The 72,089-nt window shown below is 53.3% G+C and overlaps 3 protein-coding genes across 3 annotated transcripts in view; 1 reads left to right on the top strand and 2 right to left on the bottom strand.

The window, feature by feature from the left end:
* Positions 1-8,441, top strand: part of LOC116944484 (dermatan-sulfate epimerase-like) — a 24,946-nt gene extending 16,505 nt beyond the window's left edge. The window contains exons 8-10 of the mRNA XM_032958124.2: positions 578-700; positions 2,994-3,068; positions 5,604-8,441. Of these exons, the coding sequence (XP_032814015.2) occupies positions 578-700; positions 2,994-3,068; positions 5,604-5,695 (290 nt within the window). The 3' untranslated portion in view covers positions 5,696-8,441. The remainder of the gene's footprint in view (positions 1-577; positions 701-2,993; positions 3,069-5,603) is intronic.
* Positions 8,442-12,338: 3,897 nt separating this feature from the next.
* On the bottom strand, positions 12,339-43,287 carry LOC116944483 (dermatan-sulfate epimerase-like). Its single transcript, XM_076068635.1, has 9 exons — positions 41,038-43,287; positions 27,511-27,758; positions 26,610-26,852; positions 25,115-25,322; positions 20,293-21,073; positions 18,690-19,245; positions 18,201-18,269; positions 16,429-16,494; positions 12,339-12,454 (listed from the first exon to the last, which is right to left on the bottom strand). Exons 1-9 carry the CDS (start codon positions 41,478-41,480, stop codon positions 12,339-12,341), a joined length of 2,730 nt encoding a protein of 909 aa, XP_075924750.1. The 5' UTR covers positions 41,481-43,287.
* An 83-nt stretch (positions 43,288-43,370) lies between these two features.
* Positions 43,371-70,705, bottom strand: LOC116944350 (cyanophycinase-like). Its single transcript, XM_076068412.1, has 6 exons — positions 70,472-70,705; positions 59,973-60,208; positions 58,996-59,132; positions 54,813-54,942; positions 46,674-46,812; positions 43,371-44,617 (listed from the first exon to the last, which is right to left on the bottom strand). Exons 1-6 carry the CDS (start codon positions 70,616-70,618, stop codon positions 44,189-44,191), a joined length of 1,218 nt encoding a protein of 405 aa, XP_075924527.1. The 5' UTR covers positions 70,619-70,705; the 3' UTR covers positions 43,371-44,188.
* Positions 70,706-72,089: the final 1,384 nt, after the last annotated feature.

Raw genomic sequence — 72,089 nt, 5'->3', positions numbered from 1 at the left:
GAGCTTGATGAAGGTGTGCGGTGGAACACCGTGGATGAGATTGCTCGGCGATGTTGGTAAAAGTAACATTGTTGAGATGTGTCGTTACCCAATGTTTGATTGTTCAATCACATGCTGGAAAGGCAGTGGCAATGTAGTGATCTGGTGCCAAATTTCACTGTGAGCTCTGTAATCCTTTACATTTTAAGATGTTTTCAACCATTTAATTAGTGTTTACATGTTGGAGGGAATTGGAGAAACCTCACGCGTGCGAGGGGGCAACACTCTATCCCATTCAAATGGAACAGATAGAAATGAGTCCACACTTGCTGTGTACCACCTTCTTCTGGCAAGCCAGGGTATATAGCATCGCGACGCCCATCGGAAGGGAGTTTCGCAATATCTGTGTGATCTACCAACCCTGGGTGTTTGATCCACCAACTCTGATTTTCTGGTAATAGTGATGCTGACGGTGGTGGTGGTGATGATAGTGACGATTGATGGTGTTGATGACGATGACGATGGGGATGATGATAGTCACGATGACAATGATGTGATGATGATGATGATGGTGATCTAGGTGTTGGTTTTCTTTCAGATGTGGACGAGTGTGCCAACAGCATGCAGGGCTGTGAGCAGCTGTGCGTGAACACCATTGGGAGCTTCCACTGTGCCTGCAGACCGGGATTTCACCTCGACGCCAACAGCACTGCTTGCCTAGGTGTGAGCGCGTTGCCATCGTTATCGTCGTCATCATCGTCGGCATCATCGGCAAACAGCAGCTAGGATCTATCATCTGCTGGATTAAAGTTTCCTCCACCACCCCCCCCCCCCCGAACCGGCACGACATCTCGTGGTCTCGCAGTGCACCAATTGATCTGGCTCCTGCAACACTTCCTGAAGGGGAAATATTCTTCTTTCGATTGGCCGATGTAGATGCAGAGTGTAGAGAGTCCGCCCTGTCCCTCTCCTCCCTTGCGAGGGGGACAGGTTGGCAAAAATAGACAACAATAACAATAAAAAATAATGAGGTTCAGAGACGATGAGTAGGTACTGGGTGTACCTCCTCTGCGCACCTACTCGGCACGAAATCCGCCCAAATCTAAATTATCATACCTTAGGACATTTAACGTACATATTATTTTACAAACATTTTTAACGTCGAACATATACCCAAAACATACGTGGTGCCTCCTAAATTCCATACAGTCCCTGATAATGCTGCATAAACGAACCAATACATACTCCATATAATTATTAGTAAAGATAAAATTTAACATCAAATCACATTAATATGTAAATTAGGGAAATCATATTTTACTGACAACAAACATTTAAAGCAATTATTCTTTCTTATACAATGTAACCTTATCTCCGAAAACACGTGTCCTAAGTCGGCCATTTTGTGCTTTCCCAATTAACACAATAATACCAAATGTTATCCCTTGCAATAACAACTTCTATTTTCAACACCAAAACGGCCAAATCATCTTCCAACTCCATTATGTCCATTGACTCGATCAAAATAAAGAAGTTATTCACGCTCATAATCAGAATTAAGTAACTCACCACGATGCCGATTTCCCGGGCAAAAACAATACAACAAAAACACCTCGCACCTGCAATAGCGATCAGAAACAGCCTCCACGTCCTACCACCCCAACTCAATGTTCTCTGTCAGTGGGATTGAGCGACAGTGTTAAGATTCTAGACCCAATTATACGTATTTCAAATCAAATTCAATATTAAAGTCTTAATTGTGCATATCTTTATTTCCACCAATAACTCAATCAGCAGTCGGTGAACATTACAGAGTTTCTGCCAGTCGATTGACAATCATTCATCTATATGTATAAAAGGCGCCTGTTCAAAATGTTTAGCGTACTTCCCGACATGCAACAAACTTGAAATTTGCCGTGTGGGTACTTTCCAGACTGTACACCATGCAAAAATTATAAAAATAAACTTTTGTATATTTTTTCTTGGGGGGGGGAGGGGGGGTGGGCACAATAATGTATATATTTTGCACGCAAGTGGGCGGTGACGTCATATCTCTGTCATGTCACCCGCATGCGGCAGCGTGACGCAGTGTGCCTGCTGACGTCACGCATCCCCCCCTACCCTCCGCGTAGGCAGTGTATCCCGCACAAATACGCGGCTGGTTGGGGGGGGGGAATAGGTAACAAACTTTTAATTTGCCATGTGTTGCTAGCTCCCATACTGTACACAATGTTAAACGTATAACAATTTACTTTTGTATTTTGTGGGGGAGGGGGGGGAATGATCATGAAGTGTGTGGCGAGAATCGATATCTGGTGAGCGTTTGCGGTATCGATTAAACTGGAATAGGCCGATTCTAAAGAAATCTACAACCTTCGATTCTTTTTGCGCGATCTAAAGAATCGAATCTTGGCGCGAGCGTAAGTTTTTTTCTCCCACCGAGTGTTGGGATTTATTTTAAATTTAAATTTTATGAGGCAATGGATCAAAAAAATGTGTTTTTCAATCTGCACATGTTACGTTTTTAAGTTTTGAGAAGTTTTTCAATAAAATGTTTTGCCCCCCCCGGGGCAACGCCGGCTATTTCCCGATAGTGTAACATCAATTTAACAGTGATCTGTTATTGGAGCTAACGTGCTATTATTTTTCGATTTAAAGCTTTCGTGACTGCAAGGATTCATCTTCTTTGGTTCTTTCGGTAAAGTCACCACCACGTAGAATGAGAATAAAGTAATAAATTGATAGAATAAAATAACACAATAAAATTCTGAGATATTTTTCTGATAAAAATTATGAGAATTTTATTGTTTTATTTTATCAATGTATTATTTTATTCTCATTCTACGTGGTGACTTTCTGAGAATTTTATCGCGTTATTTTATTTTATCAATTTATTATTGAGAATTGTATTGCGTTATTTTGTTTTATCAATTTATTATTTTATTCTACGTGGTGACTTTACCGAATGAACCAAAGAATAACGTGCTATTATTGTTCGTGGGTGTGTGTTGCAGTATCACCGACAACGCGAGCCCCAGTGACGGCTGTGACATGGACAGCCGCCACGGACAGACAGACCACAGCCAAAGGTGACCGCCCTGCACGACAACAGGAGACACTGAGCGGTGGTGACGTCACCACCATTGCCCGTGCCAGGCTAGGTGCACTGTGAGGCCATCACGTGAAGTGTGTGGAAGGATCGCTGTTGGCAGCGGGCAGGTCACGGGGCGGACCTCGCTGCTCTGGGTTGACTGCTGTGCCAGGCTAGGTGCACGAGGTCACGGGGACAGACTCAGGTGCTGTGGGTTGACTGCTGTGCCAGGCTAGGTGCACGAGGTCACGGGGACAGACCCAGATGCTGTGGGTTGACTCCTGTGCCAGGCTAGGTGCATGAGGTCACGGGGACAGACCCAGGTGCTGTGGGTTGACTGTTGTGCCAGGCTAGGTGCATGAGGTCACAGGGCAGACCCAGGATCCTGTGAGTTGACTGATGTGCCAGGCTAGGTGCACGAGGTCACGGGGCAGACCCAGGTGTTATGGGTTTACTGCTGTGCCAGGCTAGGTGCACGAGGTCACGGGGCAGACCCAGGTGTTATGGGTTGACTGTTGTGTCAGGCTAGGTGCAGGAGGTCACGGGACAGACCCAGGTGTTATGGGTTGACTGCTGTGCCAGGCTAGGTGCAGGAAGTCGCGGGGCAGACCCAGCTGTTACGGGTTGACCGACTGAGATAACTGCGCCGACTCACCGCCTGCGCTAATACCCTACTGTGCCCTGAAGGAGGGCCATTGCACGAAACGTCGCCTATTGTCAACACGCCCTGTTCTCGAATCAACGCGTGCAACTCGCACGGGAAAGGTTTGCAGGGTCGGCGGTTGTGATGCTCTAACGGGACTCTGTCGCAAGGGGGCAGCACGCGCTTGGCACAAAATCATTAACAGCTTGTTTGGTTCTTCCGGTAAAGTCACCGCCACGTAGAATGAGAATAAAATAATACATTGATAAAATAAAATAACACAAAAATATTCTCACGACGTTTCGGCCACAACAACACAAGCGGCCTTCATCAGGTGAAGGGACGATGAAGGCCGCTTGTGTTGTGGCCGAAACGTCGTGAGAATATTATTGTGTTGTTTTATTTTATCAATTTATTATTTTATTCTCATTCTACGTGGTGACTTTACCGGAAGAACCAAAGAAGATGATTCCTTGTAGTCACGAAAGCTTTAAATCGAAACATTAACATTTTCGTTGGTTCTTTCGGTAAAGTCACGTAGAATGAGAATAAAATAATAAATTGATAAAATAAAATAACAAAATTTAATTCTCACGACGTTTCGGCCACAACCAAAGAAGATGAATCCTTGCAGTCACGAAAGCTTTAAATCGAAATCATTAACATTGTTTTGAATGTTGCCAGGAAGAAATTTTAGAACCTTCCCGCTAATGAGTCACGTGGGGAAGATGATATTAGATCGATTAAAAGCGCAGACTGATCGATATTTGGCGGATGAGTTTAGGAAAGATAGGAAACACAGTACAGCAAATCGTAATGTTAAGGCTCATCGCAGAGAAAGCTAAGAAAGGATAGGCTGGCATAGATTCCCGGAAAGCATTCGATTCGACTTAGCAAGATGTAACGTGGGCAACATTAAGACCATACGGAGTAAGGAAACGACCGACAGAGATTCTGCAGGATATCGGTGAACGGTCACAAACAGCAGTGAAGTGTGGGACAGGAAATGCGAGATTGGTTCCCAGCTACAATAGCCATGAATTTAGACTTGAAACTTCCGTGACCGCAGGAATTCACATTCTTGGTTCTTTCGGTAAAGTCACGTGAATAGAAAGAAGAAAAAAATCTACAAAATAAAACAAATACGGAAAAATAACAATTTTAAAAATAAATACAAATAAAAATAGTAAAATTAAATTAAAATTTTAAAAACGTAAAGGAAAAATAAATTGATCAAATATTAAAGCAAAAAGTCGGTATGAGACAAGGAGATCCACTATCACCAAACAATTTCGGCACATACTTGGGAAGAGTGACGGACGCCGTTCAGGAGGACGTCACAGGAATGTCTGTGCAAGGAGAAAGCATAAATGTGCCCAGATTCGCGGACGACGTGAATCTGATGGAAGAAAGCTGCGTCGACGTACATGCAGAGGAAAGTGTTCATGCGCTGCATAAGTCACGGACAGGGATGCAGGACTCGGAGATGAACGTGAACAAGACGAAGACGATGGTGTTTGGAAGGGAGACCGTTGATAAAGCGGCAAGATTGTGAATTTAAATTCATTTGTGTAGTTGGGAAGTCTACTTGCACGGGACAACGACTGCACGAAAGACGTATGAGCGAGGATCGCAAAGGCAAAAGGAGCAGTGGCAGGCTTCAATAACATCTGGAGAAGCAAGCAAATCAGCTACAAGACCAAACTGAACATGTTAAGAACAAGCGCGTTCAGTAACAGCGTTGCAGCATTGTGTGCCTGCGAGACTTGCACATTGACAAAAGCCCCCGACAAAGGTTGGCATTCGATTCGCACCGCCACGGAAGGATGCCGCTGCTGCCGATGCATCTCAAGGGGTCACTGACCCCACGCTCTCTGCCTCTCCCCGCAGGGTCTGGCGCCCGCACGAGGCGACTCCCGGACCCCGCGATCCTCACGCTCCTCACGGCGGTGGTGGCGGCGGCGGCTGCGAGATCGCTGTAGCTCAGGGGAGCTGCGATGGTGGTGATGGCGTGGGTCGGTGATGAGAGCGGTGGTGGTTTATGAATTGATTTTGATTCATGACTGGGGATGATGATGATGATGATGACGATGATGATGTGGATCCGGTGAGGATAATAATGATGAAGTGATGGTGACTGTGATTCGGCTCTTGAATCGGGTGCAACCACAACAAACAAAAAAACATGAACAAGAAAAACATCTTAAAGTGACTATGTGACTGTGCAAACAGAAAATCCATGAAAAAACCCAGCAAAATATTCCTGAAAAAAGCACCGTACACCAACGCTGTGTGCAAAAAATCCCAGTGGGATGGAAGTCAAACAACAACAACCACAAGAAAACTTAGATTAAGGCCGTCAGTCTAACTCCGTACTACAACAAAACAAACATATACAAACCAAAAAATATTTCGAAATCACCAAAAAAATAAAGCCATAATTGCAACGTAACAGTGATCATAGGGACTGACCGAATTTTTACAATAAACTACATTAATATCATGTAACACCAAATCCTAGAGCCGATGCATCTCAACGGGTCACTGATGGTGATGATGATGATGAAGTGATTATATAGATCGAGTAATCATGATAGTAATTATTATGAAGTGATGATTATATAAATCCAGTGGTTAATGATATTCATCATGATGAAGTGATGATATAGATCTCGTGATTATGACGATGAAATTATGCTATACTGTAGATCCAGTGATAATTATGGTGATGATATATGTACATTCAACTTCTTTCGCACCGTACGTAGCCAACCGTGCTAATCAGATGTGCGAAATGTTAGCCACGCCACACATCATCATCTCTATGATGATAGAGATGATGATGTTTTGATGGTGATATAGGTATGCTGATAATGATTTAAGTGGTGATGATTACACTTTGACGTATATTGGTGTGTTGTCTTTCCCCCGCACCTCCGATTAGCACGGTTGGCTACGTTCGGTTCGTACATACATACAAGCAATGGTTATGATAAAGTTGATCATTTATTAATGGTGTTCGCATAGAACGCTTGATAATAACTAAGCGACGGCGACAATGATGATCATCGTAATCCATTCATAATAATAATGTAAGTGACGTTAATGGTGATGATAGTAATCATGCTATAGGTACATGAGAAAATCTGAAGTTACGATGATGATATAATCTCACTATAATAGTTTATCAATTACGACATTCGCTCGTCTCTTCATATGAAAACAACAATATGTTTGTTTTTTATGCTGGAGGAATCCGATGGGCTTTAAAGCTCTCCATCACAGATGCCCAGTAGGGGCAGGTGAGACCGTGACAACGTTGCGACACCAAACAGTATTTGAACGCTTCTGCGTTGCCAAACTTTATTGTCGAGAGCGCTCCCTCTCCACCACGGGGCCCTGTTGCCGAGTGTGATTATCGCCCGTGACGCTGCTGATGAGACCCAGAGAGGTCAAACTATGGTCCGGGCGAGGGTTTGCCCACTTATCACCGACGCTGCGGTGACGATCGCGGTATTGGCCATGGGAAGCCGATTGGCCGGTGAGCTAATCCGTTGTAGATTGTCTTGTTCAGTGGATGGCAGAGTGGACGTCTCATTTACGTTACCCATAGTCCACAGCAGCAGCGCTGAACGAGTCCACGTAATATCATTGCTTCTTGACGACGGTAATGAAAATGATGATGGTGATCATTTATTGATGATGATTATCATCACCACCACGACGATGTGGATGCATTGATGGTGATGTGATGTAATTAACACTTTGATACATTGGTTTATGGTGATGTAACAGATCAGCGTAAATCACACCCAAACATACTCGCCTATACGTGCAGCCACAATTACAAGGATCCCCCGTATACCCTAATATATCTAGGCTGTTGGGGCAAGTGCTGTTAGCACACGAATGTGTGGTGTGGTCGACACCACGCCCGGCAGCCTTTGTCTCCCACATTATGTTTACACACCGTGCCAGGTACTTATTTATGTCTGAGTCGACCTAGGGGACGTCCCAAGACCGATTTAAATATTCTCCACTGTTATCATTGGCTGCAACTGTTTTTTTTTCAGTTCGGTAACCACTGCACCACCGCTCCTGCACGTGTACACATACACGCGTGTACATATACAAGCGTGTACATATACAAGCGTGTACACACACACGCGTGTACACACACACGCGTGTACACACACACACACACGCGTGTACACACACACACACACGCGTGTACACACACACACACGCGTGTACACACACACACACGCGTGTACACACACACACACGCGTGTACACACACACACGCGTGTACACACACATTCGCAGACACAATTAGCACAAAACATTGCACACCATTTTATTTCCATCCAATCCGAATCTCAACTGAAGCCTAGAAACATAACCGCATTCTTTAACAACACACACACACTTTTAGCAATAACGACTCGTTAAACAAATCAGCTCAATAAATAATTAAAAACTACGGTATAGAGTCAAATAATCGTGCACTGCGAGTGAGAAATGCATCTGAGAGGGCAAGGGTGGAATTGCTCGTTACACAGGAGGGCATGCATCTCGTGTTACAAAGCGTAATCCGATGTTGCCGTATTACGTTTTACACAGCCTGATGACATGACGTGGCTGAAAGCCGGCAAAACTTGACGTCGCCAGAAGCCACGTGGCACCACGAGGTACCACGTGGCACCACGAGGTACCCCGTGACATCACGAGGTACCACGTGACGTCACAAAATACCACGTGACGCCACGAGGTTCCGCGTGACATCACGAGACGCCACGTGACATCACGAGGTACCACGTGACGCCACGAGGTACCGCGTGACGCCACGAGGTACCGCGTGACGCCACGAGGTACCGCGTGACGCCACGAGGTACCACGTGACGCCACGAGGTACCGCGTGACGCCACGAGGTACCACGTGCGTGCCACGTGCTGCCACGTGACGCCACGTGCTGCCGCGTGACGCCACGAGGTACCGCGCGACGCCACGTGACGCCACGAGGTGCCACGTGATAAAAAAAAAAAATCAGAAAATTGCGACCGCATGCAACGCACACCTGAGCACAATCGTTGTGCCGCCGGGTGTGGCGGTTGCACGGCGGGCTCTCCGGCCCGTGCCTCTACGCGCTGCCCCGCGTGGCGTCCCAGCACGCCGAGCGAAATGTTGGACATGGCGCGGAACGGCGCGCGGTAACGACCCGGGGGTGGAGGCGCCGGTGGTTCGCTCTCAGCGTCGACGCGTTACGGGGCAGTCGGTTTCTGGCCTGCGGACGAGCCGACAGATCGCTGGTGGCGCCTGTCGCTTGCGAGCCTCTGCCAGGTCACGCCGCTTCAAATAAATGTTTACAAGTGAGCACTTTTGTAGCGCGTGATTTCAACCCACAGGCAGGCCAACATGTCTGCCGCCCCGTCCCTCTCGATGAAGGGCCACTCCCTAAAACGTCAGTTTTATATACACGTCACAAGCGGGTGCACGTCACCTGCGCGATAGAGATGGACACACACACGTCGCTCACACACACACACATCTCCCCCGTGTCGCCTGTAACAGCCTGTTGGGGCATTTCCCGTGAGTGAGGCCGGAAGGGTACACGAGGGGGTGGGTGGCCAACACCACGCCCGACCGCGTTTTTCACACACACAGACACACAGACAGACAGGCACACACAGACACACATACACACAGACACACAGACAAGCACACACACAGACACACACACATACACACACGGGCACACACACAGACACACACAGACACACACAGACACACAGGACAAACAGACATACACATACACACAGACACACACACACACAGACACATACATACACCCATACACACAGACAAACATACACACAGACACACAGACAGACATACACACAGACAGACACATACACACAGACAGACACACAGACACATACACACAGACACATACAGACAGACAGACACCAGACACATACACACAGACAGAAACATACACACAAACACACAGACAGACACATACACACAGACAGACACATACACACATACACACAGGCATACATACACACAGACACACAACAACAACAACCGCCAGTCGCCACTAAGTGGCGGTGACGTCACCACGACGCTTGTGCCAGGCCATGTGCACCTTGAGGCCACGTGAAGTGTCGAACGCCCGCGGGCAGGAGGTCACGGGGCAGACCCAGGTGCCACGGGTCGACTGACTGAGATGACTGACTGATGCACCACCTGTGCCCCCTACTGTGCCAACCTGCTGTGCTCTAGCCACCCGGCGCTCCGCTCGTTGTTGTGAGCGTCAACTCCAACTGCCCAGTAGCGTCCTTCACGAGCCTCCTCCACAGAGGCCGATCTTGACACCGCTGGTACCAGTCATCGGCAAGTCCACTCAGCTCCACGTCCTCCTGTACCACATCACTCCATCTCTTCTCTAGCCCGTGCTGCGCCCGTTTAGCCCCCTCGATCCGGCCGAACAAAAGCTGTTTCGGCATGCGGTGGCTGGGCATGCGGGCTACATTACCCAGCCAACGCAGCCTTGCCTGCCGGAGGAGCTCACCGATGGGACCTTGCCCAGATCTTTCAAAGATTTGTGAGCTCCTCACACAATCCAGCCTGGTTAAACCCATGATGGATCGTAAGCAGGCTAGTCTAAATGTTTCTAACCGGCGAAGATGTTCCATTTGGGGGGTCCACGTTTTGCAAGCGTAGAGAAAGGAGGGAATGACCGTGGCCGAGAAGAACTGAAGCTTCGTGCGGAGCGACAGACCAGGTAGCTTCCACACAGCGTTACGCAACCGATGAAAATATATTGCCGCTCCACTGATTCGGAGTGAGACCTCTGCTGTTAAACTGGAGCCGGTCATAAGCACACTGCCCAGTTATGAGAAACTCTCCACTCTCTCCACAACTGCCCCATCACCGATTGGGAGTTGTGGGGGTGGAGTGTCCGATGGTATAAAATACCCAGGCAGGTGCTTAGTTTTGGTGGGACTGATGGTAAGGCCCCATCTATTAGTTGCACGCTCCAGTCTCAGCAGCAGCGTCTCCAACTCCTCATCTGAATGAGCAGCTATGACCAAATCATCGGCATACATAACGTGGTTGAGCAATAGGGAGCCATCCCTTGACCGCACCCGGGCATCGATCAGCCTCCCATTATATCTGTACCATATGGAGATTCCCCTGGTACAGCTATTGAAGGCTTCCTGAACTACGTGGTCAAAATAGATGTTAAATAATGTTGGAGCCAGAGGATATCCCTGTCGCACCCCAAGGTGTACAGGGAATGGCTCTGACTCCCGGCCACGTAGTTTTACCCGGGCCCGCTCACCATCATGAAGGTCCTTAATGATCGTGAGTAGAGGGTCAGGGACTCCAAAAGCACGAAGAACAACCCACAGCCCAGGCCTACTGATGGTATTATAGGCCTTGACCAGGTCAATAAAGCAGAGATGTAGGTCTTGCTGGAATTCCCTACACCTCTGCTGTAGCAGACGGACAGAAAATATGGCATCTGTGCAGGACCGCCCTTTCCTGAAACCGCATTGGGGCTCCGCAAGCCTCTCCTCAGCGTGCCTGGCAAGGCGATGTTGAATAATCCTTGCCATGACCTTTCCCGGCACACTGAGGAGTGAGATGCCCCTGTAGTTGTTACAGTCTGTGCGGTCCCCCTTCTTAAAGAGGGGGACCACCAGGGCATCATTCCAATCCTGTGGAACCCATCCAGTGGTCCAGACTGTTGTTATGATGTCATGTAGGGCAGTCTGTACACAAACGCCACCCTCCCTCAGCATTTCGCTTGGGAGATCGTCTCTGCCCGCTGCCTTTCCTGGTCTCAGACTCCGGATCGCAGACACACACACACATACAAACAGACACACAGACATACACACACAGACACATACACACACATACACACAGACACAGACACACACAGACACACACACACAAACACTCACACACACACACAGACACACACACAAACAGACACATACACACAGACACACACATACAGACAGGCACACACACATACACACAGACAGACACACACACAGACACACACACAGACACACACATACAGACAGGCACACAAAAAAAGATCCCCCATATAGCCTTAACAGACTGTAGGGGCAAGTGCTGTTAGCGAGCACCTATGAAGGCCGGAACGGTACACGAGGGGGTGGGTGGCCAGCACCACGCCCGACCGCCTTTGTCTCCCTAGTGGCAATGTTTACACACCGCACCAGGTACTCATTTGAGGCTGAGTCGACCTAGGGGAGGCCCGGGACCGGTTCAGATAATCGTCACTGGTGTTGGCCGTGAGCGGGAATCGAACCCGGGTCGCCAGGTTCATAGCGCAGCGCGCTAACCGCTACACTATCGCTCCCCACAGACACACACATACAGACAGGCACACACACACATACACACACACATACACACACACAGACACACACACACCCCCGTCAACCTCTCCCCACCACCTTCCCCCCACTCGGACCTTCCAACAGATAAGGGGGGCGGGCGGGCGGACAATATTCTCCGGAGCTCAGCCTTGGACAGCTCCCCCCAGGGCTGAGAGCTCCCGCCATAGCACCGAAGTCTCTCTCAGGGTGACGTCGGGCTGGAGAAGAGGAGCGGCGGGAGGACGACGACGACGAGGAGGAGGCGGAGCGAGGCGGCGGGGAAGCCGCGCGCCTCTGCGCGTCCCGAGGCCGCAGGCGCTGCACAGCACACGGGAGAGAGAGAGGTGGCACACAGAGAGAGAGGTGGCACACAGAGAGAGGTGACACACACACAGAGGTGACACACAGAGAGAGAGGTGGCACACAGAGAGAGGTGACACACAGAGAGAGGTGACACACACACAGAGAGAGGTGGTACACAGAGAGAGGTGGCACACAGAGAGAGAGGTGGCACACAGAGAGAGGTGACACACAGAGAGAGGTGGCACACAGAGAGAGGTGGCACACAGAGAGAGGCGGCACACACAGATAGGTGGCACACAGAGAGAGGTGGCACACACAGATAGGTGGCACACAGAGAGAGGTGGCACACAGAGAGAGGTGGCACACAGAGAGAGGTGGCACACAGAGAGAGGTGGCACACAGAGAGAGGTGGCACACAGAGAGAGAGGTGGCACACAGAGAGAGGTGACACACAGAGAGAGGTGACACACACACAGAGAGAGGTGGTACACAGAGAGAGGTGGCACACAGAGAGAGAGGTGGCACACAGAGAGAGGTGACACACAGAGAGAGGTGGCACACAGAGAGAGGTGGCACACAGAGAGAGGCGGCACACACAGATAGGTGGCACACAGAGAGAGGTGGCACACACACAGAGAGAGAGGTGACACACAGAGAGAGGTGACACACAGAGAGAGGTGACACAGAGAGAGGTGACACAGAGAGAGGTGACACACAGAGAGAGGTGGCACACAGAGAGAGGTGACACACAGAGAGAGGTGGCACACAGAGAGAGGTGGCACACAGAGAGAGGTGACACAGAGAGAGAGGTGACACACACAGAGAGAGGTGACACACAGAGAGAAGTGACACACAGAGAGAGGTGACACAGAGAGAGGTGACACAGAGAGAGGTGGCACACAGAGAGAGGTGGCACACAGAGAGAGGTGACACAGAGAGAGAGGTGGCACACAGAGAGAGGTGACACACACACAGAGAGGTGGCACACAGAGAGAGGTGACACACAGAGAGAGGTGGTACACAGAGAGAGGTGACACACACAGAGAGGTGACACACAGAGAGAGGTGACACACACACAGAGAGGTGGCACACACACAGAGAGAGGTGACACAGAGAGAGGCGACACACACAGAGAGGTGACACACAGAGAGAGGTGACACACACACAGAGAGGTGACACACAGAGAGAGGTGACACACACAGAGAGAGGTGACACACACAGAGAGAGGTGGCACAGCGCTACGGGGTCGTTCATAAATGATGTCACGCGATTTTGGACGATTTTTGACCCCCCCCCCTCATCACACGGCGTCACAAAAAGTCAGACCCCCCCCCTCAAATATGACATCACAAAGCTCTGCCCCCCCCCCTCCCCCCCCAAATAAAACATGCTTCAAATCGCTTTAAACGATTGTCATTGTAGTGCGTATTTAATGTGGCGCTGCACTCTGATGTTGTAGGAGAAAACATTTATTAAAAAGTCTATTTAATTAAGTAGAACGTGTTGTGTCTATGTTTATTTATAAACTTGCGAATTTTCACGTGAAGTCACATTTCTCAACACCCCGCCCCCTCCCCTCGTCACACGGCGTCACAAATGTCTGACCCCCCCCCCCCGCCCGCCCCCGCCTATCTGCGTGACGTCATTCATGGACGGCCCATACCTACGGACCCAGGCGAATAGGAGTTCGATTCCCGCTGACGGTCTACAGCACCGGTGGGCGATTGTGTGAACCGTTGTTTGGGCCGTCCGTATGTGGAATCCGAATGAACTGTGTGCCTGGCCACCCACCCCCTCGTGTGCCGTGCGGGCCTTCATCGGTGCTGCTGCCGCTGCCGCCGCTGCTGCTACTCGCTAACAGCACTCGTTCCCCAGCAGTCTGCTGAGGCTATATGGGGGAGCTTTGTCTTTGTGTCCGCGTGGACACCGGAGGAGACACGAGATCGATTCCCACTCGCGGCGTACATCTGAACCGGCCCTGGGCCTCCGCTAGGGTCGACCCAGCCTCGTGTGAGTACCTGGTGCGGTCAAAGTCACCCGATCTCGGCCCCGTCCTGGAGCTCACCGAGGGTCGACTCAGAATCGCAGGCGAATAGCCGGTGCGATGACGTGTGGACGTGGCGACGGGGGAGGCAAAGGCGGCCTGGGGCGCGCTGCTGGCCAGCCACCCCCTCGTGCCGGCCTTCGTAGCCGCCGCCGCCGCCGCTACTCGCGAACAGCGCTCGCAACAGCGGGCGGTGAAGGCCGCACGGACGTCTCGCGACTCACGCACCTCTAAAACGCCGCGTTTGGGTCAAATTGAGTCGTGGATAAGATGATCACCGCAATGCCGATGGTCACGACGTAGACCGTCACGATGTTGATCATCACGACGTAGATCGTCACGACGTTGATCGTCACGACGTTGATCATCACGACATTGATCATCACGACATTGATCGTCACGACATTGATCATCACGACGTTGATCGTCACGACGTAGATCGTCACGACATTGATCGTCACGACATTGATCATCACCACATCGATCGTCACCACAATTGATCAGTCACGATACCACGTTGAGCCCCAGTAACCGCCTTTGATCCCTCATTTGGCAATTGTTCCTGTGCCGATTGCTCTTCCCCCTCTTCGTCGCTGCGCGCTGACGCCGCGTGCCCGGTGCTGCGTGTTTGTGGACCTCGTCCCAGCAGAGCGAGCCGTGACAGCGAGCCATGACAACGAGCCGTGACAACGAGCCATGACAACGAGCCGTGACAACGAGCCATGACAACGAGTCATGACAACGAGCCATGACAACGAGCCATGACAACGAGCCATGACAACGAGCCGTGACAACGAGCCGTGACAGCGAGCCATGACAACGAGCCGTGACAACGAGCCGTGACAACGAGCCATGACAACGAGCCGTGACAACGAGCCGTGACAGCGAGCCATGACAACGAGCCATGACAACGAGCCGTGACAACGAGCCATGACAACGAGCCATGACAACGAACCATGACAACGAGCCGTGACAACGAGCCGTGACAACGAGCCGTGACAGCGAGCCGTGACAACGAGCCATGACAACGAGCCGTGACAACGAGCCGTGACAACGAGCCGTGACAACGAGCCATGACAACGAGCCATGACAGCGAGCCATGACAGCGAGCCATGACAACGAGCCGTGACAACGAGCCGTGACAACGAGCCGTGACAACGAGCCATGACAACGAGCCATGACAACGAGCCGTGACAGCGAGCCATGACAACGAGCCGTGACAACGAGCCATGACAACGAGCCGTGACAACGAGCCATGACAACGAGCCGTGACAACGAGCCATGACAACGAGCCGTGACAACGAGCCATGACAACGAGCCATGACAACGAGCCGTGACAACGAGCCGTGACAACGAGCCGTGACAACGAGCCGTGACAACGAGCCGTGACAACGAGCCATGACAACGAGCCGTGACAACGAGCCATGACAACGAGCCGTGACAACGAGCCGTGACAACGAGCCGTGACAACGAGCCATGACAACGAGCCGTGACAACGAGCCATGACAACGAGCCGTGACAACGAGCCATGACAACGAGCCATGACAACGAGCCGTGACAACGAGCCGTGACAACGAGCCGTGACAACGAGCCATGACAACGAGCCATGACAGCGAGCCATGACAGCGAGCCATGACAACGAGCCGTGACAACGAGCCGTGACAACGAGCCATGACAACGAGCCATGACAACGAGCCGTGATAACGAGCCATGACAACGAGCCATGACAACGAGCCATGACAACGAGCCGTGATAACGAGCCATGACAGCGAGCCATGACAACGAGCCATGACAACGAGCCGTGACAACGAGCCATGACAACGAGCCATGACAACGAGCCGTGATAACGAGCCATGACAGCGAGCCATGACAACGAGCCATGACAACGAGCCATGACAGCGAGCCTTGACAACGACCCGGCCCAGGCCACGTGGCGGCGGCTCACCGAGAGTCGTGGAGTTCACGGGGCTCGCTGCGGTCGCGTTCAGCGGCACGAAGACGACGGCTCGGACTGCGGCACAGACAGGGGGGGGAGAGGGAGGGAGAAAGAGAGGAGGGGGGAGAGGGGGGGAGAGAGGGGGGGAGAAAGAGTGGGGGGAGAGAGGGAGGGGAGGAGAGAGGGAGAGAGGGGGGGAGAGAGGGGGGAGAGAGAAGGGGAGAGAGGGAGGAGAGAGAGGGGGGGGGAGAGGGGGGGAAAGAGGGGGGGAGAGAGAAGGGGAGAGAGGGAGGAGAGAGAGGGGGGGGAGAGGGGGGGAGAGAGGGGGGGAGAAAGAGTGGGGGGAGAGAGGGAGGGGAGGAGAGAGGGAGAGAGGGGGGGAGAGAGGGGGGAGAGAGAAGGGGAGAGAGGGAGGAGAGAGAGGGGGGGGGAGAGGGGGGGAAAGAGGGGGGGAGAGAGAAGGGGAGAGAGGGAGGAGAGAGAGGGGGGGGAGAGGGGGGGAGAGAGGGGGGGAGAAAGAGTGGGGGGAGAGAGGGAGGGGAGGAGAGAGGGAGAGAGGGGGGGAGAGAGGGGGGAGAGAGAAGGGGAGAGAGGGAGGAGAGAGAGGGGGGGGGAGAGGGGGGGAAAGAGGGGGGGAGAGAGAAGGGGAGAGAGGGAGGAGAGAGAGGGGGGGGAGAGGGGGGAGAGAGGGGGGGAGAGAGGGAGGAGAGAGAGGGGGGGAGAGAGAAGGGGAGAGCGGGAGGAGAGAGAGGGGGGGGAGAGGGGGAGAGAGGGGGGGAGAGAGGGAGGAGAGAGAGGGGGGGAGAGAGAAGGGGAGAGAGGGAGGAGAGAGAGGGGGGGGAGAGAGGGGGGGAGAGAGGGGGGGAGAGAGAGGGGGGGAGAGAGGGAGGAGAGAGAGGGGGGGTGAGAGGGAGGGGGGGCGGGAGAAAGAGAGAGATGTGAAAAGAGTGAGAGACAGAGAGCAGAGGACCCGGTTATGGTGATGAACAGCGCTGCTGCTGCTGCTGTTCATAGCGCCGGTGATAGGGGTGGTGACAACGATCGTGATGTTGACCATGATGGTGAGCACGGGTGGCTACGCACGGTGCGAAAGACGATCAACATACATACACGGTCATTGGAATGAAGATTTTAGATTTAAAGCTTTCGTGACTGCAAGGATTCATCTTCTTTGATTCTTTCGGTAAAGTCACGATGATGGCAATGATGATGTCGATGGTGATATCGATGATGATGATGATGATGGTGTCGATGATGATGATGGTGTCGATGATGATGGTGTCGATGATGATGATGGTGTCGATGATGATGATGGTGTCGATGATGATGATGATGGTGTCGATGATGATGATGATGATGGTGTCGATGATGATGATGGTGTCGATGATGATGGTGTCGATGATGATGATGGTGTCGATGATGATGATGATGATGATGGTGTCGATGATGATGATGATGATTTCGATTATGATGGTGTCGATGATGATGATGATGGTGTCGATGATGATGGTGTCGATGATGGTGTCGATGATGATGATGGTGTCGATGATGATGATGATGTCGATGATGATGATGGTGTCGATGATGATGATGTCGATGATGATGATGGTGTCGATGATGATGATGATGTCGATGATGATGATGGTGTCGATGATGATGATGATGATGGTGTCGATGATGATGATGGTGTCGATGATGATGATGTCGATGATGATGATGGTGTCGATGATGATGATGATGATGTCGATGATGATGATGGTGTCGATGAGGGTTTCTCGCACCTGCGCACTCCTGGTTGTCGGTGCTCAGACAGAGCCCCTCGGACTGGCATCTGCACAAGAAGCCTCCTCCTGCTTCACCGGGGGTCGCGTTCTTACACCATAGCGCATCGCCCACGGCACTCGCTGGCACGCCACAGACAGAGAGAGATAGAGAGTTTAGAGGGCGAGGAGGGGAACAGCGACGAGGAGGAGGTGGTGGTGGCGGCGGTGGCGGTAATGGAGACGGTTCATGAGGAATTGGAGGAAGTTGAGGAGGTTGAGAATTAATTGCAAAATGAGGAAGACGATTTGGAGGCGGTGCAGGATGAGCAATGACAGAGTTAGGAGGATGAGGAGGACGATTGTGGATGATGACGAGGAGCAGGGGATGAAGAAGGTTTTAAAACGAGAAGCATTGGTATGGAGATTTAGGAGGAGAGAGAGAGAATTTGATTGACGAGAGCAAAGCCCAACCTCACCGTGAAGACTATCACATCGCTACAAGCACACCGAGCCCGACATCGGAATTCACGCCGATGGACCTCCACACCTTCGCCAACCTCCGTTCGGAGGATCTCCCCCCTCGAGCATCATCAACAACAACAACATCATCATCATCACGTTGTGAGCAACCCTCACTTCGCCAAAGGGGTCGCTCACCTTCAGCGACCTTGCCGAAGACCACGTCCAGGAGCTGAAGGCTCTCTGCGAGTCTCTGCACGTGGTCGCCCTTGTAGCCGGGGGAGGACGCATTCCCCGCAGTGGCGCTGCCCGTCGCCCGGAACGTCTTCTTCGCATCCCCCGAGCTGTGGGTCACCTCGCAGTAGGAGGCGTTGGCGCTCTCCACCAGCAGCTGCGAGTTGAGCAACACCGTGTAGGTCTGACCGTTCACCTGCACCACCACGTCCACGCTCTCCTCCCTGGGCACCATCACCAGGCCGTCGAGGGCCATGGCCGGCCCCAGGAAGACATAGGCCAGGCGGGTGAGCGGCTTGCGGACGCCGAACTCGATCTGGACGTAGTGGGTGCCCTTGATCTGGAACCCCGGCTGGCATGGCTCGTCCACCTGGTGCGGGCGAGATGGTCGGCGGGGGAAGTCAGCCGGGACGCCTCGCGCAGAGCGTTGAGGTCGCTTCGGCACCCGAGCGATCCGTTGAGCAAGCTGGGTCGCGAGCAACTCGGTCGCGAGCAACTCGGTTGAGTGAACCTCTTGTGTGTATGTGGGCATCTCGTTACGATGACTCGTCACGATGACTCATTATGATGACTCGTTGCGACGACTCGTTACGATGACTCGTTGCGATGACTCGTTATGATGACTCGTTATGATGACTCGTGATGACGACTCGTTACAATGACTCGTTACGATGACTCGTTACGATGACACGTGACGATGACTCGTCACGATGACTCGTTACGATGACTCGTTACGATGACTCGTTAGGATGACTCGTCACAAACATCCGCAGGTGAAATCACCCCGGCTGGAGAAGCATCTTCTTAGCGAGAATCCCTTACCTGTGTTTGGGCCTTCGGTAAAACAAATCCCAACAGCCAAGGGTGAATTTTTTTATCAAAGTTATCGTCTACTGGTCGATGTTTAAACGTCGTGTTTCTTGGGAAACGGTGTGTTTTACCACGGGCACCTCTTACGACTCATCTTCAGCACTCTTTGTTGATTCCTTATTCAGCTCAAAACGTTTAAAAGCAACATTTTATGCTTGAAAAATTACATCATTTCTTATCGGCTTTTTTTTTTAATTCATTCGAATTATCTATTCATGTTTCTCTGTCACGTCTGTCATGGAAACGGTGTGCAGTTTTTATTGATGGAACCCCGACTTCAGAGACTGCTTAGCTCACAGGGCACTTAAAACATTTAACTGAAACTGCCAAGATCTTGCCTGCAACTTGTTGCGTGCAATGTTTGATGGTCGCCTGTGCGCAACTAGGCCCATGTGATCGTGACTGTCATCGGCATCAGTATCGATCCGCTGCTGGCTGAAGGACCTGCCCAAGCCACCACCGTCGATTACCGTCTTGCGACGGAACGGTCCTTCCGGCTCCTGCACTCTACGATGGTGACGATGCCATTGGCGAAGAGACCACTCACCAGCAGGGCCCGTGGGCTTCGATTCTGATCGTCCGTCCAGTAGAGCGAGTAGTCTCCGTCGGGCCTCGGGATCTTCGCCCCGTGCAGAATCCCCTTCTCCTCCTGCTCAAAGCTCCAGTCGAGGTTGTGGAAGAACGACGCCGCCCCACTCACCGCGCTGCCCGCGTCGAGTCGGACGTGGTCGACGACCAGCGCCAGCTGCGGGTTCAGCAGCACGACGTCGCGCACGAGGCTGCTCAACCCCAGCCCCGCCTCGTAAGCGTCCGCCGAGTCTCCGCGGACGAACACCGTCCCGTCCCGCTCCGCGGCGGCCAGCAAGCGGCCGTCGCGGCGCGGGTCGGAAGGCGAGCGCGGCCCCTCCGGTTCGCACCACTCCGGCGTCTGGCCGACCCAGGGCGGCTTGCAGGGCCGCGAGGCCGGCGCCGGCGGGTCCGCCCGGAACATCGGCACGTTGCCGTGCCACGTGAACCCGCCGCCGCAGCCCTCCACGACGAAGGGCACGCCGTTGGGCGCGAAGACGAAGGCGTTCTGATCGGGGCGCTCGCGCCCGTTGCCGAACTTCGTGCGGCCGCCGGCCACCCACTCCGGGTAGCGCCGTCCGCGGACGGTGTCGCCGACGGCGGCCGCGCCGCCGAGCTTGCCCGACTTGAAGCCGACGAAGGTGGCGTTGGGCCCGGCCGGCTGAGGGCTCCCGTAGGTGACGACGCCCCAGTTGTCGAAGCGGTGCAGCGCCGGGGTGCCGTAGTCCGGCGGCGGCGTGGGGGTCAGGGTGGCGTCGTACCTGGGAAGGAAGCGCGCAAGGGAAAGAGATTGGGGGGTGGGGGGGGGGGGGAGGCGTGAGCATCTCGGTGATGCCGATGGTTGAAAAAAAATGTTAAAGAAGTCGAAAAAAAGTGTTAAGAGGTCGAGAAAAAGGGTTGAGGTTCTTTTGTATCGTACGATACAACGATCCTTTCGTTGACGTGAACGATGACACTGACGGAGCAAGTAGAGCTCACACGTTGCGCAACTAGTCGTGGCGCGGTGGGGAACGGAAAATGCGTTCCTGAAATGCGTGACGACGAATATCGCAAAAGCGACGCTCATCAGGGTAGCCAGGAGGTGGAGGAGGAAGGCTGAGAGGCGACGGGTCACGAGGGAGGAAGGACGATGATGACGCTGTCAGCGACGTCGGCGCGGGGCTGAGGCGACGCAAAATCTGGTCGTAGTAGCGGTGTGCATCGAGTGACATCGTGAAAGTGTCGAGACGTAAATTGGTGGTGTCGTTGTGGCCTTCTTCCTCATGCCAGTCCCCGAGCAATGGTTGTCAAGTTTTCAAGGGTGACACTCAGTCGGCATCACCACCTCCGCCAAACAAATACAAAAATCCACCGTGTAGCCTGGAGCAGATTGTTGGGGCAAGTGCTGTTAGCGAGCACACGAGGTGGTGGGTGGCCAGCACCACGCCCGACCGCCTTTGTCGGCCCCCGGTGACAATGTTTACACACCGCACCAGGCACCCATTTTGATGCTGAGTCAACCTAGGGGAGGCGCAGGAACGGTTCAGGTGATCGTCACCGGTGTTGGCCGTGAGCGGGAATCGAACCCTGGTCGCCGGGTTTGTAGCACAGCGCACCAAATGCTACACTGCCACTCCCCACCACCACCACTCCCCACCACCACCACTCCCCACCACCACCACTCCCCACCACCACCACTCCCCACCACCACCACTCCCCACCACCACCCCACCACCACCACCACCACCCCACCACCACCACCCCACCACCACCACCCCACCACCACCACCCTACCACCACCACACTACCACCACCACCACCACCCCACCACCACCCCACCACCACCCTACCACCACCACCACCACCCCACCACCACCACCCTACCACCCCACCACCACCCCACCACCACCACCCCACCACCACCCCACCACCACGCCACCACCACCTCACCACCACCCTACCACCACCCCACCACCACCTCCATCTCCACCAACATTCGGCGTCAAGTTTTGCCATCGATCTCCGGCCTCTGGGTGCCGCTCCAACGCCCGTGACCCCGCACACGCGGTGCCACCCAGGACAGGGTCGAAGTTGCCGACCCTGTCCCTGTCAACGCCTCGAGCGCCCCGCTAGTGCACTCACTCGTCAGACGTGATCACTCACTCGCCAGTGTGATCACTCACTCGTCAGTGTGATCACTCACTCGCCAGACGTGATCACTCACTCGCCAGATGTGATCACTCACTCGCCAGACGTGATCACTCACTCGTCAGTGTGATCACTCACTCGTCAGTGTGATCACTCACTCGTCAGACGTGATCACTCACTCGCCAGTGTGATCACTCACTCGTCAGTGTGATCACTCACTCGCCAGACGTGATCACTCACTCGCCAGATGTGATCACTCACTCGCCAGACGTGATCACTCACTCGTCAGTGTGATCACTCACTCGTCAGTGTGATCACTCACTCGTCAGACGTGATCACTCACTCGTCAGTGTGATCGCGCACTCATCAGTGTGATCACTCACTCGTCAGACGTGATCACTCACTCGCCAGACGTGATCACTCACTCGTCAGACGTGATCACTCACTCGCCAGACGTGATCACTCACTCGTCAGACGTGATCACTCACTCGTCAGACGTGATCACTCACTCGCCAGACGTGATCACTCACTCGCCAGATGTGATCACTCACTCGCCAGACGTGATCACACACTCGCCAGACGTGATCACTCACTCGCCAGATGTGATCACTCACTCGTCAGACGTGATCACTCACTCGCCAGACGTGATCACACACTCGCCAGACGTGATCACTCACTCGCCAGATATGATCACTCACTCGTCAGACGTGATCACTCACTCGCCAGATGTGACCCCTCACTCGCCAGATGTGATCCCTCACTCGCCAGACGTGATCCCTCACTCGCCAGACGTGATCACTCACTCGCCAGATGTGGTCCCTCACTCGCCAGACGTGATCACTCACTCGCCAGATGTGATCCCTCACTCGCCAGTCGTGATCACTGACTCGCCTGATGTGATCTCTCACTCGCCAGATGTGATCACTCACTCGCCAGTGTGATCACTCACTCGCCAGTCGTGATCACTCACTCGCCAAACGTGATCCCTCACTCGCCAGACGTAATCACTCACTCGCCAGCCGTGATCACTCACTCGCCAGTGTGATCACTCACTCGCCAGTGTGATCCCTCACTCGCAAGACGTGATCCCCCACTCGCCAGACGTGATCACTCACTCGCCAGATGTGATCACTCACTCGCCAGATGTGATCACTCACTCGCCAGACGTGATCACTCACTCGCCAGACGTGATCACTCACTCGCCAGACGTGATCACTCACTCGCCAGACGTGATCCCTCACTCGCCCAACGTGATCCCTCACTCGCCAGATGTGATCACTCACTCGCCAGACGTGATCACTCACTCGCCAGTCATGATCACTCGCCAGTGTGATCACGCACTCGCCAGATGTGATCACTCACTCGCCATTGTGATCACTCACTCGCCAGTCGTGATCACTCACTCGCCAGACGTGATCACTCAGTCGCCAGATGTGATCAATCACTCGCCAGATGTGATCACTCACTCACCAGACGTGATCACTCACTCGCCAGACGTGATTACTCACTCGCCAGTCATGATCACTCACTCGCCAGTGTGATCACTCACTCGCCAGATGTGATCACTCACTCGCCAGACGTGATCACTCACTCGCCAGATGTGATCCCTCACTCGCCAGTCGTGATCACTCACTTGCCAGATGTGATCACTCACTCGCCAGTCGTGATCACTGACTCGCCAGATGTGATCCCTCACTCGCCAGATGTGATCCCTCACTCGCCAGAGGTGATCACTCACTCGCCAGACGTGATCACTCACTCGCCAGATGTGATCACTCACTCGCCAGATGTGATCCCTCACTCGCCAGAGGTGATCACTCACTCGCCAGATGTGATCACTCACTCGCCAGACGTGATCCCTCACTCGCCAGATGTGATCACTCACTCGCCAGACGTGATCACTCACTCGCCAGACGTGATCGCTCACTCGCCAGACGTGATCGCTCACTCACCAGACGTGATCACTCACTCGTCAGGCGTGATCACTCACTCGTCAGACGTGATCACTCACTCGCCAGATGTGATCCCTCACCCGCCAGTCGTGATCACTCACTCGCCAGATGTGATCACTCACTCGCCAGTCGTGATCACTCACTTGCCAGATGTGATCACTCACTCACCAGACGTGATCACTCACTCGCCAGACGTGATCACTCACTCGCCAAACGTGATCACTCACTCGCCAGACGTGATCACTCACTCGCCAGACGTGATCACTCACTCGCCAGACGTGATCACTCACTCGCCAGTGTGATCACTCACTCGCCAGACGTGATCACTCACACGCCAGATGTGATCACTCGCCAGACGTGATCACTCACTCGCCAGACGTGATCACTCCCTCGCCAGATGTGATCACTCGCCAAACGTGATCACTCACTCGCCAGACGTGATCACTCACTCGCCAGACGTGATCACTCACCAGACGTGATCACTCACTCGCCAGATGTGATCACTCGCCAGACGTGATCACTCACTCGCCAGGCGTGATCACTCACTCGCCAGACGTGATCACTCACTCGCCAGATGTGATCACTCTCCAGACGTGATCACTCACTCGCCAGACGTGATCACTCACTCGCCAGATGTGATCACTCACTCGCCAGACGTGATCACTCGCCAGACGTGATCCCTCACTTGCGAGACAGACTCACCAGGTGTTCCCTGTCACTCACCAGATGTACTCCAGGTGCAGGGTGCTCCATCGCCTGGTGCGCGTGGGAGCGCCCGTGCCATTCTTGGGGCGGAACGCGTTGATCATGCTCGCCAGCCAGTTGCCACTGCCGTTGCGCAGGACGTAGGTGTCCAGGAAGGCCAGGTGAGCCTCGGGGCCGTAGTACCAGTTGAGCTCCGAGTCATCAATCCCAATAGTCCTTTGGAAACCTTGGTGGGTGGAGGCGGATTCACGCGGATGAACGCAAGGACGTTAGGATCCGTTGATGGATAAGGGTTTGCACGTGTACAGTGGCCCCTGCTTAGCCCTTTCCCAATCCCATGACGTGCGCGTACGCCATCAGATTCTCTTCCCATTCCATTCCGATGATGTACAAGGCCACGTGGTGAGGGCGTGCCGCACATTTCGGCGCCAGCCATTGTAGAGTGTGGTCCCGTCACTGCAGTTATCTGCGGCGAGCAACAATGTCTTTAAAAACAGCAGCGCTACGCCTCTCTAACTAAAATGAACGCTGAGCCGCGTGCGCATTGCGAGTTATTCAGCAGTGACCAGGACCCCCCCCCCCCCCCCCACCCTGAACCTTCAGACGTCTCGGAACGGCAAAGCGTTAAATGCCTCGGCAAAACTCAACGCGCCTTCACGCAACATCTCACGTCTCAATAATTGCCATGTCCTGCTGCAGTCCAGGCAAATGGACCTAGCTATCACCTAGGCTGATTCTCGGGCACAGTCCCAGTGGTACTCTGACCACGGCGAATGCCCCCACTATGATCCAATGGGCCACCGACATTCGTGAATACTCCCGCACAATCTCAACGGATATCTGACATTGCTGCATCGTTAAAGCCACTATGTCAATGGACTTCTCAACTTGGTTGATCTTCGGGTTTGGGCCTATTGTCCTTCATCCCCGCACCTCCGATTAGCAGGGTCGGCTACGCACGGTGCGAAAGAAGTTTACAATGCAACACATTGTATCATTGTCGTCTTTTCCCCCATTAGCGCGGTCGGCTACGCACGGCACGAAAGAAGTTCACAATGCAACATATTGTATCATTGTCGTCTTTCCCCCATTAGCGCAGTTGGCTACGCACGGCACGAAAGAAGTTCACAATGCAACATATTGTATCATTGTCGTCTTTTCCCCCATTAGCGCAGTTGGCTACGCACGGTGCGAAAGAAGTTTACAATGCAACACATTGTATCATTGTCGTCTTTTCCCCCATTAGCGCGGTTGGCTACGCACGGTATGAAAGAAGTTCACAATGCAACACATTGTATCATTGTCGTCTTTTCCCCCATTAGCGCGGTCGGCTACGCACGGCACGAAAGAAGTCCCACGGGCACGCACATCGGACAATCCGAATCCGGACGAATTCCTCCGGCGCGCTCCCGGCGCAAGCCCTTAGCCGGATCTCCGAACGCGACGGCGCCCCCCCCCCCGCCCCCGCCCCCGCCCCCCCCCCCCCCCCCGAGGACGAGGCCCTTCCTCTCACCTGGCTGGAGGCTCCTGTAGAAGAAGTCAAAGTGCCCACGGAGCCACGCGTTGTCCCCGTGGCTGACGTTGAAGTGCCGCTTGGCGAGGAAGACGAACTGCAGGAGGGCGCGGCCCTCGGCGGTGCCCGCAGCGACGCCCTCGCCCATCGACCCGTCGGCCACCTCGCCCAGCATGATCAGGGACTTCTCCAAGATGTTCACGGCCGTCTTTATCCAGTCCGGGGCCTCGTGGCCGTGAACTCCTGAGAGAGAGAGAGAGGAGAGAGAGGGAGACGGAGAGTCTGCGCTCCTTTAACGGGTGGTAGGGGAGGAGGAGGAATGGGGAAAGCTTCACCCCCGCACCTCCGATTAGCACGGTTGGCTACGTACGGTGAGAGCGAAGTTCACCGCACAAAGACAAAGGTCCCCCGTGTAGCCCCAACAGGCTGTTGGGGCAAGTGCTGTCAGCGAGCAGCACCTATGAAGGCCGTCACGGCACACGAGGAAGTGGGTGGCCAACACCGCGCCCGGCCGCCTTTGTCTCCCCAGTGGCGATGTTTAACACACCGCACCAGGTACTCATTTGAGGCTGAGTCGACCTAAGGGATGCCCTGAACGGGTCCCGATTATAGCCGCCACTGGTGCTGGTTGCCGTGAGCCGTATTCGCAAGCGCAATGCGCTAACCACTGCGCCACCACTCCCCACGCCACACACGCACGCGTTCAAGAACACGAACACCTCGCATCCATCACCCCCGCCCGCCCGCTCCCCCCTCAACATGGAGTGGCGTGCTGTACGCGGCCGGCCGCTTGGAGCGTGCGGGCCCATTGGGCTCATTGCTCGGCAAAAAAAAAAACCAAAAACCGCGCGGCAAAAAATTCAAAGGAACGAAAAAAAAAATCTCAAGCTCGTGGACGCACCATCGCGGAAGAGAACCAGCCCCGCAGTCATCATCGCCACGGCCTGGGTCGAAGAGTCGCGGCTGCCCAGGCAGCAGGCGTCGGCGCTGACGGATGAAGAAAGATTCCTCGCGGCCGCCGCTATGGTCTCGGCGTATTTGCACCGCCTCCCCGGGTCCAGCCCCTCGTGCGCGAGGTCGTACGCGGTGGCGAAGGCGGCCAGCGAGTAGGCGACGAGCACCGGCTGGTTCGGCAGAGCAACCGCCACCCTGCGGGAGGGGGCGAAGCAGTGAAAGCGGCCACCGCTGAAGTGGATGTCACGGAGCTAGGACGGGGCGTTTGGTTTCCTTGGTTCCTTCGGTAAGGTCACGTAGAATGAGAATAAAATTATAAAGTGACACAGTAAAATTCTCACGACGTTTCGGCCACAGCGCAGGCGGCCGTCTTCAGGTGAAAGGAACAGAACTGTCGGGACGACAGAGCTTCAATGAACGATGTTAAGATTCGCAGCGACTTTTAAGCTGGTTGGGAGAGGTCAGGCACCTTGAAAAAGTGGGTTCACATATCAAATAGCTGAGGGATTAGCTTGTGACTGGTCACAGAAATGGCTATGTTAAAGTCCTAACCTACACATCCACAGAGGCAACTAGTAATTTAGCATTGAAATAACTAAGGGATTAGCTTGTGCAAATAGCTGAGGGATTAGCTTGTGACTGGTCACAGAAATGGCTATGTTAAAGTCAAAACCTACACATCCACAGAGGCAACTAGTAATTTAGCATTGAAATAGCTAAGGGATTAGCTTGTGACTGGTCACAGGAATGGCTATGTTAAAGTCAAAACCTACACATCCACAGAGGCAACTAGTAATTTAGCATTGAAATAGCTAAGGGATTAGCTTTGGACTGGTCACAGAAATAGATGTTAAACTAAAGGCCTACACATCCACAGAGCTTCAATGAACGATGTTGAGATTCGCAGCGACTTTTAAGCTGGTTGGGAGAGGTCAGGCACCTTGAAAAAGTGGGTTCACATATCAAATAGCTGAGGGATTAGCTTGTGACTGGTCACAGAAATGGCTATGTTAAAGTCCTAACCTACACATCCACAGAGGCAACTAGTAATTTAGCATTGAAATAACTAAGGGATTAGCTTGTGCAAATAGCTGAGGGATTAGCTTGTGACTGGTCACAGAAATGGCTATGTTAAAGTCAAAACCTACACATCCACAGAGGCAACTAGTAATTTAGCATTGAAATAGCTAAGGGATTAGCTTGTGACTTGTCATAGAAATAGATGTTAAAGTAAAGGCCTACACATCCACAGAGCTTCAATGAACGCTATTAAGATTCGTAGCGACTTTTAAGCTGTTTGGGAGAGGTGAGGCACCTTGACAAAGGAGGTTTACATATCAAATAGCTGAGGGATTAGCTTGTGACTGGTCACGGAAATGGCTATGTTAAATCGAAAGTTGTTGTTGTCTGCTGTTGTTGCTGTTGTTGCTCTTGTTGTCAAGTTGCGTGTTGGCCACACGAGGGGGTTGAGTTTGTCTGACCCGCAGGTGACAGAGAGAGAGAGCGGGGGGGGAGCCAGAGTGGGTCTCATTTGCAAGAGTGAGTGAAAAGAAGAGTTAAGCGTGTGATGCATGTACGCTGGATTTCTTTCACACAGTGCGGAGCGAACCGTGCGAATCGGAGTTGCCGCGAGGGAGGACAACAAACTGAACACAATCTAGATTTTAAAAGTGCAGAGCTCCCAGCGGCTTCCTGGGTGTGTGTGAATGTGGGCAGCAGTAGCGCGAGGGTTAGTTTGTGTTTCTCACATGGCCATACTTCACCACGCTGGTCAATGCGGGTTGTGTGTGTAAGGGAGGGGTGGCGTGTCATTACACGGATGGGGAGCGGTGGTGTAGTGGTCAGCGCTACACTGCCCTATGAACCCGCGCGACCCGAGTTCGATTCCCGCTCACGGCCAACATCAGTGACGAGTATCTGAAATGGTTTCTGTGCCTCGCCCAGGTCAACTCAGCCTCAAATGCGGTGGTGCGCCGTGTATTTTACACCAAGGCCTTCAGCGCTATCCTCCCGCAATTAAACCACCTTCGAATAACCTCACCGTGACACTAGTGTTACAGGCTGTTGCCATTCGACGTAACCACCCCGCATTCACAGTGACAGTGGAATGAAGTTATTTTACACGAGGCTCAACACCTACGAGAGTTACAATACACTCATTGCAGAGACGTGAATACATGGTGACTGAAACCATCAAGGATGTACCACTTTTACGCAGTACGGCAGGATGCTGCATCACAAATAGACATCGCATAGCCCAAATCGATGTCATTACCAAAACAACAAGAACAAACTCACAGCAACCAGGCACATTTACTCATACGACCACCAAGCAAGCAAAAATGCCTTAAAACACAAATAACACAATCAGGTTATAGGAATAGGTTTTACCCTTTTAACTGGCACAAAAACTGACACCTTTATTCAAGGCATCATGTTTGCAATAACCACAACACAAGCAGGCAAAATGCAAACAAAAAAGACAACTCTGATAATAATATGCACTGTCCTTGAATTTAATGTGTCCACACCCGAGACATGATGCCTTGAATAAAGGTGTCAGTTTTTGTGCCAGTTAAAAGGGTAAAACCTATTACTATATCTTGTTACTGGCAAAGGAGGTCTCATAACACAATCAGGATTCAACAGGCTTCCCCCCAAAAAAACTAAAAATCTAAAGCACGACATCTAAAAATCTAAACGTCACGAAAGAAAGTAAAAAAAATCTTAGATGATGCTACGTTACATGCTAGCGAGTTTACTTCAGTTAGCTAACTGGCCCTCTGATCACGCCACACGAAAAATGCTGACGTAGGCGTCTAGGCCAGCTAGAAGGCTCCGGTGTGTCAAAGAACACGCCCACCGTGGCAAACTCGACATCTGATTGGTTAAAGAATATGACAATCAACAACATCGTCCCTATTTGCTTCAACAGCAGAGGAGATTCACTCGACATTCTGAAGGCCTCGGGGTAGATTTTTCACCCAGAGAGGCGGAGACAGCGCAACTGAGGGAGAGAGTAGCAATGAAATGACCTTAATAGACTGATGGGAACGAACTTTGTAAAATGCATATAGCATTCATTGAAAAAAATATTAAATTATAAAAATACAACTTTCTGATTCTGACAATCTCTAGGCCAGCAGAGAAGGCCTTGCTGGCCCTGACGGCCCCACCTCTGCTCAAATGAGTACCTGGTGCGACGTGTAAACATCGCAACTGGGGTGACAAAGGCGGCTGGGCGTGGTGCTGGCCGACCATCACCTTGGGAGGGTGGCGAGGGAGTGATGTCCAATTCACAACCACATCTCTGAGTTTTATTTATAATTATCAGAGGTGAAATGTAACCAAATTCAGCGCCGAACCAAGTTGAACGTGGTCACAGGTTTTATTGTGGGCAGTCATTGGTGACTGGGCTGAGAACCATAGACTCACACAGAGATACAGAGACTCATACAGAGATCCATAGACTCACACAGAGAACCATCGACTCACACAGATATCCATAGACTCACACAAAGATCCATAGACTCACACAGAGGCCCATAGACTCACACAGAAACCCATAGACTCACACAGAGAACCATAGACTCACACAGAGACCCATAGACTCACATAGAGAACCATCGACACACACAGAGACCCATAGACTCACACAGAGGCCCATAGAGTCACACAGAGACCCATAGACTCACACAGAGACCCATAGACTCACATAGAGAACCATCGACTCACACAAAGACCCATAGACTAACACAGAGGCCCATGGACCCACACAGAGACCCATAGACTCACATAGAGACCCATAGACTGACATGGAGAACCATCAACTCACGCAGAGACCCATAGACTCACACAGAGACCCATAGACTCACACAGAGGCCCATAGACTCACACAGAGACCCATAGACTCACATAGAAACCCATAGACTCACACAGAGGCCCATAGACTCACACAGAGATCCATAGACTCACACAGAGGCGCATAGACTCACACATAAACCCATAGACTCACACAGAGAACCATCGACTCACACAGAGATCCATAGACTCACACAGAGGCCCATAGACTCACACAGAGACCCATAGACTCACATAGAGAACCATCGACTCACACAGAGACCCATAGACTCACACAGAGGCCCATAGACTCACATAGAGAACCATCGACTCACACAGAGACCCATAGACTCACATAGAGGCCCATAGACCCACACAGAGACCCATAGACTCACATAGAGAACCATCGACTCACACAGAGACCCATAGACTCACACAGAGACCCATAGACGTACACAGAGGCCCATAGACTCACACAGAGATCCATAGACTCACACAGAGATCCATAGACTCACACAGAGGCCCATAGACTCACACAGAGATCCATAGACTCACACAGAGACCCATAGACTCACACAGAGATCCATCGACACACACAGTGATCCATAGACTCACACAGAGACCCATAGACTCACACAGAAACCCATAGACTCACATAGAGAACCATGGACTCACACAGAGACCCATAGACTCACGCAGAGGCCCATAGACTCACACAGAGACCCATCAGCTCGCACAGAGACCAATGGGCTTATGACGCTAGAGAATCCTACACTCACACAGAGACCCATCGCCTCACTGCACTTGAGTTACCATAGACTCACACAGAGACCCATAGACGCACACAGAGACCCATAGACTCACACAGAGGCCTATAGACTCACACAGAGACCCATAGACTGACATGGAGAACCATCAACTCACGCAGAGACCCATAGACTCACACAGAGACCCATAGACTCACACAGAGGCCCATAGACTCACACAGAAACCCATAGACTCACACAGAGGCCCATAGACTCACACAGAGGCCCATAGACTAACACAGAGACCCATAGACTCACACAGAGGCCCATAGACTCACACAGAGACCCATAGATTCACACAGAGGCCCATAGACTCACATAGAGGCCCATAGACTCACATAGAGGCCCATAGACTCACACAGAGACCCATAGACTCACACAGAGACCCATCAGCGCGCACAGAGACCAATGGGCTTACGACGCTAGTGAATCCTACACTCACACAGAGACCCATCGCCTCACTGCACTTGAGTTACCATAGACTCACACAGAGACCCATAGACTCACACAGAGACCCATAGACTCACACAGAGACCCATAGACTCACACAGATACCCATAGACTCACACAGAGACCCATAGACTCACACAGAGACCCATAGACTCACACAGAGACCCATAGACTCACAGAGAGACCCATAGACTCAGACAGAGACCCATAGACTCACACAGAGACCCATAGACTCACACAGAGACCCATAGACTCATACAGAGACCCATAGACTCACATAGAGAACCATCGACTCACACAAAGACCCATAGACTAACACAGAGGCCCATGGACCCACACAGAGACCCATAGACTCACATAGTGAACCATCGACTCACAGAGAGGCCCATAGACTCACACAGAGACCCATAGACGCACGCAGAGAACCATCGACTCACACAGAGATCCATAGACTCACACAGAGACCCATAGACTCACATAGAAACCCATAGACTCACACAGAGGCCCATAGACTCACACAGAGATCCATAGACTCACACAGAGGCCCATAGACTCACACATAAACCCATAGACTCACACAGAGAACCATCGACTCACACAGAGATCCATAGACTCACACAGAGGCCCATAGACTCACACAGAGACCCATAGACTCACATAGAGAACCATCGACTCACACAGAGACCCATAGACTCACACAGAGGCCCATAGACTCACACAGAGACCCATAGACTCACACAGAGACCCATAGACTCACATAGAGAACCATCGACTCACACAGAGACCCATGGACTCACATAGAGGCCCATAGACCCACACAGAGACCCATAGACTCACATAGAGAACCATCGACTCACACAGAGACCCATAGACTCACACAGAGACCCATAGACGCACACAGAGGCCCATAGACTCACACAGAGATCCATAGACTCACACAGAGATCCATAGACTCACACAGAGGCCCATAGACTCACACAGAGATCCATAGACTCACATAGAGAACCATCGACTCACACGGATACCCATAGACTCACACAGAGATCCATAGACTCACACAGAGACCCATAGAATCACACAGAGATCCATCGACTCACACAGTGATCCATAGACTCACACAGAGACCCATAGACTCACACAGAAACCCATAGACTCACATAGAGAACCATGGACTCACACAGAGACCCATAGACTCACGCAGAGGCCCATAGACTCACACAGAGATCCATAGACTCACACAGAGATCCATAGACTCACACAGAGGCCCATAGACTCACACAGAGATCCATAGACTCACATAGAGAACCATCGACTCACACGGAGACCCATAGACTCACACAGAGATCCATAGACTCACACAGAGACCCATAGAATCACACAGAGATCCATCGACTCACACAGTGATCCATAGACTCACACAGAGACCCATAGACTCACACAGAAACCCATAGACTCACATAGAGAACCATGGACTCACACAGAGACCCATAGACTCACGCAGAGGCCCATAGACTCACACAGAGACCCATCAGCTCGCACAGAGACCAATGGGCTTATGACGCTAGAGAATCCTACACTCACACAGAGACCCATCGCCTCAATGCACTTGAGTTACCATAGACTCACACAGAGACCCATAGACGCACACAGAGACCCATAGACTCACACAGAGGCCTATAGACTCACACAGAGACCCATAGACTGACATGGAGAACCATCAACTCACGCAGAGACCCATAGACTCACACAGAGACCCATAGACTCACACAGAGGCCCATAGACTCACACAGAAACCCATAGACTCACACAGAGGCCCATAGACTCACACAGAGGCCCATAGACTAACACAGAGACCCATAGACTCACACAGAGGCCCATAGACTCACACAGAGACCCATAGACTCACACAGAAACCCATAGACTCACATAGAGAACCATGGACTCACACAGAGACCCATAGACTCACGCAGAGGCCCATAGACTCACACAGAGACCCATCAGCTCGCACAGAGACCAATGGGCTTATGACGCTAGAGAATCCTACACTCACACAGAGACCCATCGCCTCACTGCACTTGAGTTACCATAGACTCACACAGAGACCCATAGACGCACACAGAGACCCATAGACTCACACAGAGGCCTATAGACTCACACAGAGACCCATAGACTGACATGGAGAACCATCAACTCACGCAGAGACCCATAGACTCACACAGAGACCCATAGACTCACACAGAGGCCCATAGACTCACACAGAAACCCATAGACTCACACAGAGGCCCATAGACTCACACAGAGGCCCATAGACTAACACAGAGACCCATAGACTCACACAGAGGCCCATAGACTCACACAGAGACCCATAGATTCACACAGAGGCCCATAGACTCACATAGAGGCCCATAGACTCACATAGAGGCCCATAGACTCACACAGAGACCCATAGACTCACACAGAGACCCATCAGCGCGCACAGAGACCAATGGGCTTACGACGCTAGTGAATCCTACACTCACACAGAGACCCATCGCCTCACTGCACTTGAGTTACCATAGACTCACACAGAGACCCATAGACTCACACAGAGACCCATAGACTCACACAGAGACCCATAGACTCACACAGATACCCATAGACTCACACAGAGACCCATAGACTCACACAGAGACCCATAGACTCACACAGAGACCCATAGACTCACTGCCCTCGAGAATCCGGTTTCGTCACAACTCAGCCCACGTGAGTCTATGGGGTCTCCATCCAAGCCTATGGGTTTCGATGTGCATTCGACGTGTCTCTACGAAAATCGATGCGCTTCGGGGCCATCCATAAATGACGTCAAGCGATTTTGCACGTCACAAAAAGTCAGACCCGCCATCAAATATGACGTCACAAACCTCTGCCCCCCCCCAAAAAAACAATAAAACATGCTTCAAATCGCTTTAAACTATTGTCATTGTAGCGCGTATTTAATGTGACGCTGCACTCTGATGTTGTAGGAGAAAACATGTATAAAAAAAAGTCTACTTAATTAAGTAGAACGTGTTGCCTATATTTATTCAAAGTTGCGCATTTTGACGTGACGTCACATCTCTCAACCCCCCGCCCCCTCGTCACACATCATCACAAATGTCTGACCCCACCCCCTCCCCCCCCCCCAAGGTGCGTGACGTCATTTATGGACGGCCCCTTTCCCCGCGACCCTGTGTACCTCTCCGTCAAGCTGCGAAGCCACCGGCGGACGGGGCTGAGCCCAGCAAACCTCCTCCACGCGTGGAGCAACCAAACTCAATCCCAGCTTGGGCCGCCCAGAGCCGTCCCGAACGCATTCGAACCCAGACCCTGAGGCGTGACGGCCGATTCTCGCTGTCCTTCCCCCGCACCTCCAGCCAGCACCGGTGGCTACGCGCGGAGCGGCAACACGCGGGCCCCCCCCCCCCCCCCTGTTCCACCCACTCATTCCTCAGCCCTTGAGATGCCCCCTTGCCGTCTCAAAGGCCAAAATCTTTAAAACCAACCTTAAACGCCGACCCCTTAGACGCCGACCCCCTAAACGCCGACCCCTTAAACGCCGACCCCTTAAACGCCAAACCCTCTAAATACCAAACTTTAAACGCGACCACGGGGAGAGAGAGAGAGAGAGACACACACACGCAGACTCCAAATAAACAGCAGGCGTTGCCTGGGGTCGGGATCGAACCGGCGGCCTTGTCACTTGGCAACGTAGGTGCAAAAGAAGTTCAACATACACGCGATTTCCTGCATAGCAGGCGAGGGAGATAACATCTCATAACCGCGTCTAGGAGCACTGCGCGGTGTCACACTTCCCAAAACAGAGAACCGTCATCTCTCTCCCTCGCTGTCTGAATCACTGTTCCTGTGATCACTGGTACACTGTTTTTGTGGCTTTATTTTGGTGATTTTAAACAGGATTTGGTCTTCTTTGATACTTTCGGTAAAGTCACCAAGTAGAATGAGAATAAAATGATAAATTGATGAAATAAAATAACACAATAAAATCCTCACGACGTTTCGGCCACAACGCAAGTGGCCTTCTTCAGGTGAAAGGTAAAGATCTATCGGGACGACAGAGCTACAATGAACGTTGTTAAGATTCGTAGCGTCTTTTAAGCTGGTTTAGAGAAGTGAGGCACCTTGACAAAAGGGGTTTATATATCAAACATCTTAACAACGTTCATTGAAGCTCTGTCGTCCCAACAGGTCTGCTCCTTTCACCTGAAGAAGGCCACTTATGTTGTGGCCGAAACGTCGCGAGGATTTTATTGTGTTATTTTATTTCATTAATTTATTATTTTATTCTCATTCTACGTGGTGGTGACTTTACCGAAAGAACCAAAGAAGATGAATCCTTGCAGTCACGAAAGCTTTAAATCGAAAGGATTCGGTCTGGCCATGTTTGTTTGTAGCGGCACAGAGTTGGCCTGATAAGTTTAATCTACATTGTCTTATGGTTGTTATTGTTTCACTTGCATCCCACTCGGATTATTTGCGCACGGCGTTGAAATGCGGTGTTTTTTTACTGGAAGACTTTTGCTGGGTTTTTTTCCCCCCCAGGATTTTTCTGTTGCGCGTGGTAGTCACTTTAAGATGTTTCTTTGTTCGTGTTTATGTCTTGTTGCGGCGTCTCAGAGCCGACCCACATTGGTTCCCAGACGGTCGGCGTCTCGACAACCTCCGAGACATCCGTGTGACACCTCCGCAATAGCCAAGCAACAATAACAACAATAACAACAATAACAAAAATAACAACAACAATAACAACAATAAGAACAATAACAAAAACAACAACAATAACAACAATAACAACAATAAAACAACAATAACAACAATAAGAACAATAACAACAGAAACAACAAAAACAACAATAATGACAACAATAACAACAATAACAACAATGACAACAATAACAACAATAACAATAATAACAACAATAACAACAACAATAACAACAATAACAACAATAACAACAATAACAAAACAATAACAACAATAACAACAAAAACAACAACAATAACAACAATAACAACAACAACAATAACAACAATAACAAAACAATAACAACAATAACAACAAAAACAACAACAATAACAACAATAACTACAACAATAACAACAACAAAAATAACAACAATAAAAACAGAAACAACAACAATAACAAAAACAATAACAACAATAACAACAATAACAACAATAACAACAGAAACAACAAAAACAACAATAATGACAACAATAACAACAACAATGACAACAATAACAACAATAACAATAATAACAACAATAACAACAACAATAACAACAATAACAACAAAAACAACAACAATAACAACAATAACAACAACAATAACAACAACAATAACAAAACAATAACAACAATAACAACAAAAACAACAACAATAACAACAATAACAACAACAATAACAACAACAAAAATAACAACAATAAAAACAGAAACAACAACAATAACAAAAATAATAACAACAATAACAATAACAACAACAAAAATAATAACAACAAGAACAACAACAATAACAATAACAACAATAACAACAATAACAACAATAACAAAAACAATAACATCAACAACAATAAAAAATGACAACAATAACAACAATAACAACAATAACAACAATAACAACAATAACAACAACAATAACAACAATAACAACAATAACAATAACAACAGCAATAACAATAACAACAATAACAACAATAACAGCAATAACAATAACAACAAGAACAACAACAATAACAACAATAACAACAACAATAACAGCAATAACAACAATAACAATAACAGCAATAACAACAATAACAATAACAGCAATAACAACAATAACAAGAATAACAACAATGAAAACAATAACAATAATAACAATAATAATAACAACAAAAACAACAATAGTAACAACAACAATAACAACAATAACAACAATAACAATAACAACAATAACAACAATACCAATGAAAACAACAACACCAATAACAATAATAACAATAACAACAATAACAACAATAACAACAATAACAATAACAACAATAACAACAACAATAACAACAACAAGAACAACAACAATAACAACAATAACAACAATAACAACAACAAGAACAACAACAATAACAACAACAACAATAAGAACAACAATAACAACACCAATAACAACAATAACAACAACAAGAACAACAACAATATCAACAAGCCGGAGCCCACGACGGCCATCAAAGACACCGCGTATATCCTACACAATCAGGTACACACTCACCCAACATCTCGCTCTCCCACTCATTCACACATTCACACCCCCACTTAGACACACGGCGAAGACGAAGATCCCCCGTACAGCCTTGAACAGACTGTTGGGGCAAGTGCTGTTCGCGAGCACCTAGCGCCAATGTTTACACACTACACCAACTACTGATTTGAGGCTGAGTCGACCTAGAGGAGGAGGTTCAAACAATCGTCACTGGTGTTGGCCGTGAGCCGGAATCAAACTCGTGTCGCCGTGGTTCAAGGCGCAGCGTAGCGCTACCCGCTGCACTAACGCTCCTCAACAGACTAATGGGAATCACCACCACCACGGTCACCACCACCACCACATCTTGTTGCAACCCCCCCCACCCACAACGCAGAAGACCCCTGGGTTTGATCTCGCACGAAGCTCACGGTCCACACCCTAAACCAGGTCTCCAGGCACAAGCCATGGCAGCGCAGATGCGGATACCTGATGCACGAATGTAAAATTAAAAACTCTCCAGGCGCGTGCCACTGCGGTGATCCGGAGCAGGGACGCACTCCGCTACTGCTCCAGACGCGATTGTCTCCTGGCTCGGCCAACCTCAACGTGACGTTGAGGTCCCCGGCGAGTGGCGTTCCAACGTCGGGAGCCGGACGATGGCGAGAATAACAGAAGCAAATCCACCACCAACAACAACTCACCACTCACCACCAACTCACCACTCACCACCACCAACTCACCACCCACCACCACCACCAACTCACCACTCACCACCACCACCAACTCACCACCCACCACCACCAACTCACCACTCACCACCAACTCACCACTCACCACCACCAACTCACCACCCACCACCACCAACTCACCACCCACCACCACCACCCACCACCACCAACTCACCACCCACCACCAACTCACCACCCACCACCACCACCCACCACCACCAACTCACCACCCACCACCACCCACCACCACCAACTCACCAGACACCCCCAACTCACCACCCACCACCACTACCCACCACCACAAACTCACCAGCCACCACCAACTCACCACCCACCACCACCACCCACCACCACCAACTCACCACCCACCACCAACTCACCACCCACCACCACCACCACCCACCACCACCAACTCACCAGCCACCGACAACTCACCACCCACCACCACCAACTCACCACCCACCACCAACTCACCACCCACCACCAACTCACCACCCACCACCACCACCCACCACCACCAACTCACCAGCCACCACCAACTCACCACCCACCACCACCCACCACCAACTCACCACCCACCACCCACCACCACCAACTCACCAGCCACCACCAACTCACCACCCACCATCAACTCACCACCCACCACCACCACAAACTCACCAGCCACCACCACCCACCACCACCACCACCACCCACCACCACCACCAACTCACCACCCACCACCACCCACCACCACCACCGACCACCACCCACCACCACCACCCACCACCACCACCCACCACCACCAACTCACCAGCCACCACCAACTCACCACCCACCACCACCCACCACCACCACCGACCACCACCCACCACCACCCACCACCAACTCACCACCCACCACCACCAACTCAGCACCAACCAACAACTCACCACCCACCACCGCCACCAACTCACCACCAACCCACAACTCACCACCCACCACCACCACCACCAACTCACCACCCACCACCAACTCACCACCCACCACCACCAACTCAGCACCAACCAACAACTCACCACCCACCACCGCCACCAACTCACCACCAACCCACAACTCACCACCCACCACCACCACGAACTCACCACCCACCACCAACTCACCACCCACCACCACCAACTCAGCACCAACCAACAACTCACCACCCACCACCGCCACCAACTCACCACCAACCCACAACTCACCACCCACCACCAACTCACCACCACCACCAGCACCACCCACCACCAGCACCACCACCACTCACCACCACCACCCACCACCACCAACTCACCACCGACCACCACCACCCACCACCACCACCACCAACTCACCACTCACCACCCACCACCAACTCACCACCCACCACCACTCACCACCCACCACCACCAACTCACCAACTGGGCTGCGCTGCCATTCTGTCCATGTACTCGATGGTGAAGTCTCTGGCTCCGGCGTCCTCCGGGTACAGGAAGCTGTAGAAGGCCACGGCTGCAAGGTTGTTGCCGTAGATCTCGTTCCAGACGGCGCCGAACTCGAGCGGATCCCAGGGCGGGAGGTGGTCGTCTCTCCGCTCCATCATGGTGAGCGCCGCCTCCCGCAGGCGGCTCGCGATGTGCGCGTGGCTCGACGCGCCCGCCGAGGCCCGCAGCCCGGCCACGTCCCGCGCGCCGAAGAACAACGCCGGGTGGCGGTCGTCGGCGTAGCCCGCGTCCTGGAACTGGCCGAACTGCGCTGGGTTGCCGTCCTCGGCCGCCAGCGAGGCGGGGATACTCAGCAGCAGCAGCAGCAGCAGATGCATCGTTCTCATCATCGTCGGCATCACCATGATCATCATCATCAGCAGCAGCAGCAGCGGCGGATCAGATGTCACGGATGATGACTCTCGCGACGTGCGGGAATGCACGGTGGCCTGTTGCGCGTTCGTGCGTGCCCGTCTGTCGGCGTATGCGCGCCTATTTCACGCTGAGCTTCTTTCGCACCGTACGTGCTAGTCGCCGCGTCTCGTTGAGACGTCTGCGCGCGCGTCCGTGTCGACCGCGTCTCGCCCGCCGTGCGTCCGTGTCGCTCCGTGTGTGTCTGCGTGTCGTACGCCTCGTTGCGTCTCGCCCTGTTTGTACGTCTGTGCGTGCGTCTTTATGTACGTCCGTCTCTTGCGTATCACTCGTTCCCCGTGTGTCTCTCAGTGCGTAGCCCCTGCGCGTAATCTCCCCGAGCATCTCTTATCTCTCCGTGTGTGTGTGTGTACCTCCCTCCCTCCCCTCCCCGTCTCTCAATTTCACAAAGCTCGACTCAACATTCCGACCTGGGGTTGTTCCCGCGCGTCAGCGCGCGTGCGCTCCTCCTCCTCGCCGTGAGGTTTTTTCCAGCGTCGTTCCCCTGTTATTATTGTTATTCTTATATCTCGCTGGCCAGAAGGCCCACGTCACTCGCGTGTCACTCCTACGGCAGAGACTTACACGGCGAGGTAAAGCCACGCGGACAGCCGAGTGGATGACTACTCAGACTTTGGAGGACAGCGGGGGGTGGAGGGGGGCATGTGCCGGATAAAGCTCGTGCGGGGCCTGTAGCATATGTTCTAAAAAGGCCCTAAAAAAACACACGTAGACATGAAAACACAAATGTTTAACGTTGCATGGTAAAGTGATTGTAGCTTTTTTTTTTATTTGCTACACGGCCAGATAATACGACGAATCGCTAACCTCAAACACCCGGTCGTTCATAGACGTTGAAGGCGGTATAGTGCTGTAGAACTAGAGCAAGTGCAGAATTACTAGACCAGAATAGATAGCTTGAAACCATTTAGCGCAGGTCCTTTAAAAGTGTGGGACCCGTAGCATTAGTAGATATTTTTGCTACTAGGATAATCCTGCAGCACCTGGGTTCGAATCCGGGTTCGTGGCCGTCCAACCGTAATTATAGCAGGGTTTAAACGCGTAGGCTTTCGCGACCAATATTAATAATGCAGATTTGTGTTGGGGTTATATCGTGTCGTTAAACCCGCCACCACCCGACACAGACAATTAGTGAGGTTTGCCACGTAAACAAGACGTGGCAATTAGTTGGGATGTTTAAGTGGAGTGGGTCAATGATAATAATGATGATGGTGGTGATGGTTATAATGGTTTTGTGACGTGATGATTGTGGTGGTGGTGATAATGGTGATACATCATCGATATATAAGCCACGCAGAACCGCTCAGCAGCTTGATGATTCAAAGGCGGGTTTGTGGTTGCCCAATCGTGATTATAGCAGGGTTGTCTAAGTGGAATGAGTCAGTGGTCATGATGGTGATGGTAATGCTGATTTTGTGATGGGATGATAGTGATGGTGGTAATGGTTGTGGTGATGATTGTGGTGGTGGTGATACACCATAGACTCACATAGAGACCCATAGACTCACACAGAGATCTATATACTCACACAAAGACCCATAGACTCACACAGAGACCCGTAGACGCTCATAGTCGTTGTTGTTTGTCATTGTGGACCACTGCCAACGCAGCAGCAATCACCAGATAACTATGAGCTCACTCAATTGGTATCAAAGGCAAAGACCCCCCGCATAGCCTTATACGGACTGTTGGGGCAAGTGCTGTTAGCGATCAGCGCTATTTCCTGCTTGCACGATTGGTTTCCCATCCGAGCGCTCCCCCAGGCTCCAAAACCTGCTTAGCTTGCGAGATGGGCTCCATTAGAATCCAGGCGAGGAACACACACACACACACGGTATGGTTCACTTTTATTGGTAATCATCAGCCGTCCCCGTAGCTCGCTTCCCGCGCCAGTGTTTGCAGTTGTGCTGATGTGCGGCTTCGTTGGCATGTGTCCAATGTCCGACGTTTCACATCATGTGCTGCTAGGAGCCTCTTCGGTCCAGTTCCTGAAGGTCTCGCCGGACTTAACCAATCCGGCCAAGCACGATTTGGTGGCGAGGAAGCTTACCAAGCAGCACGAGGAGCGAAACGTCAGACATCGCGCCCGATGTCAACGTGTGGCACGAGCCGGAGACGCATCATCATCATCAGCATCATCATCATCATTTTATCTCAAAATAATGAATGTAGCGCCTTAACCGAGGCGCTTTACACAGATTTAACAACGGTACATATGGATGGTAATGGAGGAGATGAGGTGAATGCAATAGGTGAGAGGAAGCAATGGGGAAATCTGTAATGTGTGAATTCGGTGAAAGCGAAATTCGATCAGATTCGATGATGATGAATGGATTTTAATGAATGGGATTAATGAGTGATGGCCATATCATGAGAATATGAAGAGGTGAAAAGTAACGGTGGTGGTCATGAGGAGGGGGATTAGGAGGGTGGGGGGGGGGGGCATGAGGTCAGCTAGTAAACAACAAGTGAGTTTTGAGTGCAGAGCGGAAACTCAGTGAGCCAAGGTGACTGTTGAATGTGGAGGTACAAGTTTGTCGCATCGTCACCATCGTCATCAGCATCATCAGCACCGTCGTCATCACCGTCGTCATCATTGCGCATCAATCACCCAACCACCTCCACGCAGCGCGACCGCTGCCGCCGCCGCCGCTCAGTTCACAACCTCGTACATCTCGAGCAGGAGGTCGCGGTAGGACACCATGAAGTATCCGTCGACAGGAGACCTCCCCTTGGCGCCCGCGCCCAACTCCTTGCTCATGCGCACCTCGTACTGGGGCTTCTTCTCCTTGGTGCTCCCCGTGGCCTCCTTGGAGTACCTCGAGTTGACGAGGTTCGTGGCCACACGGGCAAACTGCCTGGCGCCGAACACGTCGGCGGACGTCACCGCGTAGTCGTAGTCCTCGCGCCCGCCCGTCGCCGACTTCCAGGAGGCGAAGGTGACCCTCCAGCTGACCATGTCGATGGAGTCGTCCTCCGTTAGGTAGTGGGTGCGCACGTTGCGCAGGTGCCACCTGGCCGAGGCGGTGTCGTCCCATGCGCCGGACAGGTCCATGAAGAGGACGCCGAATTTTCCGACCACCTTTTGGCGTGGGGGAGGGGGAGGGGGAGGGGGAAAGTGACCGCGAGGATGGACAAGATGGACCGTGGCACGGACATCTTCGCCGACATGGTCGGCGTCACGATCGTCATCGTCGTTATCATCATCATCGTCGTCCGGGTTATCATCATCAGTATCGTTGTCGTTATTATCATTGTTTTCATCGTCGTCGTCAAGGCAATAATCATCGTTATCATCATCGCTATCGTCGTCGTTATCATCATCGTCGTTATCATCATCGTTATCATCATCGTTATCATCATTATCATCATCATCGCTATCGTCATCGTCGTCGTCGCTATCATCGTTGTCGCAATTCTAACCGTCTCTATCGTCATCGTACAGAGACATTTATAGAAGTGCACACACGGATACGAGACACGTGGATGGACACGCGTCTTCATCATCGTCATCATCGACATAATCTGCTTCTGGTACTACTGGCGGCGCTGTTACTGCTGGTCCTACTACTACTGCCGCTACTACTACTACTGTTGCTACTACTACTACTACTATTGCTACCACTACTACTGCTACTACTGTAGTAACATCAGGGATGTCACTGTATATGGTGCCGGCCGTGGCGTGCGATGTACTTACGTCGCGGACAGCATCGTGTGTGTTGCTGAGTGAGGCCGGCTCTAGCAGAGCGCGGCGTGCGATGCACCGTCATCGCGTACACCCCGTGGGTGGGTGTAGTACCAGCACTAGTGGGGCTTGGTGGGCGTTGGGATAGCGCGTGCACCACGCACAGCGTGCAGTGCGGGCTCCCACGAGGGGGAGCGGGAGAGTGTCAGCCCAGGGGCAGGGTTGCCCCGGGCCATGGCACTCCGGTTGACCCCGTAGACACGTGATCCGGAGTGTCCACAGAGAGGGCCCCATATGGGGGGGGGGGGGCTAGGGGGTGATCACGTGTCCCGGGAGAGCTCTCGAGAGGGATCGAGAGGGAGCTGGAACGCTCGAGAACGTGGGCGGGGCCGAGGGCGGAGCCGGCCCACCCGGGGGGATATAAGGTGGGTCCCTGAGAGGGACCGGGGTTGCTACGTCCTACAAGCTGGAAGCTCCACGTCTACAAGCTGGAAGCTCTACGTCCTACAAGCTGGAAGCTGGAAGCTCTACGTCCTACAAGCTGGAAGCTCTACGTCCTACAAGCTGGAAGCTCCACGTCTACAAGCTGGAAGCTGGAAGCTCTACGTCCTACGTCTAAAGAGGCACCAACACGTGGCCGGGGACCCGAGTGAGGGTCCGACCCATCGTAGCCGTAACTCCTCTGTATAGTGTAGTTAGCTGGGTGGTCACCACCCTAGGCTGTATCTAGTAAAGGGCAGTTACCCCTTGGTATATACGTGTTGCGAATAAATGTGTTACCTCTGAAGAATAACGTCTGCGACTCAGTTGGACTCACTACACTACTATTGCTACCACTACTATTGCTACCACTACTATTGCTACCACTACTATTGCTACCACTACTATTGCTATTACTACTGCTGCTACTCCTACTGCTGCTACTACTACTAATATGGCTACTTACTGCTGGTGCGACTACTGCTGGTGGCGCTACTACTACTGCTGCTGCTCCAACTACCACTGATACTGCTGCTACTACTACCACTGCTACTACTATTGCTACCACTAGTACTGCTACCACTATTTCTACCATTACTGCTACTACTATTATTGCTACCACGACAACTGCTGGTGGTGCATATTCTAATGCCGCCGCTACTACTACCACTGCTACTGCTACTACTATTGCTACCACTGCTACCACTGCTACCACTATTTCTACCATTACTGCTACTACTATTATTGCTACCACGACAGCTGCTGGTGGTGCTACGGCTACTGCTGCTGCTTCCACTACTACTAGCTACTACTATTGTTACCGCTACCACTGCTGCTACTACTACTGCTTTCTACTGCGACTACCTACTACTGCTGCTGCTGGTAGCGGCGGTGGTAGTGGTGGCGGTGGTGGCGGCGGCAGTGATGGTGACGGTGGTGACGGTGGTGGCGGTGGCGGTGCTGCGCTCACCTTGGCACGTGGCTCCGTGTCCATGGCGGTGATGACGAGCGCCGTGTCCTCGTCCACGCCAATGCCACGTGCCGCTCCGTGCGGCTGGTCCCTCGTGTCCCACAGCAGGCGCGCCAGGCGGCCCTCCCGGCCCCTCTCACTGGACAGCAGCGCCAACAGCAGCAGCAGCAGCAGCGGCAGCAGTAGTAGCAGTAATTAGCAACATCAGATGAAGCAGCAGCATCAGCAGTAGGAGTAACAAGTGTCGCATCAATAGCATAATCAGCATCAGCCCATACTTCACCAATGCTGTTGAGTGCAGCTCAGCCAACCGGTGATGTTCGCCGTGGCCAGGATTCGAACTCAGGTAGGCCGGGTTGGAGCAATGGCACCGCGGTTGATAATACCTCTCGCCCTCTCCCTTCTGCGCTATTTAAACACAACTAATTTATTAGTTGGGTCTTTCGGTAAAGTCACGTAGATAGCTACAAATTAATACAAATAATAAATATAAGCAACAAAAAACTACGACGCTTCGATCACAACACAAGCGATCGAAACGTCGTAGTTTTGGGTTTATTTTATATTTATTATTATTTATTAATTTGTACATACCTACGTGACTTTACCGAAAGACCCCCCAACGAATATGAATTCCTGCAGTCACGAGAGCTTTAAGTCAAGATTAAAACTAATTTATTTTACCAGGTAAGGCCCAACTGAGCTATGTAGTTATTTTTCAGAAGCGACCTGGCCACAAATGATCGCTCAACGAAAGTGGCTTATCGCGTGGAAATTTATCGCAGTCAAATACTCTGAACGACCGTTTAATTCTAAATGTGGAGGAAAAAACCAGAGGAACCGGAGAAAAATCCTCGCTACCACGGGGAGAGTGAACAAGCTAGACTCCAAATACACAGCAGGCGTCAGGGTTGGGATCAAATCCACGCCCTCCTGTACACCTGGCGAGGTAGTTAACATCTCCTAGCCACGGTTCATGCTGTTTCAATATTCGTTGTCACACCTTTCACGAACGCACCCCGGACGTAAACTGGGGTAATAAAGGCACTGACTCATCTTCTTTGGTTCTTTCGGTAAAGTCACGTAGAATGAGAATAAAATAATAAAGAACCAAAAATAATAAATAATAAAGAACCAAAGAAGATGAATCCTTGCAGGCACTGACTCAATTATCTTCTTCGTTGTCCTTCCCCCGCCCGTCCGATCAGCACGGTCGGCTATGTACGGTGCGAAAGAAGTCCAACGTACAGACGGTCCCCCAAGGTTGCAGAAGACCAGACTTGCGGAAATCCGACCGAATGAAAATGCTCCCATAAATCATGTAAAAAAATAATAATCAAGCGCAAATAGTGCAGCGCCGTAAGGTTGCGGATGAATATCCTCCCATATAGCGCTACGCCTCCCTCCACCGTCTTCACTGGGCACGAGCTTCACCAGGATTAAGGGAAAAGGAATTTGTTGTCGCGTTACGTAATAATTTTCCTTTCGTAGCATTATGTAATTTATTATTTATTGTTTTCTATGCTTAGAACTACCCCCCCACACCACCCTCCCCCCATGTTTATTTCATGCGTTATTTACTGTGCGTACTTATTCAACACGATGAAACTTCGATTGCTTTTGGTCTCAGCCAACAGCGATCGGAGAAGTCTATTAGCCTCGCCTAGCGCGCTGTGAACGAACAAGCGGAAGTGACTGCTTCCCGTTAACAATTGATTTTACTAAAAAAAATGTTTTGTGGTATTCATAATCAATTGGATACAGGAAATGTTCCATCAGTTTGATTATGGGTAGTGTTAGGGTTAGATATTCGATTCAATGAAAGAATCATAGGAAGTGCAGAGCGTACGCAAGTACTGAGAGAAACTATTTACTGCTATTGGGATTTTATCGTTGATTTTGGGGGGGGGGGGGGATTGTTCAGTTTCCCGACACACGGAAAATTCGGGTTACGGATCGTTCTCGGGAACCTAACCCTTCCGTAACCCGGGGACCGCCTGTACGGACATCGTGTCATTGTGGCCCTGCCCCCCCCCCCCCCGCACATCCGATTAGCTACGTACGGTGCGAAAGAAGTTCAACGTACACACGTTGTACCACGGCTATTGGCCCCTGAGCGGCGCTCGGGCAAGGGCGCGTCACGGCCGGCACGGGTTGGTGGCCCGTGGGCAGTGAGACGATGGCACGGGCAGCGGTGGACGGATTGACCGGCGACGTTCACGGAGTGGCAGCCAGGGAACCCAATGGGTACGCGCCCGATATGCGGCCGTTCAGCCGGGGGCGAGAGACGGAGCGACGAAAGGAAGCTGGATTGCTTCGCGTGGATCGATCACGTGAGAAGGACGAGGGTTTGGTGGGGCGGGGGGGACAATGGGAGGCATTCATCCGGCAGTTGATCGATCATGACTGCTGATGATGATGATGGCGGTGACGCACTGCGTCATCACAGCCGTGACGGAATCACTCACTCGGCTCTGACGTCAGTGCCCTGGGTAAAGGCGCAGCCCTCCCCATGCAGTAACTCACTCACGCCACTGCCGAGGGACCTCCAGACAGCCCTTCCCCTCCTCCCCCGCCACGATAACTGTACGTGGCCTACTCTTCCACGCTGCACTCGACGTCTGAGGTACGAGGTGGGGAAGTCGCCCACACTCTGAACCCGACCCGACCTGCCCTATGGACGCGCTGCCCGCCCACGGGGGCTGAGCCGATTTGCGAGGCACCGCGAGTGACCCTCTGACTGGGCGCTCGGAACGGCGATGGCCACGACTCGAAAAACCAGCCCAGGGCTCGCGCCGGGGATGCCTCGGCCGGGTGCGGCCCGGCAAAGCATGCGGGCTGTCCAGACGCGCGCGTGGTCATGTAATCGCTGCATGACCTTTGGCTGAGTGCTCGCCCCAAAAAGATACTAAACCGTTTCCTTTATTTTTACCAGGTAAAAAGCCCACTAGAGCTATATAGGTCTTTTTTTTCAGAAGCGAACCCGGGCCACGAACGATAGCTCAACGAGGTGGGTCATCGTCGTCGTCGTTTTCGTCATGCAGAAATGTACGGCAGCTACCAAAGCCTGTAAACGCTCGACGTTGTTTCTAAATATGGAGGGGAAAACCGGAGGACCCGGAGAGAAAAAAAATAATCCTTGACAGATCCTCGGTGCGAGTGCTGCCTTTGTCTGGCCATCGAACAATGACCGTCACCGCATTGCGCAACGCTTTCAAACGCTGCGTCTGCGGCCGTCTGGAACGCTCTTGCCATCCGATATCAGGAAGCCACTGCAGCTATGGACTTTTAAATGTGGACAACATTTATATTTTCTTTGGAACACATTTTGTTGTGTTTAGTGTGTTGTCCTCCCCCCTTAACCTCCGATGAACACGGTTGGTTACATACGGTACGAAAGAAGTTCACCAAACTGAAAGACAAAGATCGCCCCGTATAGCCTGAACAGGCTGTTGGGGCAAGTGCTGTTAGCGAACACCTATGAACGGCCCACAAGGTGGTTGTCCAGCACCACGCCCTAACGCCTTTGTCTCCCCAGTGGCAATGTTTACACACTACAGCAGGTACTCATTTTGAGGCTGAGTCGACCTAGGTGCGGCCCAGCACCACTACAAACATTCGCCAACGTTGCAATGTTATTGATCGTGAGCAGGAATGAAACTCGGGTGGGCGGGTTCGTGGCGCAGTGCGCTAACCACTGCGCCACCGTTCTGCACACAGGAGGAGGAGGAGGAGGAACAGGAATGTGGTTGAGGCACAATGGGCCCGTGACGTCGGTGGAAGCACAGAAATCGTCGCTGCACCCAGCACGCCTCGTCTCCACTCCCCAGGAACGTCACGGAAACACAGCTCACTCAATTCCGATTCGCACTGTTGTCTCCGCGCGTCGCGAAAGAAGTCCAACATACCTACACACGCACAGAGACGCACAGACACCCAGACCCATAGGGACCCATAGAGACACCCGTAAAGGCACCCGTAGAGACCTGGAGACCGACAGATCAGCACGGTTGGCTCCGTACCATGCCAAACAAGTCCAACGTACATACACGCACAGAGACGCTCAGACACCCAGACCCATAGAGACCCATAGAGACACCCGCAAAGGCACCCGTAGAGACCTAGAGACCGACAGATCAGCACGGTTGGCTCCGTACCATGCCAAACAAGTTCAACATACCTACACACGCAGAGACGCACAGACACCCAGACACATAGAGACCCATAGAGACACCCGTAAAGGCACCCGTAGAGACCTAGAGACCGACAGATCAGCACGGTTGGCTCCGTACCGTGCCAAACAAGTTCAACATACCTACACACGCAGAGACCCACACCCGTAAAGGCACCCGTAGAGACCTAGAGACCGACACATCAGCACGTTTGGCTCCGTACCGTGCCAAACAAGTTCAACATACCTACACACGCAGAGACCCACAGACCCATTGAGACCTACAGAGACACCGATAGAGACACCCATAGAGAGCTACAGCGACCATACGACTACGTCTGACAACGCGCGCGGCTTTAACGGGGACAACCCTGTTTGTTTATATTTATTTATCTATCGATCTATCACACTTGTTTAACCAGCAATGCCTCGCTGAGTCTCAAGATCCTTTGTCAAGGAGGTTTTTTTCAGGTTCTTGCATTAGGAGGGCGACTTCACTGCTGCTGCTGCTGCTGCTGCTCCTGCGAGTGTGCGATCGCAACGCGAGGGGAGCGGTGGCACAGCAGTTGGCACATTGCGCTACGAACCTGGCGACCCGAGTTCGATTCCCGCTCACGGCCACCAATACCAGAGACAAAGGCGGCCGGGCGTGGTGCTGGCCACCCACCGCCTCGTATGCCACAGTGCTGGCTTTCATGTGTGCTGCTCGCTAAGGGCACTTGCCCCAACATTCTGTTAAGGCGATAGCGGGGGACCCTTGTCTTTTTCCCGATACGGTGATTTAGAGGGCATTTTTCAGCATCGTTGGGATGTGGCTTTGCCCAGTGCCGGGTACAATGCGTGGTTGTGTTCAACGACGTGAGGAGAACGCGGAGGAAACCCATGCAGAGCACCTGCCAGGGGCGAACAAACTCCACACAGGCGCCAGAGTCGGGATTCGAACCTGGGCAGAGTGGGGTATTTGTGTACTGTGTGTGTATGTATGTGTGCTCGCATACAGAAACCCATAAATAAATAAATAAACCCCCCATTTAGCCTACGCAGACAGTGAGGGCAAGTTCCGTAAGTTGACGACTATGAGTGCCGACACGGCACACGAAGGGTGATGTGGTTGGTTGTTTACACATCGTTCCAGGAACTGATTTAAGTCCGAGTCTACCTAGTGGCGAAAGGCCCGGCATTCCTGTCTACTCAGCAGGTGGGGAAAAGTGTAGGTAACTCTCATCTCTTCCAAAAAATAAGTCGAGGTCGGCACAAAAAAATAGCCCAAATACCCCTCTGTCAACTAAAACTAAACTATTTATTTTTATTGTACCAGGTTAAGATCCAGTGTAGAAGCGACCTGGTTATCGGGAATGATAGCTCAACGAAGCGGTTTATCATAATGTGGACGTTTTAATCAGCCGAACACTCTAAGCGCGTGACGTTAATTCTAAAATGTGGAGGGGAAAACCGGTCCGACCTGGAGTAAAATCCACGCGCCCACGGGGAGAGTGAACACGCAAACTTCAATTCTAGATGTAAAGCTTTCGTGACTGCAAGGATCCATACTCTTTGGTTCTATTGGGTAAAGTCACGTAGGTAAAAAATAAAATAACAAAAATCACGACGTTTCGGCCACAACACAAACGGCCTTCATCAGGTGAAGGGACGAGACTGTCTGGAGGACAGCGCTGGAGTGAAAAAAGCCACGCTCAGATCACGACCTTTAAGCTTAAAGGCCACGCTCAGATCACGACCTTTTAGATTAAAGGTCGTGATCTGAGCGTGGCTTTTTTCACTCCAGCGCTGTCCTCCAGACAGTCCCGTCCCTTCACGTGATGAAGGCCGCTTGTGTTGTGGCCGAAACGTCGTAATTTTTGTTATTTTATTTTTTACCTACGTGACTTTACCTAATAGAACCAAAGAGTACGCAAACTTCAGCCTGGATCGCACCCACGTGGTGCCTCCAGGCTCCTGCCAGCAGGGGGCGGGAGTGAGCAATTGCAGGACTGCACCACGACCACCCACCAGCCCCTCCCACCCCAGGTGACAAAACGAATTCGCTTCCCCTCCTTAAATACCAGTAGCACAACAAAAATACGAATATCAGCGGAACATTCTATTTCCATTTTTTTACGCGGCTATACGTTTAGATCTTAGGGTAGTTTACCTAACTTCATTTTTTAAATTTCGATTTGAAGCTTTCGTGACTGCAAGGATTCATCTTCTTTGGTTCTTTCGGTAAAGTCACCACCACGTAGAATGAGAATAAAATAATAAAATAACACAATAAAATTCTCACGACGTTTCGGCCACAACGCAAGCGGCCGTCCCGACAGGTCTGTACCTTTCACCTGAAGACGGCCGCTTGCGTTGTGGCCGAAACGTCGTGAGAATTTTATCGTGTTATTTTATTATTTTATTCTCATTCTACGTTCATTTTTTTATTTAACATCACGAGAAATTGCGTTAATTAACGTCTGAAACAACCGTCGACATTTGTGGATCAGCCTGCGTTTGCAGCACGGGACCCCTGGGCCAACTGGAGGGCCGTCGCGGACCGCCGGTGGCACCGGGGATCGCGCTCCGAGCACCATCGGCATAGGACAGCGAGGTCAGAGAGGAGGAATTGACTCCACCACGGCCTTAGTGACCAATAATGACACGTGGTCTGGGCGTCATCATCACCATCATCACCATTATCAGAATCACCATCATCACCACCATCATCACCGTCATCACCATCACCACCACAATCATCGCCACCATCATCATCACCATCACCGCCATCACCACCATCATTATAACCACCATCATAACCATCATCACCATTATAACCGCCATCATCACCACCATCCATCACCGCCATCATCATTATAACCACCATCGTCACCACCATCATCACCATCACCGCCATCATCACCATCATCATCATCATAACCACCATCATCATCATTATAACCACCATCATCACCATCACCGCCATCATCACCATCATCACGATCAGGCTTCCCCAAGCTGGACGGTTTCATACCCCCGCCATAGGAACGTGGAATTTCCACCACTGTCTCCATGTAGGGCTGTGTTATCAGGAAATGAGATGAGCTCCGATGGCTCAATATCTCGCGTGAGCAGGAAATCCGGTCGACTCATTCAAAAATTTCCCATGATTAATCAGGGCGGCCGCTGTGGCTCGAACCACGAACCTGTACAACGAGCGCCATCGGCGGCCTAGTTGTGTCACCGGATCCACTCACACAACGGTTATGAAGAGGAAGCCCCGGCAATCGTCGCTCTGTGCTTCCTTCCCAATGGGGGTGGTTGGGTGGGTGGATGGCTGGGTGAGTGGTTGGCTGGGGTGGCTGGCTGGCTAACTGGGTGGCTAGATGACTGGGTGGGTGGCTGGCTGGCTGGGTGGCTGGGTGGGTGGATGGCTGGCTGGGTGAGTGGCTGAATGGGTGACTGGGTGGATGGGTGGGTGACTGACTGGCTGGCTGGCTGGGTAGCTGGGTGAGTGGCTGGCTGACTGGGTGACTGGGTGGATGGGTGGGTGACTGACTAGCTGGCTGGCTGGGTAGCTGGGTGGCTGGCTGGGTGGCTGGGTGGCTGGGTGGGTGGATGGGTGGGTGACTGGCTGGCTGGGTGACTGGATGGCTGGGTGACTGGATGGCTGGGTGGATGGGTGGCTGGCTGGGTGGGTGGCTGAATGGGTGACTGGGTGGATGGGTGGGTGACTGACTGGCTGGCTGGCTGGGTAGCTGGGTGAGTGGCTGGCTGACTGGATGGCTGGGTGGATGCGTCGCTGGATAGGTGGCTAGCTGGCTGGGTAAGTGGATGGCTGGTTGGCTGGGTTGCTGGCTGGCTGGGCGGCTGGCTGGGTGGGTGGCTGGGCGGCTGGCTGGGTGGGTGACTGTCTGGCTGGATGGGTGGTTGGGTGGCTGGCTGCGTGGGTGGTTGCCTATGTGACTGGGAGTGCGTGTCTTCACCTGAAGTGCGAGTCGACGACCACCCCGTGGATGGTGCCCAGGCCGCCCTTGGGGTCGTAGACGAGCTTGTCGGCGTTGCTCTGCGCCGACGAGTAGGAGCCGTACACGACGGCCTCGTAGCTGCGTCCGCCTGCGCGCTCCACACAAACACGGGTGGGAGCGACGCACACAGAGGGACAGGCAGACGAGTCAGACGGGAGACAGATCGCTAGGGTGCCGACAGAGAGAGAGAGGAATGGAGATCGAGAGACAATACCGATGGACGGATGAGTAAGATGGGAGACAGACGGGTAGGGAGGTAGACAGAGAAAAGACAGGTGGACAAACGAGTGAGACGGGAGACAAATGGTTGGCAGACAGATGAGAAAAAAATGTTGGAGACAGCCGGAAGACAGCCTGGTAGGGCGAGAGACAGACATATGGTTAGGGAGATGGTTCGGGAGTTAGGTAGGTAAGTGGGTAGGTGAGGAGACAGGTAAGGGGATACACAAGTTGGGAGGCGAACAGGGGGGAAGAGAGACAGAGAAGTAGGGTAGTCAGGTAAGTAGGTGGATAAATAGCGACGTGGGAGGGTAAGTAGACATATGGACAGGTAGGTCGGGGGAGAGACGGTTAGGTAGGCTGGTAGGTAGGGAGATGATTATACAGGAAGGTATAACGTACTTATTGACAGACACACGCAGACATAATAAATTATATGTATGTATTGACAGGGTGACACCTGCTGGCCTGTAAGGGTAATTAGAGCTATAGTGGCATACAATGCCTTGTCATAAAGGGGCGTATCTGGGGTAAGGGTCAAGGGCGGTGTCAGTCGAGAGGCTCCGGGAGCCATCCCGAAGGGTCTGGTAGGTTCTAGAAAGGGGGCGTGGCCAGAGGTGGAGCTTGGCCATGCCGAGCGAGATGTAAGGCGCACCGAACCGTTGGTTCGGTGCTGCTAGCGTGGGGTCTGGGTCCTCGTTGCGTGGCTGCTCGCTGTCATCTTCGTCTTCGACCACGTGACTCTTCTTCCCACCAAGACCCGCTCCGTCTTCGCCGCTACACTCGTCGACCAACCAGCGTAGCGAAGGAGGAAGAGCAGCCTTGTATGTAGCCGCGTTATGATAGTGCATCGCCCTGTGTGCTTCCTGAGGACGGCTGCTTGCCTTGTGGCCGAAACGTCGTGAGAATTTTATTTTATTATGTTTTATTTTTATCATTTTATTATTTCCCTTCTACGTGACTGTACCGAAAGAACCAAGATTAAGAAGCCTTCTGCTAAGACGTGTGTCAGGAGTCGCTCACTACACATGCACAGACAATCACACGCAAAACACAGATTGCTGGGGTAAGTGCTGTTAGCGGGCACCTATTAAGGCCGGCGTGGCACACGAGAGCATGGTGTGGCCAGCACCACGCCCGACCGTCTTTGTCTCCCCAATGCCGATTTTTGGACACCGCACCAGGTACCCTTAAGGGCCGAGTCGACAGAGTGAAGGCCGAAGACCTGTACTGATGTCACTCGCTACTGATGTTGGCCTTCACCACGGCCCCTGTGCCACGCTAGGAGCACTTCAAGGCCACGTGAGGTGTCGAAGGTTCGCTGGCAGGAGGTCACGGGACAGACCCAGCAGGTGCCACGTGTTGGCTGACTGAGATGACTGGCAAATTTACCAGCTGTACCCCCGACTGTGCCAACTTGATGCGTTTTAGCCGCCCTGTGCTCCACTCGTTGTTGTGAGCGTCGCTCCTCTGCCCTCCAACTGCCCAGTAGCGTCTTTCACGAGCCTCCTCTATGGAGGCCGATCTTGACACTGCTGGTACCGGTCTCCGGCAAGTCCGCCCAGCTCCACATCCTCCCGCGTACTGCATCAGCGCCATCTCTTCTCCAGCCAGTATCGTGCCCATGTCGTGCCCGTGTAGCACCCTCTACCCGGCCAAACAGAAGCCACTTGGTCTATGGGTAACGGTGTGAGCGAGTCTATGGGTATCAGCCTTCTTCATCTTTCAAATACGGCTGCTGACGTAGATACAGAGACAACAACTACAATGTCACATTCAGGTGGTCAAAGACAGACAATCGCATCAGGAGCAATGTATTGCTGCGATGATATCTCATTCGGATTTTTCCGCATCGGGGCATTGCATCGTTATACATTGAGTAGTCTGTTCTGGATGACCACAGTCGCGCCACTACTACTGGAGGCATTTTTAATTTTCCATTTGTGCATCACGTATCATCCGCATTTGCCATCGTTTGTGCAGTGGATGCGGTTTTTCGGTGGACCGTGAGCTTCGTTGAAGATCAAACCCAGGGATCTTCTGCATTGGGTCTTTCAAAATAAAACTGATGTTTGTGACTTCTTTTGTCTCTGTGTGTCTCTGTCTAGCTGTGTGTGTGTCTCTCTGTCTGTGTGTGTGTCTCTGTGTGTCTCTGTCTAGCTGTGTGTCTGTGTGTCTAGCTGTGTCTCTGTGTGTGTCTCTGTGTGTCTCTGTGTGTGTCTATGTGTCTCGCTGTGTCTCTGTGTGTGTCTCTGTGTGTGTCTCTGTGTGTGTCTCTGTGTCTAGCTGTGTGTCTCTGTGTGTGTCTCTGTGTGTGTCTCAGCTCTCTCCAAGGTTCATCGGAGGGGGGTGGAGGGGGGGTTGACGTCTCACATTCGTGGATCGGGGCCATCGCGTGCGTTTGTCCGATCCACAAAAAAACATCGAGGGACTCGCTCCCACGCGCGGTGCCAAGCGCGGCACATCCTGCAGAGCATAGATTAACGTACGGTCTGCTCTCCTACAACGTGCTAGTCGTTGTGGACCTGAAGGGCACCGCGTTATGGGAAAAGAAATCGCGTTAAAGTAAATAATACAGGATGTAGGGCTAAAGCGTAGTCCGCGATAATGGGTGAGATGCGTGACGCAGGCCGAACAAAGACTGAGGGCGCGTGGGTAGCATCTAGAAGCATCCAGCCGCATCGCGCCTCGCGCGATGCCGAGGCAGCCGCAGTACGACCGCCTGTTCCATTCACTCGACCACGTCGTACCCAGTTCGCATCCGCGTCGCGGAAAGATAAAAAGATGCACTGCCTAAATATGTCCGTCGTGTCGTTTCCAATTCACGTTATGCAAGCAGCTGCAGCAGCAGCAGCACACTTTGTCAGGGGACAGACGGCACGTGAGCCTCACGTCGACAGTGGTCCTCGAGACCAGTGGTGCTTAACCTTTACTGCAGACTTGCACCCCTTTGGTTCTGAATCGTAAACAAAAGTAGAATGTTAATAACTGCATAGGTTTGATGAAACAAAAGAGTTGTACTTACGTGCCCGTAATTAATTTGTCTTACGATAATTTACCTTCTAGATCTGTTGATCGCGACGTGGACGATGTCCCTCTAGGATGTACCGTTGATCTCGACGACGACGATGTCCCTCTAGGACGTACCGTTGATCATGACGTGGACAATGTCCTTCTAGGACGTACCGTTGATGGTGACGTGGACGATGTCCCTCTAGGACATACCGTTGATCATGACGTGGACAATGTCCTTCTAGGACGTACCGTTGATGGTGAGGTGGACGATGTCCCTCTAGGACATACCGCTGATGGTGACGTGGACGACGATGTCCCTCTAGGACGTACCGTTGATCATGACGTTGACGACGATGTCCTTCTAGGACGTACCGTTGATCATGACGTGGACGATGTCCCTCTAGGACGTACCGTTGATCATGACGTGGACGACGATGTCCCTCTAGGACGTACCGTTGATCATGACGTGGACGACGATGTCCCTCTAGGACGTACCGTTGATCATGACGTGGACGATGTCTCTCTAGGACGTACCGTTGATCATGACGTGGACGACAATGTCCCTCTAGGACGTACCGTTGATGGTGGCGACGACGATGTCCCTCTAGGACGTGCCGTTGATGGTGACGTGGACGACGATGTCTCTCTAGGTAGGACGTACCGTTGATGGTGACGTGGATGACGATGTCCCTCTAGGACGTACCGTTGATGGTGACGTGGATGACGATGTCCCTCTAGGACGTACCGTTGATCTCGACGATGACGACGATGTCCCTCTAGGAGGTACCATTGATGGCGACGTGGATGATGTCCCTCTAGGACGTACCGTTGATGGTGACGTGGACGACGATGTCCCTCTACGACGTACCGTTGATCATGACGTGGACGATGTCCCTCTAGGACGTACCGTTGATCATGACGGCAGAGCCCTGGCAGGCGGTGCCCGCGCTGGAGCCGGCCACCACGGCCCCGGCATCGTGGGCCGCCTTGATGGCGCGCAGGGCCGAGGACTCAACCCGCACGCCTCCCTGGTTGTGGAAGAAACTGCAGGGAGGGGGGGGGTTGGGGGGGGAGGGTGGATTGAGAGGGAGGGGCGAAGATGCAGGGAGGGAGGGAGAGGGTCCCCAATGCGTGGTGGCTTGTGATCCCCCACTCCCTCTTCTCCTCGCCTCGTCCAAACCCCCGCAAGGAATGCCGACGTGCAATGCCGTGCAGGGTTCCGTGTCCATGCGCGGTAGTCTCATTATTGTCACTACGAGCAAGGCTCACGCCCTTTAGACGCCGCCGTCCAGGCCAGGCAGGCCGCCAGATAGCCAGGCAAGCAAAACTCCCCCCCCCCCCCACCCCCTATTTTCTAATATAGTTCGATTAATCCGCAAAACTTGCTGAGTACAAGTCCAAAAGACCGCCTCTCCCCCCCAGCCCCCCCCCCCGCCGCAAATATTTTTTCAACCAAACGGCCAGCAACAAACTTCATGTCTTATCAAATAGGTGTGATGTTGCCATGGTTGAGAGATGTTAACTACCTCGCCTGGTATACAGAAAGTTCTGGTTTCGATCCCGACCCTGACGCCTGCCGTATATTTGGAGTTTGCGCGTGGATTTTCCCCGTGGGCCCGCGTGGATTTTCCCCCGGTTTTTCCGTCCGCATTTAGAATCAACATCACGTGCTTTGAGTGTTTGGCTGCTCCTATAAATGTCCACGTGACTGTGAGCCACTTCGCTGGGCTATAATTTGTGATTGCCACAGGTCGCTTCTGCAAAAGAGCTGCATAGCTCACTGGGGCCTTACCTGGCAAAACATATATATTTTTTTTATATATTATATATTTTTTTTAACAGTTTAGTCTTAGTGAAGGAAGAACGATCGAGTGAGCCGCTCACGCTTCGATGACGCGCGCCTGGTCTCCGCCGCCGAAGAAGAATCCGCCGAGGCCCTGGATGAGGGCCACGACGGCGGGGTCCTCGTTGTTGTGGAGCTGGCCCAGGTCGATGGGGATCACGACGGCCTCCCGGGCCCCATAGACGCGCACGAACAGGTCCGTGTAGAACGACGCGCTGTCCGCGGGGTCGCCTGACGCCGCCACGACTATGCCGATGCGAGCGACGCCAACTCCGCCCTGCGCCGGTGGGTTGAGAGGGTGAGTTGGTGGGTGGGTGGGTGAGTGGGTGAGTGGGTGAGATGATCATTGGGTGGGTTAGGGGGTAGGTGAGTGGGTGGGTTGAGAGGGTGAGTTGGTGGGTGAGTGGGTGGGTGGGCGAGTGGGTGGGTGAGTGGGTGAGATGATCATTCGGTGGGTTAGGGGGTGGGTGAGTGGGTGGGTTGAGAGGGTGAGTTGGTGGGTGAGTGGGTGGGTGGGTGGGTGAGTGGGTGAGATGATCATTGGGTGGGTTAGGGGGTGGGTGAGCGGGTGGGTTGAGAGGGTGAGTTGGTGGGTGAGTGGGTGGGTGGGCGAGTGGGTGGATGAGTGGGTGAGATGATCATTGGGTGGGTTAGGGGGTGGGTGAGCGGGTGGGTTGAGAGGGTGAGTTGGTGGGTGAGTGGGTGGGTGGGTGGGTGAGTGGGTGAGATGATCATTGGGTGGGTTAGGGGGTGGGTGAGCGGGTGGGTTGAGAGGGTGAGTTGGTGGGTGAGTGGGTGGGTGGGTTAGGGGGTGTGTGAGCGGGTGGGTTGAGAGGGTGAGTTGGTGGGTGAGTGAGTGGGTGGGTGGGCGAGTGGGTGGGTGAGTGGGTGAGATGATCATTGGGTGGGTAGGGGGGTGTGTGAGCGGGTGGGTTGAGAGAGTGAGTTGGTGGGTGAGTGGGTGGGTGGGTGGGCGAGTGGGTGGGTGAGTGGGTGAGATGATCATTGGGTGGGTTAGGGGGTGGGTGAGTGGGTGGGTTGAGCGGGTGAGTTGGTGGGTGAGTGGGTGGGTGGGCGAGTGGGTGGGTGAGTGGGTGAGATGATCATTGGGTGGGTTAGGGGGTGGGTGAGAGGGTGAATGCGTGAGTGAGCGGGTGGGTTGAGAGGGTGAGTTGGTGGGTGAGTGGGTGGGTGGGCGAGTGGGTGGGTGAGTGGGTGAGATGATCATTGGGTGGGTTAGGGGGTGGGTGAGCGGGTGGGTTGAGAGGGTGAGTTGGTGGGTGAGTGGGTGGGTTAGGGGGTGTGTGAGCGGGTGGGTTGAGAGGGTGAGTTGGTGGGTGAGTGGGTGGGTGGGTGGGCGAGTGGGTGGGTGAGTGGGTGAGATGATCATTGGGTGGGTAAGAGGGTGTGTGAGCGGGTGGGTTGAGAGAGTGAGTTGGTGGGTGAGTGGGTGGGTGGGTGGGCGAGTGGGTGGGTGAGTGGGTGAGATGATCATTGGGTGGGTTAGGGGGTGGGTGAGCGGGTGGGTTGAGAGGGTGAGTTGGTGGGTGAGTGGGTGGGTGGGTTAGGGGGTGTGTGAGCGGGTGGGTTGAAAGGGTGAGTTGGTGGGTGAGTGGGTGGGTGGGTGGGCGAGTGGGTGGGTGAGTGGGTGAGATGATCATTGGGTGGGTAAGGGGGTGTGTGAGCGGGTGGGTTGAGAGAGTGAGTTGGTGGGTGAGTGGGTGGGTAGGTGGGCGAGTGGGTGGGTGAGTGGGTGAGATGATCATTGGGTGGGTTAGGGGGTGGGTGAGTGGGTGGGTTGAGCGGGTGAGTTGGTGGGTGAATGGGTGGGTGGGCGAGTGGGTGGGTGAGTGGGTGAGATGATCATTGGGTGGGTTAGGGGGTGGGTGAGAGGGTGAGTGCGTGAGTGAGCGGGTGGGTTGAGAGGGTGAGTTGGTGGGTGAGTGGGTGGGTGGGCGAGTGGGTGGGTGAGTGGGTGAGATGATCATTGGGTGGGTTAGGGGGTGGGTGAGCGGGTGGGTTGAGAGGGTGAGTTGGTGGGTGAGTGGGTGGGTGGGTTAGGGGGTGTGTGAGCGGGTGGGTTGAGAGGGTGAGTTGGTGGGTGAGTGGGTGGGTGGGTGGGCGAGTGGGTGGGTGAGTGGGTGAGATGATCATTGGGTGGGTAAGGGGGTGTGTGAGCGGGTGGGTTGAGAGAGTGAGTTGGTGGGTGAGTGGGTGGGTGGGTGGGCGAGTGGGTGGGTGAGTGGGTGAGATGATCATTGGGTGGGTTAGGGGGTGGGTGAGCGCGTGGGTTGAGAGGGTGAGTTGGTGGGTGAGTGGGTGGGTGGGTTAGGGGGTGTGTGAGCGGGTGGGTTGAGAGGGTGAGTTGGTGGGTGAGTGGGTGGGTGGGTGGGCGAGTGGGTGGGTGAGTGGGTGAGATGATCATTGGGTGGGTAAGGGGGTGTGTGAGCGGGTGGGTTGAGAGAGTGAGTTGGTGGGTGAGTGGGTGGGTGGGTGGGCGAGTGGGTGGGTGAGTGGGTGAGATGATCATTGGGTGGGTTAGGGGGTGGGTGAGTGGGTGGGTTGAGCGGGTGAGTTGGTGGGTGAGTGGGTGGGTGGGCGAGTGGGTGGGTGAGTGGGTGAGATGATCATTGGGTGGGTTAGGGGGTGGGTGAGAGGGTGAGTGCGTGAGTGAGCGGGTGGGTTGAGAGGGTGAGTTGGTGGGTGAGTGGGTGGGTGGGCGAGTGGGTGGATGAGTGGGTGAGATGATCATTGGGTGGGTTAGGGGGTGGGTGAGCGGGTGGGTTGAGAGGGTGAGTTGGTGGGTGAGTGGGTGGGTGGGTTAGGGGGTGTGTGAGCGGGTGGATTGAGAGGGTGAGTTGGTGGGTGAGTGGGTGGGTGGGTGGGCGAGTGGGTGGGTGAGTGGGTGAGATAATCATTGGGTGGGTAAGGGGGTGTGTGAGCGGGTGGGTTGAGAGAGTGAGTTGGTGGGTGAGTGGGTGGGTGGGTGGGCGAGTGGGTGGGTGAGTGGGTGAGATGATCATTGGGTGGGTTAGGGGGTGGGTGAGCGGGTGGGTTGAGAGGGTGAGTTGGTGGGTGAGTGGGTGGGTGGGTTAGGGGGTGTGTGAGCGGGTGGGTTGAGAGGGTGAGTTGGTGGGTGAGTGGGTGGGTGGGCGAGTGGGTGGGTGAGTGGGTGAGATGATCATTGGGTGGGTAAGGGGGTGTGTGAGAGGGTGGGTTGAGAGAGTGAGTTGGTGGGTGAGTGGGTGGTTGGGTGGGCGAGTGGGTGGGTGAGTGGGTGAGATGATCATTGGGTGGGTTAGGGGGTGGGTGAGTGGGTGGGTGAGAGGTTGAGTGCGTGAGTGAGTGGGTGGGTTGAGAGGGTGAGTTGGTGGGTGAGTGGGTGGGTGTGTGGGTGAGTGAGTGAGATGATCATTGGGTGGGTTAGGGGGTGGGTGAGTGGGTGGGTTGAGCGGGTGAGTTGGTGGGTGAGTGGGTGGGTGGGCGAGTGGGTGGGTGAGTGGGTGAGATGATCATTGGGTGGGTTAGGGGGTGGGTGAGAGGGTCAGTGCGTGAGTGAGTGAGTGAGTGGGTGGGTTGAGAGGGTGAGTTGGTGGGTGAGTGGGTGGGTGAGAGGGTGAGTGCGTGAGTGAGCGGGTGGGTTGAGAGGGTGAGTTGGTGGGTGAGTGGGTGGGTGGGCGAGTGGGTGGGTGAGTGGGTGAGATGATCATTGGGTGGGTTAGGGGGTGGGTGAGCGGGTGGGTTGAGAGGGTGAGTTGGTGGGTGAGTGGGTGGGTGGGTTAGGGGGTGTGTGAGCGGGTGGGTTGAGAGGGTGAGTTGGTGGGTGAGTGGGTGGGTGGGTGGGCGAGTGGGTGGGTGAGTGGGTGAGATGATCATTGGGTGGGTAAGGGGGTGTGTGAGCGGGTGGGTTGAGAGAGTGAGTTGGTGGGTGAGTGGGTGGGTGGGTGGGCGAGTGGGTGGGTGAGTGGGTGAGATGATCATTGGGTGGGTTAGGGGGTGGGTGAGCGGGTGGGTTGAGAGGGTGAGTTGGTGGGTGAGTGGGTGGGTGGGCGAGTGGGTGGGTGAGTGGGTGAGATGATCATTGGGTGGGTTAGGGGGTGGGTGAGAGGGTGAGTGCGTGAGTGAGCGGGTGGGTTGAGAGGGTGAGTTGGTGGGTGAGTGGGTGGGTGGGCGAGTGGGTGGGTGAGTGGGTGAGATGATCATTGGGTGGGTTAGGGGGTGGGTGAGCGGGTGGGTTGAGAGGGTGAGTTGGTGGGTGAGTGGGTGGGTGGGTTAGGGGGTGTGTGAGCGGGTGGGTTGAGAGGGTGAGTTGGTGGGTGAGTGGGTGGGTGGGTGGGTGAGATGATCATTGGGTGGGTAAGGGGGTGTGAGCGGGTGGGTTGAGAGAGTGAGTTGGTGGGTGAGTGGGTGGGTGGGTGGGCGAGTGGGTGGGTGAGTGGGTGAGATGATCATTGGGTGGGTTATGGGGTGGGTGAGCGGGTGGGTTGAGAGGGTGAGTTGGTGGGTGAGTGGGTGGGTGGGTTAGGGGGTGTGTGAGCGGGTGGGTTGAGAGGGTGAGTTGGTGGGTGAGTGGGTGGGTGGGTGGGCGGGCGAGTGGGTGGGTGAGTGGGTGAGATGATCATTGGGTGGGTAAGGGGGTGTGTGAGCGGGTGGGTTGAGAGAGTGAGTTGGTGGGTGAGTGGGTGGGTGGGTGGGCGAGTGGGTGGGTGAGTGGGTGAGATGATCATTGGGTGGGTTAGGGGGTGGGTGAGCGGGTGGGTTGAGAGGGTGAGTTGGTGGGTGAGTGGGTGGGTGGGCGAGTGGGTGGGTGAGTGGGTGAGATGATCATTGGGTGGGTTAGGGGGTGGGTGAGCGGGTGGGTTGAGAGGGTGAGTTGGTGGGTGAGTGGGTGGGTGGGTTAGGGGGTGTGTGAGCGGGTGGGTTGAGAGGGTGAGTTGGTGGGTGAGTGGGTGGGTGGGCGAGTGGGTGGGTGAGTGGGTGAGATGATCATTGGGTGGGTAAGGGGGTGTGTGAGAGGGTGGGTTGAGAGAGTGAGTTGGTGGGTGAGTGGGTGGGTGGGTGGGCGAGTGGGTGGGTGAGTGGGTGAGATGATCATTGGGTGGGTTAGGGGGTGGGTGAGTGGGTGGGTGAGAGGTTGAGTGCGTGAGTGAGTGGGTGGGTTGAGAGGGTGAGTTGGTGGGTGAGTGGGTGGGTGTGTGGGTGAGTGAGTGAGATGATCATTGGGTGGGTTAGGGGGTGGGTGAGTGGGTGGGTTGAGCGGGTGAGTTGGTGGGTGAGTGGGTGGGTGGGCGAGTGGGTGGGTGAGTGGGTGAGATGATCATTGGGTGGGTTAGGGGTTGGGTGAGAGGGTCAGTGCGTGAGTGAGTGAGTGAGTGGGTGGGTTGAGAGGGTGAGTTGGTGGGTGAGTGGGTGGGTGAGAGGGTGAGTGCGTGAGTGAGCGGGTGGGTTGAGAGGGTGAGTTGGTGGGTGAGTGGGTGGGTGGGCGAGTGGGTGGGTGAGTGGGTGAGATGATCATTGGGTGGGTTAGGGGGTGGGTGAGCGGGTGGGTTGAGAGGGTGAGTTGGTGGGTGAGTGGGTGGGTGGGTTAGGGGGTGTGTGAGCGGGTGGGTTGAGAGGGTGAGTTGGTGGGTGAGTGGGTGGGTGGGTGGGCGAGTGGGTGGGTGAGTGGGTGAGATGATCATTGGGTGGGTAAGGGGGTGTGTGAGCGGGTGGGTTGAGAGAGTGAGTTGGTGGGTGAGTGGGTGGGTGGGTGGGCGAGTGGGTGGGTGAGTGGGTGAGATGATCATTGGGTGGGTTAGGGGGTGGGTGAGCGGGTGGGTTGAGAGGGTGAGTTGGTGGGTGAGTGGGTGGGTGGGCGAGTGGGTGGGTGAGTGGGTGAGATGATCATTGGGTGGGTTAGGGGGTGGGTGAGAGGGTGAGTGCGTGAGTGAGCGGGTGGGTTGAGAGGGTGAGTTGGTGGGTGAGTGGGTGGGTGGGCGAGTGGGTGGGTGAGTGGGTGAGATGATCATTGGGTGGGTTAGGGGGTGGGTGAGCGGGTGGGTTGAGAGGGTGAGTTGGTGGGTGAGTGGGTGGGTGGGTTAGGGGGTGTGTGAGCGGGTGGGTTGAGAGGGTGAGTTGGTGGGTGAGTGGGTGGGTGGGTGGGTGAGATGATCATTGGGTGGGTAAGGGGGTGTGAGCGGGTGGGTTGAGAGAGTGAGTTGGTGGGTGAGTGGGTGGGTGGGTGGGCGAGTGGGTGGGTGAGTGGGTGAGATGATCATTGGGTGGGTTAGGGGGTGGGTGAGCGGGTGGGTTGAGAGGGTGAGTTGGTGGGTGAGTGGGTGGGTGGGTTAGGGGGTGTGTGAGCGGGTGGGTTGAGAGGGTGAGTTGGTGGGTGAGTGGGTGGGTGGGTGGGCGGGCGAGTGGGTGGGTGAGTGGGTGAGATGATCATTGGGTGGGTAAGGGGGTGTGTGAGCGGGTGGGTTGAGAGAGTGAGTTGGTGGGTGAGTGGGTGGGTGGGTGGGCGAGTGGGTGGGTGAGTGGGTGAGATGATCATTGGGTGGGTTAGGGGGTGGGTGAGCGGGTGGGTTGAGAGGGTGAGTTGGTGGGTGAGTGGGTGGGTGGGCGAGTGGGTGGGTGAGTGGGTGAGATGATCATTGGGTGGGTTAGGGGGTGGGTGAGCGGGTGGGTTGAGAGGGTGAGTTGGTGGGTGAGTGGGTGGGTGGGTTAGGGGGTGTGTGAGCGGGTGGGTTGAGAGGGTGAGTTGGTGGGTGAGTGGGTGGGTGGGTGGGCGAGTGGGTGGGTGAGTGGGTGAGATTATCATTGGGTGGGTAAGGGGGTGTGTGAGCGGATGGGTTGAGAGAGTGAGTTGGTGGGTGAGTGGGTGGGTGGGTGGGCGAGTGGGTGGGTGGGTGAGTGGGTGAGATGATCATTGGGTGGGTTAGGGGGTGGGTGAGCGGGTGGGTTGAGAGGGTGAGTTGGTGGGTGAGTGGGTGGGTGGGTTAGGGGGTGTGTGAGCGGGTGGGTTGAGAGGGTGAGTTGGTGGGTGAGTGGGTGGGTGGGTGGGTGGGCGAGTGGGTGGGTGACTGGGTGAGATGATCATTGGGTGGGTAAGGGGGTGTGTGAGTGGGTGGGTTGAGAGAGTGAGTTGGTGGTTGAGTGGGTGGGTGGGTGGGCGAGTGGGTGGGTGAGTGGGTGAGATGATCATTGGGTGGGTTAGGGGGTGGGTGAGCGGGTGGGTTGAGAGGGTGAGTTGGTGGGTGAGTGGGTGGGTGTGTGGGTGAGATGATCATTGGGTGGGTTAGGGGGTGGGTGAGTGGGTGGGTTGAGAGGGTGAGTTGGTGGGTAAGTGGGTGGGTGTGTGGGTGAGTGAGTGAGATGATCATTGGGTGGGTTAGGGGGTGGGTGAGTGGGTGGGTTGAGCGGGTGAGTTGGTGGGTGAGTGGGTGGGTGGGCGAGTGGGTGGGTGAGTGGGTGAGATGATCATTGGGTGGGTTAGGGGGTGGGTTAGGGGGTGGGTGAGAGGGTGAGTGCGTGAGTGAGCGGGTGGGTTGAGAGGGTGAGTTGGTGGGTGAGTGGGTGGGTGGGCGAGTGGGTGGGTGAGTGGGTGAGATGATCATTGGGTGGGTTAGGGGGTGGGTGAGTGGGTGGGTTGGTGGGTGAGTGGGTGGGTGGGCGAGTGGGTGGGTGGGTGGGTAAGATGATCATTGGGTGGGTTAGGGGGTGGGTGAGCGGCTGGGTTGAGAGGGTGAGTTGGTGGGTGAGTGGGTGGGTGAGTGAGTGGGTGAGTGGGTGAGATGATCATTGGGTGAGTTAGGGGGTGGGTGAGTGGGTGGGTTGAGAGGGTGAGTTGGTGGGTGAGTGGGTGGGTGGGCGAGTGGGTGGGTGAGTGGGTGATATGATCATTGGGTGGGTTAGGGGGTGGGAGAGCGGGCGGGTTGAGAGGGTGAGTTGGTGGGTGAGTGGGTGGGTGGGCGAGTGGGTGGGTGAGTGGGTGAGATGATCATTGGGTGGGTTAGGGGGTGGGTGAGTGGGTGGGTTGAGAGAGTGAGTTGGTGGGTGATTGGGTGGGTGGGCGAGTGGGTGGGTGAGTGGGTGAGATGATCATTGGGTGGGTTAGGGGGTGGGTGAGTGGGTGAGTGAGAGATTGAGTGCGTGAGTGAGTGGGTGGGTTGAGAGGGTGAGTTGGTGGGTGAGTGGGTGGGTGTGTGGGTGAGTGAGTGAGATGATCATTGGGTGGGTTAGGGGGTAGGTGAGTGGGTGGAGAGGGTGAGTTGGTGGGTGAGTGGGTGGGTGAGTGAGTTGGTGGGTGAGTGGGTGAGATGATCATTTGGTGGGTTAGAGGGTGGGTGAGTGGGTGGGTGAGAGGGTGAGTGCGTGATTGAGTCGGTGGGTTGAGAGGGTGAGTTGGTGGGTAAGTGGGTGGGTGTGTGGGTGAGTGAGTGAGATGATCATTGGGTGGGTTAGGGGGTGGGTGAGTGGGTGGGTTGAGCGGGTGAGTTGGTGGGTGAGTGGGTGGGTGAGTGAGTTGGTGGGTGAGTGGGTGAGATGATCATTGGGTGGGTTAGGGGGTGAGTGGGTGGGTGAGAGGGTGAGTGCGTGATTGGGTGGGTTGAGAGGGTGAGTTGGTGGGTAAGTGGGTGGGTGTGTGGGTGAGTGAGTGAGATTATCATTGGGTGGGTTAGGGGGTGAGTGACTGGGTGGGTGGGTGGGTAGGTGAGTAATTGAGTGAACGGATGAATGGGTGGGTGCGTGCGTGGGATAGAGAGTGAGTGGGTGGGTTAGAGGGTGAGTGGGTGGGTGAGTAATTGACTGAGTGGGTGAGATGCCGATGCGAGCGACGCCAATTCCGCCCTGCGCGGTTGGGTTGAGAGGGTGAGTTAGTGGGTGAGTGGGTGGGTTAGAGGGTGAGTGGGTGGGTTAGAGGGTGAGTGGTTGAGTGGGTGGGTTAGATGGTGGGTGGGTGAGTGGGTGATTGGGTGGGTTAGAGGGTGGGTGGGTGAGTGGGTGGGTGAGTGGGTGGGTTAGAGGGTGAGTGGGTTAAAGGGTGAGTTAGAGGGTGAGTGGGTGGGTTAGAGGGTGAGTTGGTGAGTGTTTGGGTTAGAGGGTGAGTGGGTGGGTTAGAGGGTGAAAGAGTCAGTGGGTGGGTTAGAGGGTGAGTGGGTGGGCGGGTTAGAGGGTGAGTGGGTGGGTAGGTAAGTAATTGAGTGAATGGGTGGGTGATTGGGCGAGTGCGTGGGTTGGAGGCTGGGTGGGTTAGAAGGTGAGCGAGTGGGTGGGTGAGTAATTGAGTGGGTGGGTGAGATGCGAGCGACGCAAACACAGCCCTGCGTGGGCGGGTTGAGAGTGGGTTGGTGCGTTGGTGGGTAAGAGGATTGAATGGGTGGGCTAGAGGGTGAGTGGGTGGTTTGTTGTTAAGGCTATAGAGGGGATTTTTGTCTTTGTAGTGAGAGTGATAATGGGTGGTTGGGGAGTAAGTGAAAAATTGAGTGGATGAGTTAACACTGTAGGGGGCACAGGTGGTGCATCGGCCACTCATCTCAGTCAACCCATGGCACCTGCTGAGTCCGTCCCGTGCCCTGCCAGCGGGCGTTTGACATTGCACGTGGCTTAAAATTCACGTGGCCTGGCACAAGGGCCGTGGTGACATCACCGCCACTAAGTGGCGAATGGCGGTTGTTGTTGGATGTGTAGGATTGGTGAGGGGTGAGTGGGTTTGTGGTTGGGCGAGTGCATGAGTGGGCAAGTGGGTGGATGAGCGATTGATCCCATATTCACTCTGATGTTACTGTTAAAGATGATTTTCATGAGTATTACAATGAGGATGTATTGGTAATTATTACGACCAATGATGTTCATATTTTGTAATTGTTGATGTCGATGATGATATGCTTGTACGTGCATTGTTTTTTTCTAAAATAATCAATGTTAGTTATAATTGTAAAATATTATCATTATGGGCATCACAACATAGAGAACACCAACCACCTTCACCACCACCACACACTCACCACCACGCACTTACCACCACGAGCAGCACACACCACCACATAATTAACACTATGACCACCCACTCTCCACCACCACCACACACTCAACACGACCATCACCACCAGCGTGCACTCACCACCACGTACTTACCACCACCAGCAGCACACACCACCACATAATTAACACTATGACCACCCACTCACCACCACCACACAGTCAACACGACCATCACCACCACAGGCACGCGCTCACCACCACCAGCACACACCACCACATCCACACACCACCACACACTCACCACCACGTACTTACCACCACCAGTAGCACCCACCACCACCACCACATAATTAACACTATGACCACCCACTCACCACCACCACACACTCAACACAACCATCACCACCACCACTACACACTCACCACCACCACACACTCAACACGACCATCACCACCACAACCACCACACACTCACCACCAGCAGCACACACCACCACCACAATATTAACACTATGACCACCCACTCACCACCACACACTCAACACGACCATCACCACCACCACCAGCACGCACTCACCGCCAAATCCACGATGGAGCCGTACACAGCCACGTTGTCATCGCTAATCCCGCCGCCGGCCAGCACGAGGCTCTTAGCGGTGGCCTCGAGCGCAGCTCCCAGCAGCAGGAGCAGCAGCAGCAGGGAGGTGCACGCCTTCATCTTCATAACGATGGGGATCACCAGCAGCGCTCAGCAGCAGCAGCACCACCACCACCAACCACCCGGTCGGGTCCTGCACAGAGGTCCGCTGCTTATAAGGGCTCGTTACGGGCCAGGGGTGAGGGTTAGGTCAGGTAGAGACGGGGGTAGAGGGAGGTGGGGGTGGGGATGAACACTCGTGAATGGTGCGACATGATCGTTCACGATGCGATGTCGAGTTTCACGAAGCGGCGATGATCACCACACATCGGTTTCCCGTGAATTTGTAATTCCATGTCGCGTTATTATTTAATTGGGTTTTTTTGGTGGGGTTGGTGGAGGAGGGGGGTGGTGGGCGGGGGGCTTTCCTTTACTTTCAATATGAATCATTAAAAACATATCTACTTAAGAGTTCGGCTTCGACTGCACGTCACTCCCCACAAGCCCTCAGCCTCCAGAAGCCGTCTGATGTATGCCACACGTTGATGGTGGTGCTGGTGGCTACGCTGCACGTGGCTGCACGTGGCTGCAGTGTCCTTTGCAGGGAGGTCGTGGGTCAATCCAGACGCCTGCCGTATACTCTTTGGTTCTATTCGGTAAAGTCACGTAGGTAAAAAATTAAAACAACAAAAATCACGACGTTTCGGCCACAACACAAGCGGCCTTCGTCAGGTGAAGGGACCAGACTGTCTCGAGGACAGTGCTGGAGTGAAACACAGCCAAGCTCAGACTGCTGTATATTTGGAATTTGCGTGTCTCGCTCTCTCCCCGTGGTCGCGTGGATCTTTGTCCGGTTGCTCTGGTTTTTCACCTCCACATTTTTGAATCAACATCAAACGTTCAGAGTATTTAGCTGCAATACAAAAAAAATCCACGTGATCAGCCACTTTCGTTGAGCTATCATTTGTGATAGCCAGATCGCTCGTGGGAAAAAAAAGAGATATCTAGGCTCAGGAAGACCTTACCTGGTTAAAAAAAAATGTTTATAGTTATAACTCATCCGGTAATGTATACCCATTGTAATAAAGATGGATTAATTAATCCCCCCCTCCCCCTTCGCACGTGATGGTCGTACAAGTTACGTCATCACATCAACGATACAGGAGAATTTCTCCACCAATCAGGCTGTCGCCTGATGAAGATAGTTGTAATTACTGGCGAAACGTCGTACACAGATTGTAAATGTTGTGGATTTGCTCTCCAACGCACCAGTGTGCTGTATTAGTAACGAATTTGCATGTTCCGTTTACGTGACAAACCTTACTAATTGGCTATTTAGGCAATCTAGCCCCAAAGAACCTATATTATGGATGATATTGGTCGCGAAAGCCTACGCGTTAAACGTTATAGTTATAGTTTAAACCAGGGGTGAAGAACGTCCGGCCCGCGGGCCGCACGAGGCCCGCGAAATCATTTGGGTCTCTGTCCCTGCCAAGGCAACCGCAGGCGGGACTCGAAATTCAATAAATCTAGGTAGAGCAAACCTGGAAAAGTAGTT

This window comes from Petromyzon marinus, chromosome 21 (genome assembly GCF_048934315.1).
Source record: "Petromyzon marinus isolate PM22_M1 ecotype Great Lakes invasive population chromosome 21, UKy_Petmar_22M1.pri1.0, whole genome shotgun sequence".
In the NCBI taxonomy this organism is placed as follows: Eukaryota; Metazoa; Chordata; class Hyperoartia; order Petromyzontiformes; family Petromyzontidae; genus Petromyzon; species Petromyzon marinus.
This window is presented reverse-complemented; position numbering and strand designations above follow the sequence as displayed.

What these genes read in the sequence shown, in the direction of transcription:
- LOC116944483 (XM_076068635.1), bottom strand. Translation starts at nt 41,480, where the DNA reads ATGATGATGATCATGGTGATGCCGACGATGATGAGAACGATGCATCTG. An exon ending in CTACAGGAGCCTCCAGCCAG is followed by an intron (nt 25,323 to 26,609) that starts GTGAGAGGAAGG and finishes CCACCCACCAAG; the next exon opens with GTTTCCAAAGGACTATTGGG. An exon ending in GAAGCCCACGGGCCCTGCTG is followed by an intron (nt 19,246 to 20,292) that starts GTGAGTGGTCTC and finishes CGCCCGCACCAG; the next exon opens with GTGGACGAGCCATGCCAGCC.
- LOC116944350 (XM_076068412.1), bottom strand. Translation starts at nt 70,618, where the DNA reads ATGAAGATGAAGGCGTGCACCTCCCTGCTGCTGCTGCTCCTGCTGCTG. An exon ending in CTCTGCCGTCATGATCAACG is followed by an intron (nt 54,943 to 58,995) that starts GTACGTCCTAGA and finishes TGGAGCGCGCAG; the next exon opens with GCGGACGCAGCTACGAGGCC. An exon ending in GTCGTCGACTCGCACTTCAG is followed by an intron (nt 46,813 to 54,812) that starts GTGAAGACACGC and finishes GCTGCTGTCCAG; the next exon opens with TGAGAGGGGCCGGGAGGGCC.